Source organism: Lolium perenne, chromosome 3 (genome assembly GCF_019359855.2).
Source record: "Lolium perenne isolate Kyuss_39 chromosome 3, Kyuss_2.0, whole genome shotgun sequence".
In the NCBI taxonomy this organism is placed as follows: Eukaryota; Viridiplantae; Streptophyta; class Magnoliopsida; order Poales; family Poaceae; genus Lolium; species Lolium perenne.
In genome coordinates, this window is record NC_067246.2 from 326,766,247 (window position 1) to 326,824,852 (window position 58,606).

Consider the following 58,606-nt stretch of genomic DNA (forward strand, 5'->3'; position numbering starts at 1 on the left):
TGGAACAAAGAAATCCATTCAACATAGCAAAAGAGGCAATGCGAAATAAAAGGCAGAATCTGGCAAAACAGAACAGTTCGTAAAGACGAATTTTTTAGAGGCACTTAACAGGCTCAGATGAAAAATCTCAAAACTAATGAAAGTTGCGTACATATCTGAGGATCACGCATGTAAATTGGCAGTTTTTTTGATTCTTCTACAGAGAGATCTACGCAAATTCGTGACAGGTAGAAATCTGTTTCTGCGCAGCAATCCAAATCTAGTATCAACTTTACTATTAGAGACTTTACTTGGCACAACAATGCAATAAAGTAAAGATAAGGAGAGGTTGCTACAGTAGTAACAACTTCCAAGACTCAACAAAACATTAATAAAAACATACATGGGTTATCTCCCAAGAAGTGCTTTTCTTTAACGCCTTTCAGCTAGGCGCATAAAGTGTGAATCAAGTATTATCGAGAGATGAAGCATCAACATCATAATTTGTTCTAATAATAGAATCAAAAGGTAACTTCATTCTCTTTCTAGGGAAGTGTTCCATACCTTTCTTGAGAGGAAATTGATACTTAATATTCCCTTCCTTCATATCAATAATAGCACCAACAGTTCGAAGAAAAGGTCTTCCCAAAATAATGGGACAAGATGCATTGCATTCAATATCCAAGACAACAAAATCAACGGGGACAAGGTTATTGTTAACCGTAATGCGAACATTATCAATCCTCCCCAAAGGTTTCTTTGTAGAATTATCAGCAAGATTAACATCCAAATAACAATTTTTCAATGGTGGCAAGTCAAGCATATTATAGATTTTCTTAGGCATAACAGAAATACTTGCACCAAGATCACATAAAGCATTACAATCAAAATCATTGACCTTTATCTTAATGATGGGCTCCCAACCATCTTCCAACTTCCTAGGAATAGAAGTTTCAAGTTTTAATTTATCTTCTCTAGCTTTTATAAGAGCATTTGTAATATGTTTTGTAAAGGCCAAATTTATAGCACTAGCATTACGACTTCTAGCAAGTTTTTGCAAGAACTTAATAACTTCAGAGATATGACAATCATCAAAATCTAAACCATTATGATCTACAGTAATGGGATCATTGTCCCCAATATTTTGAAAAATTTCAGCAGTTTTATCACAAACAGTTTCAGCAGTTTTAGCAGTTTCAGGCAGTTTTGCACGCTTTAACATTGCCAACACCAATTATTTTACCATTGATAGTAGGAGGTTTAGAAACATGTGAAGCATCAACATTACTAGTGGTGGTAATAGTCCAAACTTTAGCTACATTATTCTCTTTAGCAAATTTTCTTCTTTTTATTCTCTTTCCCACCTAGCATGCAATTCAGCCATCAATCTAATATTTTCATTAATTCAAACTTGGATAGCGTTTGATGTAGCAAATGACTTAATATCTTTATCTTCATTACGCATAACTTTCAATTTTAAAAGATCAACATCAGCAGCAAGACTATCAACCTTAGAAGCAAGAATATCAATTTTACCAAGCTTTTCTTCAATAGATTTGTTAAAAGCAGTTTGTGTACTAATAAATTCTTTAAGCATGGCTTCAAGACCAGAGTGTACGCTCCTATTATTGGTGTAAGAATTACCATAAGAATTACCATAACCATTACCATTATCAGAAGGATATGGCCTATAGTTGTTACCAGAATTATTCCTATAAGCATTATTGTTGAAATTATTACTTTTAATGAAGTTCACATCAACATTCTCTTCTTGAGCAACCAATGAAGCTAAAGGAACATTATTAGGATAAATTCAGTCCTGCATAAAAGGTTTGGATGATCATCCAAGTAGTTAGTCCATGGGTATGGCAATTCTTTACCAAAGATTTCATTCTTTCCCATGCTTGAGCAACATGTTCATTGTCCAATTGCTTAAAATTCATTATGCTACTTCTCAAAGATATAATTTTAGCAGGAGGATAATATCTACCAATGAAAGCATCTTTACATTTAGTCCATGAATCAATACTATTCTTAGGCAAAGATAGCAACCAATCTTTAGCTCTTCCCCTTAAGGAGAAAGGAAACAATTTCAGTTTTATAATGTCTCCATCTACATCCTTATACTTTTGCATTTCACAAAGTTCAACAAAATTATTAAGATGGGCAGCAGCATCATCAGAACTAACACCAGAAAATTGCTCTCTCATAACAAGATTTAGTAAAGCAGGTTTAATTTCATAGAATTCTGTTGTAGTAGCAGGTGGAGCAATAGGAGTGCATATAAAATCATTATTATTGGTGCTAGTGAAATCACACAACTTAATGTTTTCAGGAGTATTCATTTTAACAGTAATAAAAATAAGTAAAGCAAACTAAATAAAGTAAAGTAAAACAAGTAACTAGTTTTTTTGTGTTTTTGATATAGAGAAACAAACAAGACAGAAAATAAAGTAAAGCAAGTAACTAATTTTTTTGTGTTTTTGATATAAGAAAGCAAACAAAACAGAAAGTAAAGCAAGACAATAAACAAAGTAAAGAGATTGGATGTGAGAGACTCCCCTTGCAGCGTGTCTTGATCTCCCCGGCAACGGCGCCAGAAAAAGAGCTTGATAACGCGTGAAGCACACGTCCGTTGGGAACCCCAAGAGGAAGGTGTGATGCGTACAGCAGCAAGTTTTCCCTCAGTATGAAACCAAGGTTATCGAACCAGTAGGAGATGAAGGCCACGTGAAGGTTGTTGGTGAAGGAGTGTAGTGCGGCGCAACACCAGGGATTCCGGCGCCAACGTGGAACCTGCACAACACAATCACAATACTTTGCCCCAACTTAACAGTGAGGTTGTCAATCTCACCGGCTTGCTGAACACAAAGGATTAAACGTATGGTGTGGAGAATGATGTTTGCTTGTAGAAAACAACAGAGAACAAAGTTTGCAGTAGATTGTATTCAGATGTAAAAGAATGGACCGGGGTCCACAGTTCACTAGTGGTGTCTCTCCAATAAGAATTAGCATGTTGGGTGAACAAATTGCAGTTGGGCAATTGAAAAATAGAGAGGGCATAACAATGCACATACATATCATGATGACTAATATGAGATTTAATCAGGGCATTACGACAAAGTACATAGACCTCTATCCAACATGCATCTATGCCTAAAAAGTCCACCTTCGGGGTTAGCATCCGCACCCCTTCCAGTATTAAGTTGCAAACAACAGACAATTGCATTAAGTATGGTGCGTAATGTAATCAACACAAATATCCTTAGACAAAGCATTGATGTTTTATCCCTAGTGGCAACAGCACATCCACAACCTTAGAACTTTCTGTCACTGTCCCAGATTCAATGGAGGCATGAACCCACTATCGAGCATAAATACTCCCTCTTGGAGTTACAAGTATCAACTTGGCCAGAGCCTCTACTAGCAACGGAGAGCATGCAAGAACATAAATAACACATATATGATAGATTGATAATCAACTTGACATAGTATTCAATATTCATCGGATCCCAACAAACGCAACATGTAGCATTACAAATAGACGATCTTTATCATGATAGGCAGCTCACAAGATCTAAACATGATAGCACAAGAGGAGAAGACAACCATCTAGCTACTGCTATGGACCCATAGTCCAAGGATGAACTACTCACACATCAATCCAGAGGCGGGCATGGTGATGTAGAGTCCTCCAGTGATGATTCCCCTCTCCAGCAGGGTGCCGGAGGCGATCTCCTGAATCCCCCGAGATGAGATTGGCGGCGGCGGCGTCTCTGGAACTTTTTCCGTATTGTGGCTCTCGGTAATAGGGTTTTCGCGACGGAGAGTTTAAGTAGGCGGAAGGGCAGAGTCGGAGGAGGCACGGGGGCCCCACACCATAGGCCGGCACGGGCCCCATGCTGGCCGCGCCGCCCTATGGTTAGTGTGCCTCGTGGCCCCACTTCGTATTTCCTTCGGTCTTCTGGAAGCTCCGTGGAAAAATAAGACCCTGGGCGTTCGTTTCGTCCAATTCCGAGAATATTTCCTGTGTAGGATTTCTGAAACCAAAAACAGCACAAAACAGGAACTGGCGCTTCAGCATCTTGGTAATAGGTTAGTGCCAGAAAATGCATATAAATGATGTAAAGTGTGTATAAAACATGTGAGTATTGTCATAAAAGTAGCATGGAACATAAGAAATTATGGACACGTTTGAGACGTATCATTCCCCTGCTTGTGCTAGTGGGTATTAACAAAGTGTATACCCATGGAAATTTTTGTGGTAGTGTTTGGGGAGGCATGGCCCTGCTGTTCCCCTGCTTGTGCCAGTGGGTATCAACAAAGTGTATAGCTATCATGTTGGCTGAGCTTTAACCATGTCCGCACACATCACATGGAGCAATATAATCCGATCTCCCTCTTCGTATCAATCCACCAAAATATATCCTTTAGATGCATATACATATTAATGTTACCTGGATGAATAGATTATGATGAAACATTAGCCTATTGGAAAATCAATTTCTTAAGCTCATGATCCTTTGACAAGCATACTCGTTTTCCAAACCATAGCGTCCCTTGTTAACCTCGTGGAATCCTTCCGCTTTGCCTTCCTTCATATTCGCCCTTATTGGTTCCAATTCTCATCTCCTTTCTAAGAATTTGTTGAGGACCTGTCCATCAAGGTTGACTCTAGTTCCAACGGTGCTAATTATTCCTCTTGAACTATCTCCAGTCTAATATCTTAAAACTGTTCACATGAATTTCAGGGTACTCTCATGTAGTAAGTACATTCACGTAGTATTTACGGCTCAATGCGCTGAGCTACAACATTAGCCTTTTCTGGTTGGTATTGCAAATTTAGATCTAGTATTTTATTAACTCTAACCATCTTATTTGCCTCATGTTTAACTCCTTGTGAGTAAATATATACTTCAAACTCTTATGATTCACGAATACATTATAATGGTTGCTCATTAAGTAGTCTCTCCACACGTTTTGTGCATGCACGAATAACAATGCTAGGACAATTCCTTTTATGATGCTTAAGCTGGCGTGAAGCATAGGACACCACACGTCCGTATAACATCAACACACTACTAAGCCCTTGACGATAAATGTCACAATGCACATGCAAATTCTACCGAATATCCCACAAATATAGAACTAGTGCGGTCACTAGATTTTGCTTCAACTCGTGAAAACTAGCTTCACACTCATCTGTCAAGGAAAACTTCTTGAAATCATTGGTTTTGCAATCTTGGGGAAATTTTTAACGAACCTCTGATAGTATCTTGCAAGCCCGAAGAAACTCCGAATATCCCCTGCATTCTTAGGTGTCTCCCAATCAGCATGTCTGCTACCTTACTTGGGTCAAGCCTGACTCCATCACCTGATATTATATGTCCAAAACATCCCATGGTGTGTTTGGCCAGAACTCCTATATGCTAAAATTTGCGTATAGCTTATGCTCGCTCAAATATTCCATGATCAAGCGCAAATACTTTTCATGCTCTTCATCATCTTTAGAGTATATCAATATATCATTGATGAACACTAATATTGATTTACCCATGTACTCCCTGAATACCTTGTTCATCATGGTCATAAAATATGTCGGGACATTTTTTAGTCCAAAACACATAAATTTATATTCACACAAACCATACCTAGTGGTGAAGGCAACCATTGTATATCATGCCATCTAATTTTCAACTAGAAATACGATCAATTTTGGAAAACACATTTGCTCTCTTCAACTGGTCAAATAGATTATTGATGTTGGGCAGTATCATTAGTTCATTAAATAAGCGATAATCCACAATTAATATCTTGCTACTATTTTTTTTCTCCATAAACAAAACATGTGATCCCCATAACGACATACTTGGTTAAATTAATCCTTTATCCAACCAGCCCCTAAGTTGCTTCTTAAACTCCTTCAATTCTTCAACATCCATCTTGTATAGTCTCTTGGCCAGTTCTACGCATCCAATCAATGAGATACTCTAGATCTCGGTCCGATGGCATGCCTTGTAACTCTTCTATAAACACATCGGGATACTATCTCACTATGGGCACATCTTCCAAGCTAATTCCCAAAATTAGCCAATGATCTATATCTGAGCTTCTTTCCTTCTAGAGTTGTGAGTTTAATAGCTCGTCGTAGACAATTTATCTGGCCGCCATGCTTAGACATCCAATCCATGCACATAATAACGTCTAAGCCTTGTGAATCCAACACAATTAAGCTGATGGTAAACCTGTACACCCCAATATCCAAGACCAAACTGCGGCACCCTACGGTTGCCATCATTTCTGCTCTAGGAGAGCTTACTCTAAAAGACCCTCTAAGAAAATCAGTAGGTTATTCTCAACCACATGTACCCAAAGTGATGCATTAGTATAGAAAAGAACAATTTTGGCTGATCAATTGACCAAGAACTTACCAATCACTGATCTGGCTTGTAAAATACTTCTTCCACGTTCACATGGTTCGCGGTTGCATTTTGCATAGAATTTGGCTTGGTCCCATCATCAACATTCTTCTTCAGACAGTTATCGGGGTAGTGTCCCAGTTTCTTGTACTTGAAGCACTCAACTTGGCTGATATCCCTATTTTCCGTGTGAATACCATTGAGCTTGTGGTCTATGCTGAGTTGTGGACAAGTCCTCTTCATTGATTCTTGCCTCTATGGTCATTGTGGCGATGACTATTCCCTCCATTGTGTTGATGTCCATTACCTCTGTGGTAGTTGTATCCATTGCCTCCATGCCTGTGGTGTCTGATGTCTACGCACGCTTCTATTCCTGTAGACAGTGTTGGGCCTCCAAGAGCAGACGTTTGTAGAACAGCAGCAAGTTTCCCTTAAGTGGATCACCCAAGGTTTATCGAACTCAGAGAGGAAGAGGTCAAAGATATCCCTCTCAAGCAACCCTGCAATCACGATACAAGAAGTCTCTTGTGTCCCCAACACACCTAATACACTTGTCAGATGTATAGGTGCACTAGTTCGGCGAAGAGATAGTGAAATACAAGTGGTATGAATGAATATGAGCAGTAGTAACGGCGCCAGAAAAGTGCTTGCTGGCGTGCAGTTGATGGTAGTAATATTGCAGGAAGTAACATGCAGTAGAACAGTAAACAAGCGGTGTTTGCAGTATTGGAAACAAGGCCTAGGGATCATACTTTCACTAGTGGACACTCTCAACATTGATCACATAAATAAATAAGTTCTCTTCCTTTGTGCTACATATACTCTTGTTTGATAATGAACACCATTCGTTGTGTAGGGCTACAAGAGCACCTCAATGCCGGAGTTAACAAGCTCCACAACATTCGGCATTCATATTTAAGTAACCTTAGAGTATAATAGATCTTTGCAACTTAAACCGAGTACTAACATAGCATACACACTGTCACCTTTACACTATGAAGGGGGAATAAATCACATCAATACTATCATAGTAATAATTAACTCCATAACCTACAAGAGATTATGATCATAACCTACGCCAAGTACTACACGATGCACACACTGTCACCATTACACCGTGAAGGAAGAATAGACTACTTTAATAACATCACAAGAGTAGCACATAGACTAATAGTGATACAAAACTCATATGAATCTCAATCATGTAAGGCAGCTCATGAGATCATTGTATTGAAGTACATAGGAGAGAGATTAACCACATAGCTACCGGTACAGCCCTTAGCCTCGATGGAGAACTACTCCCTCCTCATGGGAGACAGCAGCGGTGATGAAGATGGCGGTGGTGTCGATGGAGATCCCTTCCGGGGGCACTTCCCCGTCCCGGCGGCGTGCCGGAACAGAGACTCCTGTCCCCCAGATCTTGGCTTCGCGATGGCGGCGGCTCTGGAATGTTTCTCGTACCGTGGCTTTTTCGTCTCGAAGTTTTAGGTCACGAGGCTTCTTATAGGTGAAGAGGCGGAGTCGGAGGGCTGACGAGGCGGTGACACAATAGGGGGGCGCGGCCCAGGCCCTGGCCGCGCCACCCTGGCGTGTGGTGGCCCTGTGGCCCCCCTCTGCTGGTTCTCGTGTGTTCTGGAAGCTTCATGGAAAAATAGGATGCTGGGCATTGATTTCGTCCGATTCCGAGAATATTTCCTTACTAGGATTTCTGAAACCAAAAACAGCAGAAAACAGCAACTGGCACTGTGGCATCTTGTTAATAGGTTAGTTCCGGAAAATGCATAAATATGACATAAAGTGTGAACAAAACATGTAGGTAATGTCATAAAACTAGCATGGAACATCAGAAATTATAGATACGTTTGAGACGTATCAAGCATCCCCAAGCTTAGTTCCTACTCGCCCTCGAGTAGGTAAACGATAACAATGATAATTTCTTAATTGCTACCAACATAATCTTGATCAATACTATTGTAAAGCATATGAGATGAATGCAGCGATTCGAAGCAATGATGAAGACAATGAGTAAACAACTGAATCATATAGCAAAGACTTTTCATGAATAGTACTTTCAAGACAAGCATCAATAAGACTTGCATAAGAGTTAACTCATAAAGCAATAGATTCAAAGTAAAAGGCATTGAAGCAACACAAAGGATGATTAAGTTTCAGCAATTGCTTTCAACTTGTAACATGTATATCTCATGGATAGTTGTCAACATAAAGCAATATAACAAGTGCAATAGGTAAACATGTAAGAATCAATGCACAGTTGACACAAGTGTTTGCTTCTAAGATAGAAAGAAGTAGGTAAACTGACTCAACATAAAGTAAAAGAATGGCCCTTCGCAGAGGGAAGCAGGGATTAAATCATGTGCTAGAGCTTTTTAAGTTTTGAAATCATATAGAGAGCATAAAAGTAAAGTTTTGAGAGGTGTTTGTTGTTGTCAACGAATGGTAATGGGTACTCTAACTACCTTATCAACTAGACTTTCAAGAGCGGCTTCCATGAAGGACGTTATCTCTACCAGCAAGGTAGATCATCCCTCTTCTCTTTGTTTACACATGTACTTTAGTTTATTTTTTTATTTTTTATTTTTTAGATGACACTCCTCCCAACCTTTGCTTTCTCAAGCCATGGCTAACCGAATCCTCGGGTGCCTTCCAACAATCACATACCATGAAGGAGTGTCTATTTGCAAATTAAGTTGCTTACTGATGAATCAGAGCAAAATATGTGAAGAGAATTATTAATGAAGGTTGATTAATTGGGGCTGGGAACCCCGTTGCCAGCTCTTTTTGCAAAATTATTGGATAAGCGGATGAGCCACTAGTCCATTGTGAAAGTCTGTCAAAAGTAAATGACAAGATTGAAAGATAAAACACCACATACTTCCTCATGAGCTATAAAACATTGACACAAATAAGAGATAATAGCTTTTGAATTGTTTAAAGGTAGCACATGAAGTATTTGCTTGGAATGGCAGAGAAATACCATGTGGTAGGTAGGTATGGTGGACACAAATGGCGTAGTTTTTGGCTCAAGGATTTGGATGCACGAGAAGAATTCCTCTCAATACAAGGCTAGGCTAGCAAGGTTGTTTGAAGCAAACTCAAGTATAAACCGGTGCAGCAAGACTCACATATGAACATATTGTAAGCATTATAAGACTTTACATCGTCTTCCTTGTTGTTCAAACACCTTAACCAGAAAATATCTAGACTCAAAGAGACCAATCATGCAAACCAAATTTTAACAAGCTCTATGTAGTTCTTCATTAATGGGTACAAAGTACATGATGCAAGAGCTTAAACATGATCCATATGAGAACAACAATTGCCAAGTATCAAATTATTCAAGACATTATACCAATTACCACATGAAGCATTTTCTGTTTCCAACCAAATAGCAATATACCGAAGCGGTTTTCAACTCCGCCATGAACATTAAAGATAGAACTAAGAACACCAGTGTTCATATGAACAAGCGGAGCGTGTCTCTCTCCCACACAAGCATGAATTTATTCAAACAAAACAAAAACAAACAGACGCTCCAAGTAAAGCACATAAGATGTGACCGAATAAAAATATAGTTTCAAGAGAAGAAACCTGATAAGTTGTCGATGAAGAAGGGGATGCCTTGGGCATCCCCAAGCTTAGATGCTTGAGTCTTCTTGAAATATGCAGGGATGAACCACCGGGGCATCCCCAAGCTTAGAATCTTCACTCTTCTTGATCATAGTATATCATCCTCCTCTCTTGACCCTTGAAAACTTCCTCCACACCAAACTCGAAACAACTCATTAGAGGGTTAGTGCATAATCAAAAATTTCACATGTTCAGAGGTGACACAATCATTCTTAACACTTCTGGACATTGGCCAAAGCTACTGGAAGTCAATGGAACAAAGAAATCAATCCAACACAGCAAAAGAGGCAATGCGAAATAAAAGGCAGAATCTGTCAAAACAGAACAGTCCGTAAAGATGAATTTTTTAGAGGCACTGGACTTGCTCAGATGAAAATGCTCAAATTGAATGAAAGTTGCGTACATATCTGAGGATCACGCACGTAAATTGGCAGATTTTTCTGAGTTACCTACAGACAACCCTGCCCAAATTCGTGACAGACAGAAATCTGTTTCTGCGCAGTAATCCAAATCTAGTATGAACCTTGCTATCAAAGACTTTACTTGGCACAACAATGCAATAAAGTAAAGATAAGGAGAGGTTGCTACAGTAGTAACAACTTCCAAGACACAAAAAAACAGTAGCAAAATAAACACATGGGTTATCTCCCAAGAAGTTCTTACTTTATAGCCATTAAGATGGGCTCAGCAATTTTAATTATGCTCGCGCAAGAAATAAAAGTTGAAGCAAAAGAGAGCATCAAAAAGCAAATTCAAAACACATTTAAGTCTAACATGCTTCCTATGCATAGGAATCTTGTAAATAAACAAGTTCATGAAGAGCAAAGTAACAAGCATAGGAAGATAAAACCAGTGCAACTTCAAAAATTTCAGCATATAGAGAGGTGTTTTAGTAACATGAAAATTTCTACAACCACATTTTCCTCTCTCATAATAACTTTCAGAGGCATCATGAACAAACTCAACAATATAAGTATCACATAAAGCATTCTTATTCACATGCATAAAAGTATCATTACTCTCCACATAAGCATAATCAATTTTATTAGTTGTAGTGGGAGCAAATTCAACAAAGTAGCTATCATTATTATTCTCATCATCAAATATAGGAGGTATAGTATCATCATAATAAACTTTATCATCCATAGTAGGCGGCACCAAAAGACCACTATCATTATAATCATCATATATGGGAGGCATATCATAATCAACATAAACTTTCTCCTCAATACCCGGAGGGCTAAAGAGATCATTTTCATCCAAACCGACCTCCCCAAGCTTAGAATTTTCTATATCATTAGCAACAATGGTGTTCAAAGCGTTCATACTTATATCATTGCTACTAGCATTCAAATAAGGTTCCATAGGTTTTTAAATTTCCGCATTAAACCATTCATGTCTTGACTCAGGAAATAGTTTAAAAAGCTCACAGATGTTTTCCATTATGCCTTACTAGTGTTTAACAAGAAAGAAAAATATGCAATTGCATGATCTAAAGGAAATAGCTTCAAGCACTTACAACGGCAACAGAAAAGTACTTAGTTACCTGGGACCGGAGTATGAGTGCCTTTTACCTTTCCTCCCCGGCAACGGCGCCAGAAAAGTGATTGATGTCTACGCACGCTTCTATTCCTGTAGACAGTGTTGGGCCTCCAAGAGCAGAGGTTTGTAGAACAGCAACAAGTTTCCCTTAAGTGGATCACCCAAGGTTTATCAAACTCAGGGAGGAAGAGGTCAAAGATATCCCTCTCAAGCAACCCTGCAATCACGATACAAGAAGTCTCTTGTGTCCCCAACACACCTAATACACTTGTCAGATGTATAGGTGCACTAGTTCGGCGAAGAGATAGTGAAATACAAGTGGTATGAATGAATATGAGCAGTAGTAACGGCGCCAGAAAAGTGCTTGCTGGCGTGCAGTTGATGGTAGTAATATTGCAGGAAGTAAACATGCAGTAGAGAACGATAAACAAGCGGTGTTTGCAGTATTGGAAACAAGGCCTAGGGATCATACTTTCACTAGTGGACACTCTCAACATTGATCACATAAATAAATAAGTTCTCTTCCTTTGTGCTACATATACTCTTGTTTGATAATGAACACCATTCGTTGTGTAGGGCTACAAGAGCACCTCAATGTCAGAGTTAACAAGCTCCACAACATTCGGCATTCATATTTAAGTAACCTTAGAGCATAATAGATCTTTGCAACTTAAATCGAGTACTAACATAGCATACACACTGTCACCTTTACACTATGAAGGGGGAATAAATCACATCAATACTATCATAGTAATAATTAACTCCATAACCTACAAGAGATTATGATCATAACCTACGCCAAGTACTACACGATGCACACACTGTCACCATTACACCGTGAAGGAGGAATAGACTACTTTAATAACATCACAAGAGTAGCACATAGACTAATAGTGATACAAAACTCATATGAATCTCAATCATGTAAGGCAGCTCATGAGATCATTGTATTGAAGTACATAGGAGAGAGATTAACCACATAGCTACCGGTACAGCCCTTAGCCTCGATGGAAAACTACTCCCTCCTCATGGGAGACAGCAGCGGTGATGAAGATGGCGGTGGTGTCGATGGAGATGCCTTCCGGGGGCACTTCCCCGTCCCGGCGGCGTGCCGGAATAGAGACTCCTGTCCCCCAGATCTTGGCTTCGCAATGGCGGCGGCTCTGGAAGGGTTCTCGTACCGTGGCTTTTTCGTCTCGAAGTTTTAGGTCACGAGGCTTCTTATAGGCGAAGAGGCGGAGTCGGAGGGCTGACGAGGCAGTGACACAATAGGGGGGCGCGGCCCAGGCCCTGGCCGCGCCACCCTGGCGTGTGGTGGCCCTGTGGCCCCCCTCTGCTGGTTCTCGTGTGTTCTGGAAGCTTCGTGGAAAAATAGGATGTTGGGCATTGATTTCGTCCGATTCCGAGAATATTTCCTTACTAGGATTTCTGAAACCCAAAACAGCAGAAAACAACAACTGGCACTGTGGCATCTTGTTAATAGGTTAGTTCCGGAAAATGCATAAATATGACATAAAGTGTGAACAAAACATGTGGGTAATGTCATAAAACTAGCATGGAACATAAGAAATTATAGATACGTTTGAGACGTATCAGTGTCCAGAGTTTACATTCCCATCATGGAAGGTGCGGGTTCTCTATTGCAGTCCCTGGTTGTAGCCATTGTGGTTGTGCTTCCTCTGGCGGTTCTCCATTCTCCTATTCTTGGCTTCCACAACAACAACCCTTGATAACTGAAAGAACACATATCAGATGTAGCTAGTTTCAAAATAAGAGTATCGAAGCACAAGGATGAAAGGACACGGATGTCGCCTAGAGGGGGGGAGTGAATAGGTGGTTTAAAACTTTTACGAGATGGGATTAACAAATGTGGAATAAAATGGCCTACCCGAATAGGCTTTTTATTTGGTTGGTAACATCGATGAAGCTAGCACGAAAGCTATACTAGTGTCTACTTTGTCAAGCCCAAAGCCTATATACTTCACCTTTGTGAACCAAGAACTTATGCTAAGCAAAACAAGCAACTATGTGATAGCAAGATATATAACTTCAACCACGATGGCTATCACAAAGTAAAGTGCATAAGTAAAAAAGCTCGGGTATAGAGATAACCGAGGCATGTGGGAGACGATGATTTATCCCCAAATTCACACTCTTGCCAGTGCTAATCTCCGTTGGAGAGGTGCGGTGGCTTAGTGCTCCCAAATGCCACAAATGGCCTCACCTTGAGGTGTGGTTGCTCGATGCACACCAATGCCACAAAGGCCTCACCCCAAGATGCAGAAGTCACACCACACACCGAGCGCCACGAAGGCGCCTCAACTTATTCTACGGTGACCCTCGCCACAAAGTCCTAGGTCACGGTTCTACTAAGGGATTTCCTTCCAGGTAGAAACCGGGCCTTACACAAAGGTTGGGGCACACATCCACAACTTAATTGGAGGCTCCCAACAAATCACCACAAAGGCCTAGAATCCGTCTAGGGTTCCAAGAACCCAAGAGTAACAACCTTCTTGCTTTCACCACCACGAATCACCGTGGAGAACTCAAACCGATGCACCACATGCAATGGCAAATCTTTCACTCCCAAATTCCATTAAAGCTACAAAAGCTTATGGGGGAAGAAGAGAGGAAGAACAAAGGAAATTCACAAAGAACTCCAAGATCAAGATCTAGAGGATTCCACTCACAAAGAGAGGGATTCGATTGGTAGAAATGTAGATCTAGATCTCATCTTCCTTTTCCCTCAAAATGATTCAAGAAGCATAGGAGGAGTAGAGGGATATGGCAAGATCTCAAGATCAACAATGGTGGAGAGCAAATGGGGAAGAGATAGGTGCCCAAGGAGGAAGAAGGGGGTATTTATACCCCCAGAAAATCGAGCCGTTGGGGAATACCAGGCCGGAAATTACGGCCTAAATGAGGGCTGGAAATTCCGCCCCCACCGGAAATTCCGGCCTAGAAAATAAAATTTCTGGCCAAATTTCCGCGGGGGGGGGGGGATACTGTAAGCCCGGCCGCTTAGTCCTTAGCCGTTTTTCAGGTGCAAATTTCCGGCCCGGAATATCCGGCCTGGAGAAATACTGTCAGCAATAGCAAAACTAGAATGACCGTAACTTGAGCATCCGGACTCCGATTTTGATGATCTTGGGCTCGTTGCGAAGCTAGTAACAAGCTCTACAAGATCATGCAGGAAAACATCATAGTACAGTAAGTTAGGATATAAATAAATGATGAAAGATTTGACCTATCTAAAAAAGACATATCGGTAAAATCTCCAACCTCAAAATGCAACAAAAGTTGCCCGTGCAAAAACCATTCTTGATGAACTAGAGCTTGTCATGAGAATAATCACAAGCTCTAAAACATCACATGGATAAGATCCAAAGAACAACCAAGAAAGATGATGCAAGGATGCAAAGGTTTGAGCTCTCTCCGAATGATATGATCGAGTTACTCATTTGAGAACCCTCTTGATAGTACGACAGCTAAACTATAAACCGGTCTCCAACTACACCATGAGACTGGTGAGAAAGAAACCCTATCAAGATAAAACCTTAAATTTGCACATTCCACTTGAGCTCGATGATGACGGTCTTGACCGCAACAAGATGGAACGCCTTTCTTGATTGTGCTTGCTTGACGAAGTCTTGTGGATTGCTCTCCCCCATAATCCATCATGGGAGAACTTCTTCTTCGGTGCATCTTCTCATATCCATGATCACCATATGGATGGCAAGATTCAAGCAAATGATCTCTTCAAGATGGCTCGTCTTGAACTTGCACTTCATTTTTTCATTCTTCATCGTTGATGTCTTGAAGTTAAACTTGAGGGCTCACTTCATCTTCATCTTCAAGACATACTTGACACTTGATCTTCTTCATTTGATTCTTATTGCAATCTTGAAGCCAACATATGGTTCAAGCATTGCATATGAACAACTCCTACAAATATAACTCAATGCAAACATTAGTCCATAGGGATTGCCATTAATTACCAAAACCACACATGGGGGCTCCATGCACTTTCAGTCTCCCCCATTTTGGTAATTGATGACAATCTCTTTGAGAGGGTTTATATAAGGAATTTAAGTAACAAACAAGTTGAATACATAGAGCAAACTCCCCCATAATATATGCATGTGGGAATGAACTTGACTTTCATTGCATACATTGGCATTCAAAGCCTAGTGAAGTTTTCTCTAAATATTGAACTATGCAAAACAACAAGATGCAATGCAAGAAAGGCATATGCTTAAGCACAAAGCAAAGACATAGCAAAATTCCCTTAAACCCTCCAAACTTCTCCCCCATTGGCAACAATTGTTGAAATGGGTGAAAATTTAGAAGGCCAATATATTGGGAGTTCCTCCATATCGTGTGCATTTCTCATAATTTGAGTGGAATCAAATGCACGTATCCAATGCCGAATATTCAGAAGGAATCGCACTATAGAGAGGATCAAAGATTGCAAAAAGATAACAAAGTCAAGAAGCTTCAACAAATGAAGCAAGCAACCAAATGAACCACAAGGAAGATACAAAGAAAGATAGATATTATGATAAGATCAAGAAGATTGCTTTAAATAATATGAGGGAGCTCCCCAAGGTTTGTGCACAATACTAGACAATATGCATTGTCTTATAAAGTGCACAAACATGGAATCATCACTCCCATAATATCATTCAAAAGAAAAGATACCAAGTGAATTAAACTCTAATGATCACCACAAAATAGTGCTTTAAATAAAATGAGGAAGCTCCCCAAGGTACATGCATAAATTAAAATGTTGCATTTGAATACAATATGCATAACATGGAATCCTCACTCCCTCATTACCATTTAAAACACAAACATTTGAATAGATCATAGATAGAAAATTAAGCTTAACACTTGCAACGATAAAATAGTTGAGCAACAAGTAAGAGGCACCATAATAAAGGGCTCAACCAAAAGGATATGTGAAAGGCATGACAAATCATATTATATGACTATTACAAGGATGATAAAAAAGTATATTCATAGTCTTCAATGAATTATATTGCTTAGCAACAAAAAAATAAGATATAAAATGGAGATGTATCATCTCTTATGTGTATAAGTTTCTCTAAGTGGGCAATATCACGAAGATGTTTATCCACGAAGAAACATGCACACACAAAATAGATACACAATAAATATAGCATGATATCCAAGACGAAGTCATGCAATATACCAATAAGATTTTTTTTTGCTTAATAGCATGGCCACATGCTCAATTTATATTATTGTACATTCATGAACTTCATTCATAAACACATAAAATACATCACACATATCAACAAGGGATAGAAGATAGTTGGGATGCTTTGAGAAAGGAAACAAGTATCACAAACAAGGATACCAAAAGAAATAACACAATTTGCACTTTCATCGATATTGCACATGTGAGAGGCTTGATAAATTGATATGCAATAAAATTGCTAGATAGGCATAGTTGGGATGGATGAATCATGAGCATGATTTTATATACTTCCCAACATATGTGCTCATCTCAATTTACTCGCATTTGCAATAAATAGGTTTCATTAAAATCTTTACAAGAAGCATAATATTTGCAAATCGAGAGATTCATGCCAAGATACAACCACATGGTTTGATGCTAGAAAGATATCCATGAGAAGATATTTGTTACCAAGATAGCATTGGTGTGGATGTAGTATGAGTTCGTTGACCATCCTAGCTTGCCTCAAATTACCATTGAGTCACCACATCTTTCTAAGTGTGAGACAAGCATCCAATGTATCTCCTTGTACCTAAAACAAAATTAAGTACAAAATGGTTCCCAAACTAATTGGGTACAAAGTAGTTAGATACACTACAACATATAGGACAAACTCCACAAAACTATGTGCATATAGATATGAAATTGACTTTCATGCACATCTTAGCCAAACTGGGATTTGATAGCGTTTACCCTATATATTGGATCAAAAAAAGTAACACATGCCATAAGATATACATATATTAAATATACATGAACAATACTTTAAAGAACCAAAGGAATATACAATTAGACAAAACACCAAATAAATCAAGAAACAATGGTTGTCCAAATTATATCAAAGAATCAAATCAACAGAAAATTGACTCCAAAGACTTATCTCATTGTAAGAAGCTAATTAAACCCAAAAACAAAGGAATGAGATAACCAACTCCCAAGAGAGCAAGGTTCCCACAAATAAACCTAACACTCAACACTTTTTATGATGGCACAAAGTACCAACAAGAAAAGGTTTGTCTCCCAAAACCAAATTCTTGATAATGATCAAGAGATGTTAAGCATTCTAACAAATATAAGAGAGCTCCCCCAAGATTAATGCATCATATAGGATTTTGCATATGAATATAAAATGCACAAAACTAGGATCATCACCCTACCTATATCTACTAAAAATGCTAAGAAAGTTCAAATAGACAAATTAGATCCATAAGATGCAAGGAAGACACATGGGAGTCAAAGCACAACAAATTCATGGCAATAAATAAGGCAATTAAACACAAGAGCCAATGTAAATATGATCAATAAATATCTACCTCATAATAGACTGCCAATTGTCCTAGAACAAGAGGTATTAGGAAATATTTCCCGGTGGTAGTTTGTAAGTATACGTAAGATCATATTTACAACAAATAAAGCATAAGATAAAAGATAAGAGTTAACCATCATGCAATGAGAGTTTATTGATAGCTTCAATTAGTCATACCAATATGCAAATCAATTAATAGCATTCATACCAACATGCAAAGAAATTAATAGAATGACTTGAAGCACATGGCTTCCCAAAAGGGTATTGAGGGACACGTTGTGAAAAACCATGCCAAGTAAAACTTTCAAATAATATCCACAAAGATATTAGCAATGAAACCATTTAAACAAATTGGAACTTGTTTGAGCAAACAAGCCACATAGGAGAGAGATAATTTACAATATCAATTCTATGTGACACAACCTTAAATGTTCATATTTTCTAGGCTTGTAATATGCACAAAACTTATTACTCCCCCATAATGTGATAATGAATTTGTTTTCAAAAGAGGCAAATAATATCCAAATATAGATATTAATGGACATTAGAATTTGAATTTCTCATGAAGATGACATACCACATAAAGACTAGATAATCTTGCAATATCAATTCTAAGTGATAATCCTCATGTACACACATTGTTAGGATTGTGAAATTCCCAAAGTAATATCACTCCCCCAAAATGGGATAGTCCATTAATCGATCATAAGATCCATATAACATACAACAAGATGCAAAGAGGCTCCAACATAAACACAAATACATGGTGTGCAACCCAACATACGTAGACTTAATTTCTCAAGAAAAGCAAGTAGGAAGCACAACATATACAAACACATGTTAGGAACAAAACTAACACATGCAAATGGGCGAGTAACTTTCAATATAAATGAGTTGAGCACATGTTACCGCAAGGTGGAACATTGGATATATGATAGAAGTAAGATAACCATAAGACTTGGCTTGCTATAAGATAAATGATGAAGATCCCTAAATTCCTCATGATGTAGTCAAGTCTCCAATTCCCTCTATAACGCACCTATTGATCAAGTTTTCGATTGTTGGTCCCCAACTAAGTTGGGTCCTAAGAGGTTAGTCACAATAGGCTTGGTAACCCAAATGGTTCTTTTCTTGATACCACTTTGAGCACCAACATATTTGGCAAACACATTGCCACCCTCATCCTTACGAAGAGAATAAACACCATCAATGGTGATAGAGTTGGATGAGGTACCAATAGTGCACAAGGAGGAGAAGTGTCCCTTCTCACGGCATATGTAGCATATTCTTCTCTTCTCTTTCTTCTTACTAGATTTCTCCACAATGGGAGCATTGGCTTGATTCTTCTTGGGAAGTGGCGTTTCTTCAACTTGAGGTTGGCTATGAGTTTGAGCTTGAGGCCGCTTCTCTTTTTACTTCTTCTTCAAAGGGTAAGATCTAACATGGTGCCCTTCAATATTGCACTTGAAGCAAACAATGTTAGCCAGGTCTTTGACTTGTAGTTGGCCCTTGTTCTTCTTATTGTTCTTGGACTTGTTCTTGTTGTTGGATTTGAATCCAAGTCCACTCTTGTCATTGGGGGATTGATGCGCACTCAACATCGTGTCAAGTTTGCATTTCCCTTCATGACTCTTTACCAAGTCGTTCTTCAAAGAGGTGACTTGGGCCTTGAGCTCTTTGATTTCCTCTACATGGTTAGTAACAACACAAGTACTAGAGGAAGTAGAACCTTCATTATTAGAGCAACAAGGTCAGGAAAATAATTCATCACAAGATTTAGCAATAGTATGAGTGGATGAATTACTAGGACTAGCACATGGAAATATAGCATTTTGAGTAGTAGTGCTAGTATCCACATGAGGCTCGCAAGGTGTTGTCTTTGATATGATAGCCTCATGAGCTAACTTTAGCCTATCATGGAGGCTAGAAGATCCTTATGGGATCTAGAAAGCTTTCCATGATTTTCTTCCAATTTCCCATAACTGCTAGTTAGCAATTCAAGTTGAGCCCTTAGCTTAACATTCTCCTTCAAGATAGATGCTTCACAAGAAGTAGAGTTAGTAGCACAAGCATCATCACAAAAAATATCAACAATAGAGGGTAACATAGCATGCTCTTTTAAATATGAAGATTGTAGTTGCTCATGTGACTTGGTGAGGATAGAGTGTTCACTCTCCAAGGCCTTGTGGGCCTTGTCTAGATCATCTAGATCCTTAACAAGTTTATCATGACCAACACCAACTTTGGACTTTTAATTTTTAAGCATTTTTAATTGAGCTTTAGCATGGTCACTTTATTTAGTGAGTTTAGAAAATATTTCATTTTGAGACACCTCAAAGGTTTCAAGTTGCTCCTCAAGAAAGGCTACAGTCTCTTGTTGTTCTTCAAGATCATTCTTTAGGGATGCTACATCATTGGCATATTCTCGTTCAAGAGAACCCATTTTATCAATGGTGTTCTCACGCATCCAAATAAGTTTTTGGCTCTCAATAGTGGTAGTCAAGATTTCAAAGAAGTGAGAGCTAGCAGTTTTATCTTTGCAAAGAACATTGAATACACTCTTACCCTTATCGCGTAGAGAGGCAACCCAATCCTCTTCTCCATACTCATCCTCATCCTTATCACCACGAGAAATATTAGGTTCCATGGTGGGAGATACTATGGAACCCTTGGCCATAAGGCATATACGAGATCCGTGAGATAAAGATGAGGAGTTACTTGAGGCTCCTTTCAAGATCTTGTCTTGACCAATAGAATATTTGGTTTCCTCTACATTGTTAGTCACACAACAACTAGAGGAAATAGAAGCATTTTTATCATGGTCACAAGACAAAGCAAGCATATCATCATGAGATTTGTTCAAGCAATTTACACATAATATGCAAGGACTATCAACACAAGAATGCATACCATTTATAGTGATAGAAGTGTTCAAGTCCGAAGATGAATCATTGCAATGAGATAGAGATGAAGGATCATCAATGGTAAGCTCAATATCAACATTGCAATTTTCATCGCTACTCACCATATCTTTACCTTGTGTCTTGCCACATATTGGTGAAGTGGATGAAGATGAGAACTCATCACGGCCGAAAGTGGAAGCAATGCAATCTTCCTTAATAATATTGGACACAACATATTTCTCTTGAATCTTTGTCCATAACTCATGAGCGCTCCAAAAAGGCAAGAATGAAAAAATACCTACACATAAAATTTTATCATCCTCTAAAGATAGATTTTGGGAATCCATAGGAGGAGAAAAACATATATCTACAATTTGCGCCATATGAGGGTCAATGTCCCGAAAATGACTAAGCATGCGAATTTTCCAAACATCATAATTTGTGCCATCGAATATAAAAGTTTCATCAAGCAAGAATCCTCTAGCCGACATCTTTACTCTCAAGGCGGTGAAGCCTTAAGTGAGATACCAAGCTCGGTTACCAACTGAAAGGACACGGATGTTGCCTAGAGGGGGGTGAATAGGCGGTTTAAAACTTTTACGAGATGGGCTTAACAAATGCGGGATAAAACTAGCGTTTACTTTGTCAAGCCCAAAGCCTATATACTATGGTTCACCATTGTGCACCAACAACTTATGTTAAGTAAAACAAGCAACTATGTGATAGCAAGACATATAACTTCAAGCATGATGGCTATCACAAAGTAAAAGTGCATAAGTAAAGAGCTCTGGTATAGAGATAACCGAGGCACGTGGGAGACGATGATTTATCCCGAAGTTCACACTCTTGTGAGTGCTAATCTCCGTTGGAGAGGTGTGGTGGCTTAGTGCTCCCGAACGCCACAAATGGCCTCACCTTGAGGTGTGGTTGCTCGATGCACACCAATGCCACAAAGGCCTCACCCCAAGATGCGGAAGTCACACCACACATCGAGCGCCACGAAGGCGCCTCACCTTATTCTCTGGTGACCCTCGCCACAAAAGCCTAGGTCACGGTTCCACTAAGGGATTTCCTTCGAGGCGGAAATCGGGCCTTACACAAAGGTTGGGGCACACATCCACAACTTAATTGGAGGCTCCCAAAAAATCACCACAAAGTCCTAGAATCAGTCTAGGGTTCCAAGAACCCAAGAGTAACAACCTTCTTGCTTTCACCACCACTGTGGAGAACTCAAACCGATGCACCACATGCATTGACAAATACTTCACTCCCAAATTCCACCAAAGCTACAAAAGCATGTAGGTGAGGAAGAGAGGAAGAAGAAAGGAAATTCACAAAGAACTCCAAGATCAAGATCTAGAGGATTCCACTCACAAAGATAGAGATTCGATTGGTAGAAATCTAGATCTAGATCTCATCTTCCTTTTCCCTCAAAAAGATTCACGAATCATAGGAGTAGAGGGATATGGCAAGCTCTCAAGGTCAACAATGGTGGAGAGCAAATGGGGAAGAGATAGCTACCCAAGGAGGAAGAAGGGGGTATTTATACCCCCCCCCCCCCCCCCCACAGATAATTGAGCCGTTGGGGAATACTAGGACGGAAATTCCGGCCTAAGTGAGGGCTGGAAATTCCATCCCCACCGGAAATTCCGGCCTAGAAAATGAAATTTCCGGCCAAATTTCCGGGGGGAATACTGTAAGCCCGGCTGCTCAATCAGCAACAATGAAACTAAAATGACCATAACTTGAGGATCCGGACTCCGATTTTGATGATAGTGGGCTCGTTTCGAAGCTAATAACAAGCTCTACAAGGTCATGGAGGAAACCATCATAGTCCAGTAAGGTAGGATATAAATAAATGATGAAAGGTTTGACCTATCTAAAAAAGACATACCGGTAAAACCTCCAACCTCGAAAATGCAAAAAGTTGCCCGTGCAAAAACCATTCTTGATGAACTAGAGCTTGTCATGAGAATAAGAACAAGCTCTAATTATAAAACATCATATGGATAATATCATAATAACAACAAAGAAAGATGATGCAAGGAGGCAAAGGTTTGTGCTCTCTCTCCTAACGATACGATCGAGTTACTCACTCAAGAGCCCTCTTGATAGTACGACAGCTACACTATAAATCGGTCTCCAACTACACCATGAGGCCGGTGAGAAAGATCCCTATCAAGAGCAAACCTTAAACTATTCCACTTGAGCTCGATGATGACGGTCTTGACCGCAACAAGATGGAACGCCTTTCTTGGTTGTGCTTGCTTGACGAAGTTTTGTGGATTGCTCTCCCCTATAATCCATCATGGGAGAGCTTCTTCTTCGGCGCTTCTTCTCATATCCATGATCACCATATGGATGGCAAGATTCAAGCAAATGATCTCTTCGAGATGGCTCGTCTTGAACTTGCACTTCATTTCTTCATTCTTCATCGTTGATGTCTTGAGGTTAAACTTGAGGGCTCACTTCTTCTTCATCTTCAAGACATACTTGACACTTGATCTTCTTCATTTGCTTCTTATTGCAATCTTGAAGCCAACATATGGTTCAAGCATTGCCTATGGACAACTCCTACAAATATAACTCAATGCAAACATTAGTCCATAGGGATTGTCATTAGTTACCAAAACCACACATGTGGGCTCCATGCACTTTCAGAGGAGCTACTAGTAGTGATCTTATTGCCCCTTATTGCTATTTATCTATGATCACTTAAAGTTGTCTCAAATATCAAGCGAGGTTTTAACTTAAATGAGTTTTGTAGGGTGCTTTGTATAGTAAATAACTGAAATTAAAGAATGAAAGTACGACTAAAGATTACGTTTGGACTGCAATAATACTAAAAATGTTCTCGGGGGTTGTTGGTTCCACCTCTAGTATTAACTAAGAACATAAACTAGATAATTCATATCTTAGCTCTCATTGTATGTGGGAAAGGCTCGAAGTTGGAATATGTATCTCATAACATATCCCTAAATAACTGCCGCAACGACCTTCAGCAAGCCACCTATTGATCCATCACAATTAAGGGATTACATGTGGTTATTTATTAAGTGTTGCGAGTCCCTTCTTATCCCCTTCTTCCGTATAATAATGCACCCCACACGGTATGTCACTTCCTGCCATATACACTATCGTACCTCCGAAGGTAGTTCTCTCCTGTGACCCTTAGGCAAATGTTACATGTTCGACTTCATGAAACAACACAGGGGAAAACTAACATACAGTCATAGTGCAAAGCTATAAATCATCTTCATTCATATTATAATACTACTAGGGTTTCTCTATCTCCCCCAAGAACGGAGTGGACTACTCACACATGGAGACAATCAAAAACATCATCATAATCTTGCGAATGGAATAGGAATAATGGCGTGAATTCAAATACAAACTCGCAATGACAATGGAGATTATAATGTAGTGAGATGGATGGGATGGAGATGATGATTTCGTTGTGGATGATGATGAAGGTGATGATGCCTTATCCTCCAATGATCCAGGTAGCTACTTGGATGAGGTCCCTTCTTGATCTTCCTTCAGATCTCTTCTGGGACGGTGTTTTGGTATTTCTGGTCACATACGTGCTTGGAACTCAGATCCATCTGCGGGAGGTGAAAGTATTTGATGAGGTGGTTGCGGGCCGTATGTGCGGACGGTATGGGCGGGTCTCGCCCGTAAAGACGTCCGCTAAACCTTCTAGAACTTGTCTTCTCATCCTCCTTTCACCGAGGTGCATAATTAAGTGCTTAAATGATTTTTATCATGTCAAAATACCATAAAATGGCAGTTTTTATTGATAGTGCATCATTTCCTTATTATTTTAAGATCATGTGTATAAAAGCATAAAAGGGCGCGGTAGTGCGGTAAAACACAAAAATCTTATAACTACTTAATGATAACTTAACCAAATAACGGTGCAGAAACATGCTAAAAATGCACTCATCAACCCTATCAAGAAGTTCCTAATAATTGTTGAACTTCACAACCAGAAGATAAATGGATAGTTCATCATTAAGTCCTCTCATGAACTGCCTCTTAGCAACAGTGAAGACATCAATAGGAGCATAGCATGCCAGTTTATTAAAAAGGTCTCCACATATATTCAGTCATAGTGCATGCTCCTTGAAGCAGTTTATGAATCGCATGCCTCTTCAAAGCTATAGCTCCAACAACAACATGAGGGGTACAAAAGGCTCCTTGTAATTGATCCCAAGTAATGGAAACTATATTAGGATAGATGACATAATAATTGTCGCACCATTCAGCAGCACAACCTTCAAGTTGATGTGTGGAAAACCGCACTCTTTCTTCTCACTGAGCTTGAATGGTGTCCAAGTTCTTGTTGTTAGTGCAACACCAATTATCAGTTGCGATAGGCTCAGACGTTCTTGAAAAGGTTGGAGGATTCATTCTCAGAAATGGAGTCAAGCGGACTTGTTGAAATGGGCGTTTGTTGTTGGCCATGAACTGCATCATCATCTAGAAAAATTGAGTCTCGACTACCATCATTTGTTGCATCTTGGGGTTATTGTTTTCTATGATTTTGTTGGTTGCACGTCGTGGAGGCATTTGTTTAGGCTTTAGGCTAGCACAGATGAGTATGATAGTAGTAGACTAATGGAAATTACTAACCATACATAGCATATAGAAAGCAACACTTAGCAATCATCACATATGAAATCCAATCACTTTAAACCACTTTTAGAAAATAAGGTATGAATCTATACAAAAAATCCTAATACTTTTGGGTTCAATAAAATAAGAAAAATTTCAAGCAACTATCATCGCCCTATTACATAGATCGATACGGTCTATAGCTATCACAAATTCGATCTTCCTAACAAAGAACTAACGGTTGACATAATCTAACTACTCATGAAATGCTTGTGGTAGGTGGCTACTCCTGAAATGCTTGGGGTAGGTGGTGGACTTCATGCACTTGGGCTTCTTCCTGCGAGTGTCATCATCATCCTCTACGACTTCTTCATCATTTGAAGTATCTTCCTCTTCCTCATCAACATTGGATGCCCCTCCATCATCATCATCACTATTTTCAGGTGGCGGGGGAGGTTGAAGTTGCGCTTTTAGTGCTGCAATTCGAGCATCCTGTGCTGCAATTTGAGCATCCTTTGCATCGCACTCTTGCACCAAGTTCACAAGGCGCTGCTCCAGGTTTGCCTTGAGGGTACGGAGTGTTTGTATCTTCTGGATTTTCACGCGTATGAGAGCCATCGTTTCATCATTCTCCGCCATCTCCTAGAAATAAAATCATGAAGAGTAATAGATAAAATGAAATAACTTCATAATTCCTATATGCTTTCTGAATACCTACTTCTTTTTCTAAGGTTGTGATCTCATAGTCAACACACTGCTCTTGTACCATCACCTAGTAAGGTTAAGTGTCTTCGTTTATAGTGTTAATCACTAGATTGGTTCACCAGCACACACATATTTCTATTATATTACCAAAATATAAATTACAACTTACCAAATTTCATGTTGAGATACACTCCATCTAATAAGCAAAATAAGAAATTCTAAAACACGATGACAACAAAGGATAGGAATAAACAAAGGCACGATTCATATGATTAATATCATGGGACATAATATAAATAATCCCACAAAGAATTCTATAAAACAAAAATATTGTGTGCATAGAAAAAAAATAGTCAATTTATGAGCACCAGTTACCTCGATCGTTGGAGTCCTTCACATAGTCCCCGCAACAACACTAATTGCACACGTTGCAATCTGCATGTTTCAAACACGGTACTATAAACAATAACTAGCAAAAACAAAACAAACATATGCATGAATGACAATTAATAATTACACACACCGAACAATTAGTTTTCTGGTTGTTCACTAACAAGTTATGCATGTGAAAAAGATTTAATGCATAAAATATTTTTAGTTTGGCAAACTATTGTGTGTTAAAGCCTTAATTCTAATCAAATTATGTAAATCTATTCGTCACTATGAGAAACCAGTTTGGTTTCTTGTTATCAGCACGGGTGATTGGTAAGAGCTGGGTCAAAATATTCGAATAGAGAGTTCAAAATTCATAAAACTTGAGTTATACTTGAAATTTAATTACGGGTTTAGATTCTACAATTTCTTATGAAATCTACACATATTTTATTTACAAAATTTAATTCATCTACTATGAATTTTTAAAGTTTAATGTATTAAGAGATTAGTCTTAACTTGAATTAAAATAGACTAAACGCATGGCGACCTCTGCTTTGTTGCTAGGATCCGACTAAGCATTGACCAAGCTAATTGTACGCTGACGTCGTGCTGACTGAATCTTAGATGACAGATCGAACGGACCAGATGGACGCAGGTCTTACCAATTCGGTGGACGAACTGCGATTTGGCGAGGTGGTCTCGACGGTGGCGCCGGTTCCGCTGATCCTCGAGACGATGAAGTGGACGACGGCGTGCAGCTGGTGGTTTCGGTGCGCTACAGAGAGAGGGAAATAGGGTTAGGACGAAGCGATACTTCGAGGGGGAATAGGATGAGAATCTCTGGGGCTCCAGAACATTGGCGACATCAACCTCCAGAAGCTCGTATGGCGGCGGCGAGATCGAAATCACGCAGAGATCATAGGCATGTCACCGATGAACAGTGCTATGACATGCGACAATGTTCTGATCGCAGGGCCGGTCCTAGGATTTGGAGGGCCCGGGGCGAGGCGAGAAATCAGGGCCCTTAAAATATTAATTACATAATAATAAATTATTTTCACCGCCTGATGCATAAATTATTTGATATCGGTATAAATTATCGATAAACATCTATGTGTAGCTTGACTAATTATTTTTCACCGCTCAATGCATAAATTCTAGATGACAAGACTATTTGATGCAATTTTTCTTATAAATCCAAGGATTGGGCGAAACTAATTTTTTTGTCTGAACTCTTCACTAAACTATTTCGGAATCATACACCTTAGTTTGGCGTTACTGAGAATGGAGCCGAAGTTATGCATATCGGCGCATGGAAAAGCGACACCGAAACACTCGGTTGTGCCAATATGCGCAATTTTGACTTCATTCTCGACATTTTTGAAAGACATACGGAAGCTGATAAGTTGTCGTTTTTTCTTATTCCGAACGGGGAAAATCAAATCATCAACTTTACCCCTCTTTGATCCGGGGCCTATGAACTTAACAATAATAATCTATATATGTACCTATAAAATTATAGCAATAATTTTTTTACTAGTATTTATACCAAATTAATTTTACATAACACGTATTATAAATTTCAGCTTTGCCAACTATCAGTGAATTGAGCGATTAACGAAAACGAAAAAGGCCCAAGATCTTCACTACAACCTTCGTGCATAACTCTTCGTCTAGGTTGTACACTTGTACGAGTACAGAGAATTCCTCCTTCGACCAGCTCTAATGGCGCCGCCGCTGCAGCATAAAACATGTGTAGCTGCCTAGCTTGGAGCCTGGGACTTGGGGCCCCCTTGGGTCTGGGGCCCAGGGCGGCCGCCCCTCCCGCCCCCCCCCTAGGGCCGGCCCTGTCTGATCGTTGGATTGAAAACGGATGGCCAGATGAACATGAACAGTAGCCACTACAGGGGCAACCTACAGTGCATCGCTACAGGGACAAATCTACAGTGCATCGCTACAGTACATCTGCTACAGGATCGTCTACAGTGCATCGCTACAGTACTTGATCTTGCCTATCCATTTTCGATCCAACGGGCTAGAACGCATGTTACGGCACTGTTCATCGGTGACATGCCTATGGCATGTTACCTGATCTCTGTCCAAATCCGTGTGGAAAAAAAAAGAGTATTGGAGTGTGAGATATTTATGAGTGATTTTTCGTGCAAAGGGGGCAAGAGACGGGGCCGAATCTGCCAAGAAATCGCGGACAAATCGAGCCCGAAGGAACCCATGTTCGTCCAGGATTCTGTTTGGAGGTCGGTGGCCTGAAAGAAACAAGGGATGGCGCGCGTGGGCTGGCTCGGCTGACTGGCGCCCCAACTTGGGCTGGTATGGGAATCTGGGCCTTGGAGCGCGCGGGCCTTGCTTGGCTGGTCGGCTGGCTCAGTCGGCCGAGTTGGTCATCCTTTTTCTTTTTCTTTTTTGATTTCTAATCACAGCCTTTTTTTTTTCTGCGAATCATTTCTGATCACAGCCTAGATGCTACATAGTGTGCACAAAACTAATCGACTGAGACATAACCAAACCTCAGTGGCCCTTCAACACAGTCGCTCCCTATATGTTTATAATTTTGTACGGGCACAACACGCTATTGATTTTGTTGGGTGCACAACATGCGAAGCCAAGCCCAATCCATCTATATTCTGTAGAAGAGATCACCCTTTTTTATTAGACGGAACCAGATTCGCAAAGGAAAAAAAATGATTAGACGGAACCATCGTCGCCGGGCCACAGACACTCACATGGGCGACCTTGCACTAACTCAATAGTTACACTCACGCACACTGCACGTTCCCTGATCGACCCACCTCTCCCATGGCGCCCACTGACTTCTCCGACCTACCGAGGGAAGCCCTAGACGAGATTGCGTGGCGCGTTGGCCCCCTCGACAACAACGCCTTCTCCGCCGTGTGCTGGCCATGGCGGTGCGCGCTCAGGACCTGCCGCAGCGCATGCGCGTGGAGCCTCGCTACGAGGACGCGCCGTGGTAGTCGGACTACTACTACCTAGTAGAAGGTGCAAAGAGACAACCGTGGACAAAAAAGATTTCCTCTGCCCTATTATCAGCCACCTCCCGGCAAATGGGTATCAACTGTTCCTTAATTTCCACCAACTTGCTGAACAAACATTTGGTTGCAAAATTATTACCATGCTAATCGATGGGGGTGGTGAATTAAAAAAAAAATCCTCGTTTCAAAAGGTTGGGTATCTCACATCATGTTTTTTTTTTCTTCCCACATTCAGCAACAAAGTGGTTCAGCTGAGCGTGGTCACATTGTTGACTTTGGTCTTGGTTTGCTTGCCAATTCCTCCGTGCCTCTCAACTTTTGGGTTCAGTGTGCTACATCAAAACGGTAAGGAACGGAAACAAAAGAAACATCACGAGCAACATGACCAGGCCAGCGATTAGATGCTACAGTGTACACAAAACTAATCGAGTGAGACATGACCAAATCTCAGTGGCCTTAGAAGCAGTCGCTCCTGTATATTTATCATTATGCAGGGGCACGACACGCTATCGATTTCGTTGGGGGCACGACAAGCCAAGGGTAAGCTCATGCTCATTCTATCTATACTCTGCACACGGACGGACACTCACAAATAACAAGGGCGACGCCGCGCTAGCTCGATCGTCACACACATCACACATTGCCTGCACGCTCGCTGATCAACCGATCTCTCCCATGGCGCCCACCGGCTTCTGCGACCTTCCGACCGAAGCATTGGACGAAATTGCACGGCGCGTTGGTCCCCTCGACAATGTCGCCTGCTCCGCCGTGTGCCGTCCATGGCGCCGCGCGCTCAAGACGACACGCCTCCGGCTGCTGAGGCGGCCGAACCTGCCGCACCACGTGTGCGTGGAGCCTCGCTACAAGGACTCTCCATGGGAGTCGGACTACTACTACAAAGGAGGTCCAAAGAGACAAACATGGACAAACAAGATTTTCCTCTGCCCCATTCGCCGCTATGATCCGGATAATTTCATCGGCGTCGCCCTGGACACCACTAGCAAGGTTCACCCCGTGCACCCGACGCGCATCATCGGCTGCAATTACGGCTGGGTGGTCACCGTCGACAAGGCGTACAACTTGTCGCTGCTGGAACCGCTCACCGGACGGCAGTTCCAGCTACCTCGCATAACCTCCTCCATCGGCCGCACTAGGAAGGTGGTCAAGAACGTCAACCTGATGGGGCAGAACATGTTCCACAAGGCAGCGTTAGCTCCTGGCCGCCGACTCGGCACCTACGCCGTCATGCTGATTCACAGCGGCGGCTACGGCCTGTCATTCCTCGGGCCAGGAGCCAAATGCTGGACGGCGTTGCGCGAGCCGGCATGGACACCCAAGAGTTACGTGGACGTCATATTCCACAAGGGCGCCTTCTACACGGCCAGCGTCGATTCCCAGCTGAACGCCTGGGAGCCCGACGGGAGCTGCACCGGCTTGAGGCCAAGGCTCGTCGCAAATCCACGGGCGGAGCCAGTGTTGTGGGCCGTGCTCGTCGAGTCGGCGACCCGTGACGATCTTTTGCTGGCTACCAGACCCAGCTGGTCATCCCCTTTTGATGTGTTGTTCCGATACGACGAGCGCCAGCGTGCGTGGATCCCGACAGTGAACCGGGGGGATATGATGATCTTGTTGAAGAACAACATCAGCCTATGCATCCCCTGGCGGGACGCGTCCGTCCACCCGCCAATGGCGCCACATAGGTGGCCGTTGGCTTCTGTATCTCATAGACCCGATTCCACGTCTTCCTACTTTGGTTTGTATCTGCGCCATGGTTGCTGGTTTCTGCCCTATGTTGCACCTGAATTTCATCACCGTTAGGTTCAGACAGGAAGGCAAACACAATTTGAGAACCTTGGCTCCGCTCTCTCCCCCGCTACAGTAGGAGAGGCGATTTTTTTCCCCTTCTCGTTCGCTCCAGCTCGCTGGCGGCGATTCGCCGGTTCCCTCCCCCTCCGTCGGCCGCTTCGGCTGCGGGAGGGCGGGGGAACCACGGATCTCGTCTGTACATAGCTAGGTGTGAGTGGGTGGCCTGTCGGCGGCGCTGGGGAGAGGATGGCGCGGTCGATCTGGTGGTTTGTGGTGGCGGAGATCTTCTCCGGTGGTGCTGTTCTGCGGATCCCCACCACGTCTCTGCCTCCTTTCCGGTGCTCGCATCTTGGTGGAGGTGCCGTGCGCCTAGCTCCCGTGCCGGAGATCGTCTGCGGCGGCTCTGGAGTTTGAAGGTATGGAAGCTACAGGTGATGCGATCCAGATTGAAGACGATGGTGGCGATGCAAGGTGGAGGCCCTTCAGGTTCGAGGTTCGTTGACTTCCCGCACGCCATGGGACTCCGTCCGATTCAAGGTTGCAGAGGAGGAGCGGCGGCGGCACGCCAGCGGCACGGCTTCTTCGTCGGCGTCGTCTTCGTTATCCTTCAGGACTTGTTTGTAATTTTGCTTTATCTGGTGGACTATTCTGTAAGGGTTCTGGATTAATATCACTTGTTCTTCCTCGCAAAAAAAAAGGAAGGCAAACACAATTCAATTGGGTCTTTATCTTGTTCCCATTGTTTCTCGCAAAGTGTTTGTCTCTATGATAACTACTATTCTATGTACTAGTATTCCCCAACTCCCTCACAAGTATTTTAAACTACACAAGCCCCCACAGATGAAAGTACGAGGATACAGGTAACCCGGATGGTGTGACGAACGAACGCAAAAATAAAACCTCAGACGCAAGAGTGCCGCGAAAACTCCTAGAGTTCAGTAAAATCTGAAGAAGGCGCATGCGGATCCTGCAACAAGTACCTCATCCTGCATTGAATTGTCCAGTAGCATCCCAAGGCCTGGTTTCGAAAGATTTCCCGATCATACTCCTCTTCTTGTTCACCGTCCCATCATCACGTGCGTACTCAGGGAAATAGTCCAGGAAAGATTTACTTCCAAGAGAATTCACTCCTTCGAAGAGGAACCCAGACACCAAATCCTGAATATTGAAGCAGTAAGCAACTCTGCAAATAACATAAAGTATACATTGATCGGCAGAAGAGAAACCAGAAGGAGCAGATCGTGGCGGTGGCGGCTACGACGGTGTAGGAGGAGGGCGGTGGCGGCTACGGCAGTGGTGGTGGTGGCGGCGGTGGCGGCTACGGTGGTGGCGGTGGCGGCGCGATAGCGGCTACAGTGGCGGTGGCGGCTACGGTGGTGGTGGCGGTGGCGATGGTGGCGGTGGCGGCTACGGTGGTGGTGGTGGCGGTGGCGGCGCGGTGGCGGTGGCGGCTACGATGGCGATGGCGGTGGTGGCGGTGGAACCTACAGTGGTGGTGGTGGCGGCTACGGTGGCGGCTACGGTAGCGGTGGCGGCGTGGTGGCAACTACGGTGGTGGTGGCGGTGGCGGCCGACCATCTCGTCCCTATATGACGCGCGTTGCTGCTCCCGACCCCATCGGTTTTCAAATATAATGTTATTTCCTATAATAGTTATATACAATATTTCCTATAATATTTACATACTACAAATATAATATTTACATACTAAAAAATAGAGAGAAATATAAGTTAAAAAGTATATATATATATATATATATAAGTAACAAAACAAAGATATAATAGTTCTAACTAATATTTCTAACTAAATATTTCTAACTAATATTTCTAACTAATAGTTCTAACTAATAGTTCTAAATATTTCTAACTAATAGTTCTAACTAAATTTTCTAACAAAATATTTGGAACTAAATTTTGTAATTAAAATTTCTAACAAAATATTTCTAACACTAACAAAATATTTAGAACTAAAATTTGTAACTAAAATTCCTAACAAAATATTTCTAACTAAAATTTCTAACCTAAAAACTATTTTCTAACCCTAATTATTATAACTATATAATTATTGCTACAACATAAAAACAGAGAAAACACAGAGCACACAAGGAGGCCAGGGCGCATGGGGCTTCACCGGCCGTTCGAGGCGGCAGCTCGACGCGGTGGTTCACGCGTTCGGCGGTGGCGACTCGATGTGGTGGTGGCGGCGTCCGAGGAGTTTGAGGCAGCGGCATCCGAGGAGATGGCGGCGCGCGACGGCTCGAAACGGTGGCGCGTCCGACGACGACCATGGCGCCCGAGGAGGACGCGGCGGTGGCACGCGGGACGCGGCGGATCGAGGTGGGCGCGGTGGCACGCGCAGCAGCGGAGGCGGTGGGCGCCAGCGACGAGTGCGCAATGGTGGCGGACGATTTTTGCAGCTTGCCGACGTCCCAATGCTTCTTCTCTATGTGATATGCGCGGAGAGGAGGAGGAGGAGGAGGAGGCGCCGGTTATACTAAGGGGATCTTTAGTCCCGGCTGGTGGCACCAACCGGGACTAAAGTCTTTTTCTCGTGCGGCCTTTTGGTGCGCGCCCAAATACAACCTTTAGTCCCGGTTGGTATTACAAACCGGGACTAAAGGGTTACTTGGATTTGTATTTCAAATTATTTTATTTTTCTTCTTTCATATCGGAAAATAACATATAGCATATCAAAATGTTCAGAATAGAAATTTCTATCTAACAAAAATATAATTTATTCTTTATAAACATTTAATTATTTATATTTCCTAATGTAAATTGTTTGAATATGAATTAAAATAACTTATGTACAATTTTGAATGTGACAAAACTTTCATCATGAAAAGTTGTTTTAATTTAGATAATTAATATAAAACTATTTTATGTTTTCTATAATAATTATTGTAACTATTCAAACTATTAACTATTTTATCAATTTCAATTTAAAATGCATTAATTTATATCTTTTGCATAATTTCTATTGACAAAGCTTTCAACATGAAAAGTGTTTGAATTTAGATAATTAATCTAAACCCATTTTATGTTTTTTAAAATAATTATTCTTACTATTCAAATTATTAACCATTTTTTCATTTTCAACATGAAAAGTGTTTGAATTTGAGTACGAGAAGGATGGCTTTATCGTGGATGATGCCGATAAAGATGAGGAGGAGGAAGAAGACGAAGCCATAGCTGGTTGTGAGAAGTGAAGGGACAAAACGAGTACGAGAAAGACGGCTTCATCGTGGATGACCTTGATGATGATGAGGAGGAGGAAGAAGATGAAGCCAGTTCCAACTGTTGGGTGTAACCGGGACTAAAGGTGATTTTTGTGTCATCTAACAAAACTTTCGGTGGGATAAGGACGTGTGGACAACCTTTAGTCCCGGCTGTTAGGTGCAACCGGGACTAAAGGTGTTTTTTTGTGCCATCTAACAAATCTATGGGCGGGATAAGGACGTGTGGGCAACCTTTAGTCCTAGCTGGTGGGTGCAACCGGGACTAAAGGTGGTTTTTTTTGTGCCATCTAACAAAGTTGTTGGCAAGATAAGGACGCGGGGGTGGACGCACTGCTCGGCGAGATAAGGCATGTGACGCACGACGCCTTGTCAGAGGAACAAGACGAAGGAGGAAGCGGCGTCGGGCCTATAAAAGAAGCGTCGATAATCGCAAGCAGCTCAATAAGCCAACCTAGAAGGTAGGGAGCTTCGCCCCATGGTCGGAGGAAAGGGTTGGGAAATCTCCCGTGGCGGAGCTTCTCGAAGATGTTGTTGGTGCGCACGCCCTACGACATCTTCAAGGAGCTCGCCCCAAGAAAATTTCTCCTCAAACCCGTGAACGCCTCCCTCTCCTGCAAACTCCCTCTCATACAAGAAATGTCACTTTGTTCAAATCAATGTCACTTTTGTTCAAATCAATGTCCCAAGCATTCTCATGTAGTGTTAATACCTTACATAGAGTTACATTAATTACAGCGGAAGAAATAGGAAATTGAGATACTCCTTCGTGTATGTCCCTTGCTTATGATCGCGTCGGCCGTAACCATAAAGCATCTTTATCATTTAACTTGATGCTTGGGTCAGTGTTCACCGTGAAGGGTGGAATTTCATCAAACTTATTATAATCTTCTAACATGTCTGTCTTGTCCTCCACTCCCATGATGTTTATTTTTCTTGAAAGAACTATGTGGCGCTTTGGCTCATCGTATGATGTATTCGTTTGCTTATTTTTTCTTTTTCTTGGTTTGGTAGACATGTCCTTCACATAGAAAACCATAGCCACATCATTGGCTAGGACGAATGGTTCGTCTCTATACTCAAGATTGTTGAGATACACTGTTGTCATTCCATACAGCTTGTCTACATGAACCCCGCCTCCTGTTATCTTGACCCATTTACACCTAAACAAATGGAACTTAAAAGAAAGCCCATAATCAAGTTCCCATATCTTCTCTATGTAACCATAACATGTGTCCTTTTGGTTATTGTTTTTTTGTTGCATCAAAGCAAACACCACTGTTTTGGTTGGTGCTCATTTTATCTTTGGCGACCGTGTAAAATTTAATGATCTCGTACCCTTGGAAAGTCAATACAGTCGAAGATGGTGTCTTGGCCAACAAGTACAACTGATCTCCAATAGTGGTGTCATTCATGAGATGTTTTTACAACCAACCGCCGAAAGTCTCCATGTGTTCACGTGTAATCCAGTCGTCCGACTGCCCTGGGTGTGGGAGCGTACAAAATTCTTGTGTACATTGATATACGGAGCCACCAAGGTGGAAGTTTGTAGAACTGTGTAGTGTGCTAGAGTGAAAGATTGCCCGTTCATACTTATCATTGCTTTCTTTCCTAGCGTGTCTTTTCCACTCAGTCTCCCCTCCTGCCGCGATTCGAGAACACCAATCGGCTTAAGGTTAGGAGTAAAGTCAATAAAGAACTCAGTGACCTCCTCTGTTCCATAGCCCTTGAAGATGATTCTTTCTGGCCTTGCACGGTTATGAACATATTTTTTTTAAGACTCCATGAACCTCTTAAACGGGAACATATTGTGTAGAAACACAAGACCGAGAATGGAAATCTCATCGACTAAGTGAACAAGGAGATGCGGCATAATATTGAGGAAGAATGGTGTGAACACCAGCTCAAAACTAACAAGACATTGGACCACATCACTTCTGCAACCTCTGTAGACTTTCTAGATTGATTATCTTCTGCGAAATTGTATTGAGAAATGCACATAGATCCACAATGGGTACTCGAACATTTTTCGGTAGAAGCCCCCTCAATGCAAACGGAAGCAATTGCGTCATTATCACGTGGCAGTCATGAGACTTCAGGTTCTAGAATCTTTCACTGCCATATTTATTATTCTTTTTATATTAGACGAGAAGCCAAACGGTATCTTGATACTACTCAAGCATTTAAAAAAGATTTCTTTTTAGTATACAACGAAGTTGAGTGGCTTTGACAGTACCGTGGGGTTGCAGTCAGGAAATTAGTCCAGTGGATGGGTACTTCTATCCTGTCACAGTCTGGCCACCGATTTCCACACTTGACTGAATGGGCCTCCTTGAAGCCCTGAAGGAGGGGGGCTGACTGGAAGCTCAAGTGGAATGGTTGGACATATCCACTCCCAAAACTCAAGTAGTTGCTACGTAACACTAATTCTTGGCATGTATGGCGCGTATGGTTCCACAGCTAGCTAGCTCTTGTTCTTGCAACATGCAACTCAAAGCCATTCTCTTGCTCATCCTCATCATCTCAAGCATCCCAACATTCTTAACCGTTGGTGCACTACAATACCAGCATCACCATGGTGGCGGCTGCATCCCGGTCGAGAGGGCTGCCTTGCTCTCCTTCAAGCAGGGTATCACAAGTGACAGCACTAAAGTCCTCGCCTCGTGGCGTGGACAGGACTGCTGCCGGTGGAGAGGTGTCAGTTGCAGCAACCGAACAGGTCATGTCACCAAGCTTAATCTTGGTAATACAATTCTGGACCCTGACACCTCTAATCCATGCCGTAATGCTAATTCTTTGTTCGGCGAGATAAGTCCCTCGCTGCTTTCCCTGGAGCATCTGGAGCACATGGACCTTAGCATGAACTGTTTGCTAGGGGCAAATAGTCATGTTCCTCATTTCTTGTTCTCAATGGAGAACTTGATATATCTTAACCTCTCTGGCTTACCATTTACCGGTAGAGTGCCTTCTCAGCTTGGGAACCTGTCTAAGTTGCAGCATCTTGACCTTGGCCAGGGTTATTCTGGATTGTACTCTGGATTGTACTCAACAGACATTACCTGGTTAACAAATATACCTTTGCTGCAGTACCTTGGCATGAGCGGAATAAATCTCTCAAGGATAGCTGATTGGCCTCATACCTTGAACATGATTCCATCTCTAAGGGTTGTCGATTTTGCTGAATGTAGGCTTGATACTGCAAGCCAGTCTCTTCCATACTTTAATCTCACAAGACTTGAGAAGCTTGATCTTTCCGACAATAATTTAGGCCACTCAATTGCATCAAGTTGGTTTTGGAATGCAACAAGCCTCAAATATCTCATTCTTGGTGGGAATTATCAAGCAAATTGGAAGTTCGGCAAACTTCCAGACGCAATAGGAAACATGAAGTCACTCAAGGTACTTGATTTGTCTGACACCAATCTGAATAAGACTGGAAACCTGAAAAACCTTTGCAGTTTGGAAATCCTTGACCTCTCTACAAATTATATGAATGGTGACATAACGGTGTTGATGGAGGACTTGCCACGATGCGCATGGAAAACATTGCAGGAGCTACATTTCCATAAAAACGAATTCACCGGGACCCTGCCAAATTTGATAGGGGAATTCAGCGCCTTGAGTATACTCGAGCTGTACATCAACAACCTTATTGGACTTATACCAGCAGGGCTTGGGAATTTGGCGAGTTTAACCACCCTTGATCTCGGGGAAAATCAGCTCAACGGGAGTGTACCAACTGAAATTGGTGCCCTTACTGCTCTGACTTATTTGGACATGGGCAGCAACAACTTAACCGGAAGTATACCAGCCGACCTTGGAAAATTGATAAACTTGACCACCCTTATTCTCGCGCAAAACAAACTTACTGGAAGTTTACCCGCTGAAATAGGCTCTCTTAAAAATCTGATTTCTCTTGACCTAAGCAACAACAACTTTAGTGGTGTGATCACGGAAGAACACTTTGCAAATCTAAAAAGTCTAAAGTACATAGATCTGTCTTCTAATCAATTGAAGATTGTGGTGGATTCAGATTGGCGTCCTCCCTTCAGGCTGGAGTCAGCAGTGTTTGCATCTTGCCAAATGGGTCCTCTGTTTCCAGCTTGGCTTCAGCAGCTTCGGGAAATCACAGCACTTGACATTTCGAACACCACTATAGAGGACAAATTTCCTGATTGGTTTTGGGATACATTTTCACAGGCAACATATCTCGACATTTCTAACAACCAAATAAGTGGTAGCTTGCCAGAACATCTGGATGGCATGGCTTTGGAAGAACTGCACCTAGGCTCAAACCAGCTCACTGGGTTGATACCTTCGTTGCTGACGAACATCACAATGTTAGACCTCTCCAACAATAACTTTTCAGGAGCAATACCATCAAATTTCCAAGCCTCGCGACTTCAAATATTGGTTATCTATTCAAATCGTCTTGGTGGGTACATCCCAGAATCTATTTGCAAATTGCAACAATTGCTATATCTGGATTTGTCAAACAATTTTCTAGAGGGTGAAATTCCTGAATGTTTTGACATCCAGATGGTACAATTTCTTCTGCTTGGAAACAATAGTCTATCAGGAAAATTCCCAGTATTTTTGCGGAACAACACAGATCTGGAGTTCTTGGATCTTGCATGGAATAAGTTCTCTGGAAAATTGCCTACATGGATCGGAGAGCTGAGCAAATTGCGTTTTGTACTACTGAGCCAAAATGCATTTTCTGATAAAATTCCAGTCAGCATAACAAACCTTACATATCTTCAGTACTTGGATGTGTCAAGCAATGATTTCTCTGGTGCAATACCTTGGAATCTATCAAACCTAACATTTATGACAAGATTCCAGGAGGAATTCATGGATATGTATGATGGTACATTTGGAGGAACTGATGGCATAAACAATATGGGAGCTGGTCACCTAGGAAAAATATTAGTAGTTACAAAAGGACAATGGCTTACATATGGTAGAACACTTGCATATTTTATGAGCATTGATTTATCACATAACTCCTTGACTGGTGAAATTCCCACAGATATCAATTCCCTTGTTGCACTGATGAATCTGAATCTATCGTGGAACCAATTGACTGGACAAATTCCAAGCACGATTGGCGCCATGCAGTCATTGGTATCTCTTGACCTCTCTGAGAACAAGCTCTCTGGTGAAATCCCGTCAAGCATATCAAATCTGACATCTTTGGCTGCCTTGAACTTGTCCTACAACGTTTTGTCTGGAAGGATACCCTCTGGCCGCCAACTTGATACCCTCAATGTGGGCAACCCATCACTTATGTACATCGGCAACAGTGGACTATGTGGGCCTCCTCTCCTCAATAATTGTTCAGGAAATGATCTGTTCATCCATGGTTATCTCGAAAGCAGCAACAAGAGATTTCAGCCACTGACCTTTTATTTTGGTCTTATACTGGGACTTGTGGTGGGGCTCTGGATGGTGTTCTGTGCACTGTTGTTCAAGAAGACTTGGAGGATTGCTTATTTCCAGCTCTTTGACAAGGTGTATGCCAGAGTCTATGTATTTGTGGTTGTGAAGTGGAAAAGCTTCACAAAGAACACAGCCGTAGAATAAGCAATTTTTCTGAAGGATACACTCTGGTCGCATGTGTTATGTTGTCTGCCTTGTTTGTACTATATAAACATGAAGATGTTTAGTTCTTCGGATACATGTATGGATTATTGTGATAAATGTAAGACTATAGTACTGCTTTATTATTCTGACCCCTGCAAGATTTTATAATTCTTTTTGACCATAATCAAGAGTCTCATGCTAGTTCTATCTATACTCTCTACACGGACGGACGCTCACAAATTACAAGGGCGACGCCGCGCTAGCTCGATCGTCACATGCATCACACATCTCCTGCACGCTCGCTGATCAACCCATCTCTCCCATGGCGCCCACTGGCTTAATCAACCTGCCGACGGAAGCACTGGACGAGAATGCGCGGGGCGTCGGCCCCCTCGACAACGTCGCCTGATCAAGACGACACGCCTCCGGCTGCTGAGGCGGCCGGACCTTCCGCACCACGTGAGCCTCGCAGCGAGGACTCACCGCAGAAGTCGGACTACTACTACAAAAGAGGTCCAAAGAGACAATCGTCACTCTCACTACGGGAGAGTTGATTTTTCTGCGCACTTTAAAGTGCCCTTATAAATAGAAAAAATACCTCTAATTATTTTTAGAGGCACTAAAAAAGTGCCCAATTAAAACGCTATTTTTAGAGGCACTTCTATGAACGCTCCAAAATATTTTTAGGGGCACTTCTATGAATGCCTCCATATATTTTTAGAGGCACTTCTATGAATGCCTCCATATATTTTTAGAGGCACTTCGATGAATGCCTCTAAATATATTTAGAGACACTATGGCAGTGTCTCTAAATATATTTAGACGCACGTTGCCATAGTGCCTCTAAATATACTTAGACGCACTTTGCCTTGGTGCCTCTAAATATAGCATGTGTTTTTTAGCCGCACTTTAAAAATACCTATAACCAATTATGGTGGCAGTTATGCATTTTAGTAGCAATTCACACAGTAAGTGTAACAGCAATTGACATAAGATGTTCACACTAATAATTGTAACTACATTTTCACATAAGGTTTTCATACAAGTATTCAGCACCATCAATAAGTTCATAGCAATTGTCAGTTGATTACATCACCATCAAGAAATTCATAGCAATTCAAATAAGATGTTCATATAAGTACACAGCAACATCAAGGAGTTCACAGGAATTGTCAGTTGATTACAGCACCATCAGGAAGCACCATCAGGAAGTTCACAGTAACATGTGTATCTGCAAGTGCAAGATGAACTGGATCTTTACAAGAATGATCTCCACTGAAAATTACACAGGAAACAAAGCTATAGCGTGTGAAGCTAATATGACTGGCAAATAAGGGCATAAAAGTATGTTACTGTGATCTAATGAATTTTGCCATTTTTCAACTAATAAGGGCATAAAATTAAGCTAACTAAAAGTATGTTAATGCCCCGGCAAATCAGATGGTTCTATTTTTCAACCTTTCTAACAGGAACCAAGGTCGAAAGGATTGAAAAACTCCGTTGTTCACAACCACTGCTGAAGGATTCCTTGACAATTTAAATATTAGTAGTTCTTTTGTCCAAAAAAAGATTGGATTTGGTCTTATAAATACGTAAGACCCTTCAAGCATCGTGCCTACAAATGTCTGTCTAGTTATTCGACCCTCACAAGCACAAAAAAGCATGAAGTATCTTGAGGAGGATATCAACATGGTTTCCAAGATCATTTTGACCATTTCATCATATAAAAAAGAGTATGCATATGTTTAGATAGATCTAGTATTGTGTAGGTAGGTTAGTATTGTTCCTGTAATGATGGTAGAAAACGACCTGGATTGTGATTAAGAGGGAGTAGAGTGCATCATTTTGGTCAAAGTTTAGAATGCAATTTATAAAGTTATAGAGTTAAATACAACTGATTCCAACTGATACCTACTGGTCAACTGTTCCCTAATTTGATCATGAAAAACTATAGAAGTACATTGTATTCTCTGTCTTTATTGCGTAGCTTTATGCGCATGTGTGCGTAGAGAAAACTACATCAGAACAGATTCTAGGGATTAGCAGGAAACAGGAGGAACTACAAGGACCAAGGGATCTGACACATAGTGGGGAAGAACTTGGGGACAAAAATCTGTATCATCCCATTCACGAACTTGTTGGAAATTGGAGAGAAGGGGAGAGGATCTGTGTGAAGGTCCAACCTTGATCCTATTTCCAATTTCAGTGTTTGAATTTTTTGGCGTTTGGGAACTTGGAGCTCTCAGCTGCATAGAACAGCAGGCAGGACAAGAAAAATGACATGGCCACGTGAGATTACAATCAACTATAGCACTGCAAATAGCAATAAAATCATTTAAGTGTTAAACTTTGAAGAGAAAGAATTAGAATAACGACAGGTCTAATGTAAGAAATTAAGAAGGAACTGATGCAATGAACGGAGCGATTAATAATGAGATCCATTAAATCACCGTTATGATTTGATTCTGAACAGGACCTGCTGACATAACAAACTTGGCCCCTCCGGTTTCTCCAAAGGCTGACAAACCGAATAACAACATTAATTAACATAATCACATAGATTAGTGAGCACACACACAATGTATCTAGCCATGTAATGACATGTAAAACCATGTGATCGAATGGCTGTCTCCAAAGAAGCAAGCAAAGCGACATTGATCGTTTTATCCCTAATAGTTTACGGAATCTGATACAGATCTGCCGCTAAAGTTATAACAAAACAGATCATCTTAAGGCTATGTGCTCCACTCCTCCAACACCAAGAGGTGCTTCCCATATGCCTAATGCATGGTAAAGAAGCACTAATCTCCAAACGGCATCATCTATCTAACAAAAGGAGCAGAGTAATGGACAGTCGCTTTACCCCCACGCAAGCTGCCCACAGTGCCGTGCCCTGACCAGACCAGGGCAGGTTGTCCTACGCCAAAGGTTTGAATGGAAATAATATCTTACAGCCACAACTCAATTCAATTCATTGTGCGCGAGTCCAACCAAAACCAGCTCGGTTACTTTGCTTGAAGGCCTTGCCAATGCCACCTCTTAAGAGGTGGTCAGCCATGCCAATGAATGAGACAGGCCTGACAAAACCCTTGATTGTGTTGAATATCAAGAAAATGGCTGGTGCTAGCGTACTCTATAGTGCACACGGCCCATACACCTCAGATGTCACATCTCAAAAGACCACTACTACCCTGAACAAGTTATTGCCTACCAGCTACCCCAAGTGGACAACAGGTTTAAGAAGTAGCGCTAGTACCAATCTATCGGTCCCTAGGGAACCTCCATGTCTACACAAGTTACAAATGCGATGGACTCTTATTGGAAATTGAATTTCTAAACAAACCAGGACTTTCTTGCACCATCCCAAGACCAGATAGAAATTAGATCTCCAGCACTGCACTGCAGCACCAGAGACCTGGACTGGACCTCTACAGGTTAAAATGAAGAGTTAAGGACAGTGGTCATACACCCATACTACATCACATTGCATAGGCCCCAACAAACCCAGGCACATGGAGCCATAATGGGGCCTACCCTACTGCACCCCCTGGATGGCTGTGATTAGGCCACAATGGCCAGGCACCAACTTTTAAGTACCACCACCTGATCATTCCTCATCAGCTACGCTGAAACTATATATTCTAACCTCAGCACCTTTGAAGCCCTTTCACTTTGATTCTTCCTGTCTAGCTAGGTTAAATACTAGCAGTAGCACTACCCTGTTCATTTGTTCAGGATCAAATGCACCAAGTCCTCCTTGCGTAAATACCAATATATTATATAGCAGTAGCACGATCAAGAACACAGGGAGAACCAAGAGCACGTACAGTAGGGTTGCTTGTAGACGAACAAGAGCCGCCGTGGTTGTGGCGAGCCCACCACCGACACATGGCAGCGGCCACTTGATACGCTGGGGTTGCGGTAGTGCCGTCCCACCGCTGTTGTCGTCGACACCACTGACTATGCGAAGGTGCAGGATACCACCTCTCAACCAACTCCAGCCGCCAGGATGCCTGACTCGCCCTGCTTCTCCAGGTCACACCCAAACAACTCCAATCTCAAACCAGCGGCGCCGCTCGACGCTTCGGACGAAGCCTTGTCCTCAATAAAAAAAAGAGCAAAGATTACATATTCAAGCATTCAGAGACACCAAAAATGAGTTATTAAGTACTAGGAACAAACACTAAATTAGAAAATTTACATTTATGTCCATATAATTTACAGTAGAACATGCAGTTAATTATTTAGCTAGTACTACATGTTTGCATCCACTTAATTTGAACAACCCAACAACACATCAGCCTAAACATAGTTTTCTTATATGGAATTCTTGAGCATCAACAAAGAAGTAGAACATACTGCATGTTAAATCTGCACCGTAAAATCTAGAAGGATTTCATGGTTTTTGGACCTGATCTGGGATGATGAGATATCAACCAGACAAGTAGATAAGGCTGCAATATGGAGTACTGTACTCTAGGGTCAGTCATCAATTCTAAATTATAGTAACAAGTAGTAGGAAACTATACATTTCCTGCAATTTTCGAATCAATGATTAAAGGAAGATAAGCACACTAACAGAACATAATGCATAACGCAGGCATTATCACAAACAGATAGCATGCAACAAAATTTTCATCAAATTTCCTAGGGATCAAACAAAGTAATTTACTACCTAGGTTCGCAAGCATACATTTAAGGATCTAATTGGGTGAGACAATATGTTCCGAAGAGAGAAACGTGAAATCAAAACAGAAGGAGGATGGGTAAAACTCACCAGATCAACAAGCTTCTCGGATCCAGAGGGTCCGTCACGGGATCGAGGAGTAGGTTATGTCACGTCTCAGAGTGGCACCGAGTCACGGGTTGGAGGAGTACGGATCCGATGTTCATCGTCGTAGTTCGTCGGAGAGAGATCGGCTCGTCCTCGTTCGCCGAGATGTGGTGGGAGGCCGTTGGCCGGAGGCGCGGAGGGAGGTCGCGGGTGGGAGGAGTTGTGGCAGAGGAAATGGACGGCGCCCACCGGTTCCTGGTCACCGGCGCCGAGGAAGACGAACCGCGGCTGCGCTAGGGTTTCAAGACGGGGGGCGAAGCGGCTAGGGTTAGATGACGATGCCGTGGAGGCGGGGGAATCTGCGGCGGATACCTACACGGTGCTACACCGGAGAGTACCAGCGTGGGAGGAGGCCGGAGCTGGCCGAAATCACGGCGGCGGGAAGCGGGTGGCCGGCGGCGGCGGCGTTCCCTTCGTGGAGCAGAGCGAAACCAGAAAGGGGGTCGAGATATGTGTGTTGAATTTTTTTTCGAGGGAGCATGCGTGGAAGTAGTACGTGGGTGCAGTTGAACTTAATGGGCCACATGGGCCAGTTTATGCTGGCTAATAACAAAGAATTTAGCCTAATGGGCCATATAAGGAGAAACAAAAACTAGTTGGCCAGATCGGAGGACGCACACTTCCACGAACGCAAGCCGCTATCGATGGGAGGCATGTACAGAACGTGCGAGTCTCTTCTCCTCACTGCTAAGGCGGCCCCACCCGCAAAAACCCTCGTGTCGCGAGGCGTCGGCGCGCCCTTCGCGAAGGGGCCGGCACGGGGTTGCCGGCGCTTCTATTGGGCTCGAAAAAGCGCTGGAGCTTTTTGGGGCGCGCCGGTGCGAGCCAATTTTCGATGCCGACCGCCAAAATGTTATGGGACCGCTATCGGGGCCGTCGGTAGAGATGCTCTTACAGAGCTAATTATTAAGTGAGGTCGACCTCTCTGGAGTCTGACCTCTCTAGAGTCTGGAGCAAAATTGTTGGGGGTTTAGAGAGGAGAGGCCGACCTCTCTGGAGTCTGGAGCATGGGGGCGCCGGTCTTTGGGGGATGCGTGGGGAAGGGGGGTCAGGCGAGGTGGAGGAGGTAGGCGGTGGACGGCCGGGCCGACCAAACCGACCTCGTTTGCAGGTTTTCTTTCGTTGGAGGAAATGACAAAAAACCACGACAATTGAGGCGGCGGTGTCACATGACCACAGACTGGAGGCTAAGCGACACATGACCACCAACTCAGGGGCCGGTGCTCCACACAAAAGCACTGATTCCACGTTTTGCTAGGTTTAATCACATTTCTGGCAGATGGGGCCTGCTGTCAGGTGCCAGGTGGCGATGTCTTGGCAAAAATATTTATTTTTCTGTCTGTACTTCTCTATTCTCGTATGTGTTGACCAAGCCAGAGCTGCCGGAGCCTTTGTGCCGCCGCCACTAGCCACCTCTGCTCCGGCCATGGAGCGGCACTAGTGAAATCCGCCAGGGGGAGGCACGGGTAAGCTCCGTGGAGAACGGCACGGACGACCATGGCCAGTGGCCGGCGAGGACGAGCTCCTCGAGGGTGACGCCGGCGCGCTCGGCTAGGGCCGGCACGGGATCCGCGAGGTGGTTGCGCGAGCGAGATCCGCCATGGCGCGGCTGGGCGAGCTCCGTCCAGGGGCGGCCGCAGGCGATTTCCTTGAGGGCGCGGCAGTTGCTGCTTCGCAGCTTATGCACGCGCTAGTCGGGAGGTGCTGGCGCGTGGTCGAGGCGGAGAGGTGCGGAAGTCGACAACGCCGCGGGACACAGAACAACCGGAATCGTGGGGCACGCGGCCGGACTGGAGCGGCGAAGCCGGCCGGCATACAGGCGGAGCTGCATCTGGGAAGAACGTGCGCTAGCGGCGGGATGCGGCACCGCTGCCTACACAACCTGTCAGAAATGATGGGGAAAACATCGCCACCTGGCACCTGACAGCGGCCCCATCTGTCAGAAACGTGATTAAACCCAGCAAAGCATGTAATCAGTGCTTTGTGTCGAGCACCAGCCCTGAGTTGGTGGTAATGTGTCACTTAGCCTCCATCTTGTGGTTATGTGACACCGCTACCTCAATTGTCGTGGTTTTTTGTCATTTCCTCCTTTCGTTGCCAATCGTTACTTGCCCTGCACGTAGGGCCAGTGAAAACGACCGCCGATCGCCCACAGGAGCCTAAAACACTGGGAGGTAAGATTACAATGGGTTTAAGATTTCTTTAACCGTAGCTGACTACTTAGTATGTATGGACTGCTATGTCTACTTTGTTTTTCGATGTGTTGTACACTGCGTATCTTTAGAGGCACATTTATTAAAGGGTCTGACTACACCAAGGTCGACCTCATTTTAAGCTAACACGAGGTCATCCCATCATACTGTTTCTGGTCAAATGAATCTTTCCAAAAACGGAAATTTCCGGGAAGAGGAAAAACTCGCGCGCAGGCACATCCCAGACTGGGCGCGTCTCGCCCATTTCTCCTCCGCCCTCTCAACTCCATCCACTGACGTGAGTATATTGGATACATAACAAAATCTAAATTCTTTTTTGCAGATTCTTGTGACAAATCTGAATGTACTATATCAGGATCCATGTTCTGGTGTTACATCGTAGGTGATTTATGCAAAAAAGTTACACCAGACCAAAATCATTTACCATGTATGGGTGTGAAGTTTAGACAAGTCAATCTTAGATGATTAAATTACATGTAGCGGGAAAAAAACACAAGAATGTTACACCGCTGACGCGGGATGCAGTTGTCAATGCTGGAATGTAGCCACCGACACTTGGATGTAGCCGCCAACGCGGGATGCAGTTGCCGATGCTGGAATGTAGCCACCGACACTTGATGTAGCCGCCGCCACGGGATTCAGCCAACGCCTCAAGGATGGAGCAGCAACTGGTTATCAGCTCCACCGTAGCATGGCGAGGATGCAACCGCCGCCCCTAGATGCAGCCGCCGCCATGAGGATGCAACATGAGCCTTGGTAGTCAGTAGTATCAGCAGCTACCGGAAGCCGATTTTAACCATGGCAGGGGCTAGCGGCAGCTAACAAGCCGACGCCACGGGATTCAGCCAGCGCCACAAGGATGGAGCCGCTGCCAACGCGAGGATGAAACATGCGCCTCGATAGTCAGTAGTAGGAGCAGCTAGCAGAGAAGACGATTTTAACCATGGTAGGGGCTAGCAGCAGCTAACAAGCCAACGCCGCGGGATTCGACCGGCACCACAAGGATGGAGCCGACGCCACTGCGAGGATGAAACCGCCACCCTGAGATGCCGCCACCCCCGCGAGGATGTAACATGTGCCTCGATAGTCAGTCGTAGCAGCAGCTAGCAGAAGCCGATTTTAACCATGGCAGGGGCTAGCAGCAGCTACCAAGCCGACGCCACGGGATTCAGCCGGCCCCACAAGGATGGAGCCACCGCCACTGCGAGGATGAAAGCACCACCCCGAGATGCAGCCGCCCCCGCCAGGATGCAACATGTGCCTCGATAGTCAGTAGTAGCAGCAGCTAGCAGAAGCCGATTTTAACCATGACATGGGCTAGCAGCAGCTAACAAAGCCGTCGCCACGGGATTCAGCCGGTGCCTCAAGGATGGAGCCGCCGCAAGGATGTAGTGGCCTTACCCGCCGTCGCGACGAGGATGCAACTGGCACCACCGCAGGATGCAACATACGCCTCGATAGTCAGTAGTAGCACTAGCAAGCAGAATCTGATTTTGACCATGGTAAACTGCAGGACTCAATTCCTCCAGAACATCAGTAATGTAAGAATTGTCGCACCAACCACCGTTTGCAGCTGTTCCTTCGCTCGCCTGAAATATTAAATCAAACAATGAGAGCTAAGTGAAGGAAAGAAAACCAGCAAGGAATGGATTTTATTTATCTCTAACACCTTCCCCAGACCCCGCACAGTGCGGGAGCTCTCAGCACTGGGTACGTCCTTTATAAGAATGAAAATGTAGGGGGGGGGGGGGGGGGGAATCATCATGGAGAATAATAAATGGGAAAAATCTAGGAGGAAATAACGACACTTGCATGTTCCCCAACTTGACAGTTACGAGTCGACAGAATAATGGTGCATCCATCTACATCATTGTCTTTAAATTAAGGCCAATGGATAATGATAATCCTCCAAGTATATTTTCTTATCAATCCTCTGTATGGTTTTTATATCTTATTAAAAATCCGGTCTCCAATCATCTTATTACTAGCACATGATCAGTCACAGGATAACAAGGGAGTACCACACAAACAAGCACGTATTAATCTTATATTTCATTGCCAAAAAGATCTCTACAGGTACACCTGGGGACAGTATATCAATCTGTGATGTTGCAATGCCATGACAGGAACCACTCCCGAAATTATAAGAAATGATCCCAAATGGAAAGACAACTCGAGTATGATCAATGACACATTGATCATACAAGCAAAACCAATGCAAAACAGCGGGCATTCATATAGTTGGTGAATTGGCATATGGCTTTCTTAATATGGACACACCGGGGATTCTCCGTCTCATGTGCATGAGCTGGTACCGGTCTTGTTCGCGAATGGAAAAAAAGAGAGCGATAAGGGCAGACAACAACAATCAGCTGAAATCATTTCCCAGAATGAAAGCCTGTACCACTGACCAGCTAGAAAATGTATGAAGAACTCCAGACCACGCCTAGAAAACGGACGCCTCTTGCTTCTTCAACCGCCTTTGCTTCTCTACCAAACCAGGGAGCAATGGAACAAAAGAAACACCAAAATGTTTGCCCATTCTTCACAAGGTTGTGCTTGATCCAACAACAATATCAATATCTGCTTCGAACAAGCAAAGCAAATCTCCAACCAAGTACCCAATATAAACATACAATAATGGTGTTGTAATGTCCAGGTCAATTTTAATGCTCTTGAACTTCTCAACTTTGTCTACAGGAGACTCTATTTTCCTGTTGATTTGGCCAGTTGAAACAGATCCCTCAAAGGCAAACTCGTTGGAATCTATGTTTAATCCCCCACCTATCAGCGTCGCTGGGCATGTAGAACCTAATGATGAGTTGCATCTCGACAGACTGGTTGACAGCAGACTTGAAACCCAATAGTGACTAGAGAGATAAACACGTGTTGTGCCACATAAATACGTGTGTTTCAAAACATGGTTCTGACCATGAACATGTCATCCACTTAGCCTAGTGTTCCAGCACAAAACGAGACAAGGTTGGCCTCCTATACTCATCCACGTGGGCCATTTCTGATTCTACGGGACAAAAAACACATTAAAAATAGCTAAGTGTTAATACAAATTACATATATTAGTGGATATGAATCACATCTGCCTAGATGTTAATTATCACATGGAATTGACACATATATAACACTTGTTCAGTGGGTAATGAAAATTCACATCTAGACATGACACAAAAACTAGCAGATATGAAAATCACAATTACCTAAATATGACAAGTTCAGTGAGGATGAAAATAACACCTAGCTACATGCGATAAAAAAAAGTCAGCGGATAGTTTTGAAACATCTCGCTAGATGTGACAGAGAAGAATAGTTTATATTAAAGTCACATTCGGTTAGGTGTTACAGAATTCCTCCTTAGAAAGTTTCAAAAAAATCTCGGTAGATGTTACAGAAAAAAATCAGGTGATATTAAAAGACACATTTAGCTAGGTGTTACATAATTGAGCGGATCGTTTTGTAACATCCCGCTAGATGTGGTAGGAAGAAACAGTTGATATATATATGTGGCATTTAGCTAGGTGTTACATAATTCAGCGGATAATTCTGTAAACATCCCGCTAGATGTGGTAGGAAGAAACAGTTGATATGCAAGTCACATTTAGCTAGGTGTTACATAATTCAGTGAATAATATTGTAACATGTCGGTAGATTGACTGAAAGAAACAGTTGATATATAAGTCACATTTAGCTATAATTTACGGAATTCGGCGAATATTTTGTAACATGTCGCTAGATGTGACACAAAATTCAGCAGAAAAAAGATTAAAAGTCACATCTCAGCTAGATGTGACACAAATAAATGTTCTGGTTGATGTGATTGATATATCACCCCACATCCTAATTTACATATAATTTTACATCCTATTATCCATGCAAAAGATTCTAGTCTATATGTACAGAACAAAATAATGGAGCAGTTCGAGCAGGAACAGAGAACAATGCATCCAACCAAACCTTAGCATCACAATAAAACTACTCGTAGCAATACGAAAAAGTTTGAAGGCGAAGAAGGTCGATTACCTTGCAATTGGATGTGACCGGAGATGCTGGGATGCGGCCGGAGAAGCGGGATGTAGCAGCTTAGGCGGGGGATGTGGCTGCCGACGCGATTGTCTGGAGCGGGGCCGCGGACGAGGCCGCGCCGGATGTAACCGATGCGCGGGGATGTCGCCCGTGCCGCAAGAATGTGGACGACGTCGTAGGGATGTAGCCGGCACTGAAGAGGACGCACCCGGCGGCCACGGACAAGGATGAAGCCGGATCCGGAGAGGATGTATCCTGCACCGGTGAGGAGTAGCCGCACCTCCGAGCAGCACCCCGTCGAATCCCTCCATACGCAGGGGCGAATCGAATCAGAAAATCCGGCGAGGTGGATGGAATTAGCAGGGGGAGAAACGACGCGAAAATGGTGAACGGAGAGCAGAGAAGTGTCGTGGCGGGAGGGATTCGAGGGAGGAGAACCGGAAGGAGCCGGGCCGGCGGCAGCCGGAGCACCAGGCGGCGGCGGCGGCTCGTCACGAGAGTGAGCGGGGAATTTTGGGAGGAACGAGAGAGAGGCCAGAGAAGAAAGGTGTGAGTGCGTGTGTTGTGTCGCTGTCCTACTTGCCTACTTGGTGTGGAGCACCACTTCGTCCGCATCGTCCGATCGGGATCCAGCGGCAATGACCGTGACCTCGCTGGGAGTTATGACCAGGTCAGCTTCGGAATAGATATTGCCTTTATGAAATGCCTCTAAATATACCAATATTTACAGGCATTTAGTACAATTGCCACAGAAAATGACATCTTTAGAGGCATTTCAAAAAAATGTCCCTAGTATTTTCAGAGGCACATGTACAGGCACATGTACATGTGCCTCTAAACACACCTATATTTAGAGGCAGTTTTACTAAATGCCCCAGAATATGGTATCTTTAGAAGCACTTCAATGAAAACGCCCCAACAATTTTCAGAGGCATATCCACAAGTGGCTCTAAAGATACCTCTTTTTAGAGGCACAAAGTGAAATGCCTCTAAATATACATATTTTTAGAGGCACTTCTGTAAATACCCCAAAATATGCTATTTATAGAGGCACTTCACTAAAGATGCCTCTAAAGATAGTATTAATAGAGGCATATTCATCTAAATGCCTCTAAAAAAAGTGCCTCAACGGGAAATGCCTCAGAAAATCAACTCTCCCGTAGTGCGTGGACAAACAAGGTTTTCCTCTGCCCCATTATTCGCCGCTATAATCCGGAAAATTTCATCGACGTCGCCCTGGACACCACCGGAAAGGTTCGGCCAGTGCACCCGACGCGCATCATCGGCTGCAAATACGGCTGGGTGGTCACCAAGGCGTACACCCTGTCGCTGCTGGAACCGCTCATCGGACGGCAGTTCCAGCTACCTCGCATTTTTTCGATATGGGAGCAGTGCTCCGGCCTCTGCATCAATAGATGCACACAGCCATGTCCTTTATTTAAAAAGATGTCCAAAAAGTATACTTATTACAATCATGCGGTATCTAAGGCCGTAACAAGAACCAGCCAAACAAAGATGAAAAGTATACAAAAACTATCCATCTTCAATTCTTCTAATGTGCCGCTATCCAGTAGCCTGGAAATAGCAATCCAGTGTGACCGTCAATAGATGGTTGCATCCAGTAGCCATAGTATCCCGCTGATCCTCCGGAAGAAGGTATACCCAAAGCTGTATCTAATGCGCCACACGAAAAATAACCTGCAAAAAATTGGTTCCCTTCTGTTTATTAAACACAATATCAATTCTGCTTGTCCATATCGACCAACAAATTGCAGAAATACCAATACGAATATGCTCTTTATCTTTCTTATTCACCCCATTCAACCAATTACCGAACATATTAGTAATATTGGATGGAGGAGGAATGTTATAGGAAAAGAATACCATCCTCAAAATTAGTTTTGCAAACGGACAAGAAAGAAACAAGTGGTCAATAGTCTCATTATCATCACAAAAACAACATTTTTGACAACCTATCCACTTTCTCTTTATCAAATTATCCCTCGGCCCCCGCGCATCACCTCGTCCCTCCGCCGCACTAGGAAGGTGGTCAAGAACGTCAACCTGATGGGGCAGAACATGTTCCACAAGGCAGCGTTAGCTCCTGGCCGCCGACTCGGCACCTACGCCGTCATGCTGATTCACAGCGGCGGCTACGGCCTGTCATTCCTCGGGCCAGGAGCCAAATGCTGGACGGCGTTGCGCGAGCCGGCATGGACACCCAAGAGTTACGTGGACGTCATATTCCATAAGGGCGCCTTCTACACGGTCAGCGTCGATTCCCAGCTGAACGCCTGGGAGCCCGACGGGAGCTGCACCGGCTTGAGGCCAAGGCTCGTCGCAAATCCACGGGCGGAGCCAGTGTTGTGGGCCGTGCTCGTCGAGTCGGCGACCCGTGACGATCTTTTGCAGGCTACCAGACCCAGCTGGTCATCCCCTTTTGATGTGTTGTTCCGCTACGACGAGCGCCAGCGTGCGTGGATCCCGACAGTGAACCGGGGGGATATGATGATCTTGTTGAAGAACAACATCAGCCTATGCATCCCCTGGCGAGACGCTTACGACCCAATGGCGCCACACAGGTGGCCGTTGGCTTCTGTATCTCATAGACCCGATTCCACGTCTTCCTACTTTGGTTTGTATCTGCACTATGGTTGTTGGTTTCTGCCATATGTTGCACCTGAATTTCATCACCGTTAGGTTCAGCCAGCAAGGCAATGCACAATTAAATCGGGTCTTTATCTTGTTCCCATTGTTTCTCGCGAAGTATCTGTCTCTATGATAACTACTAGTCTATATACTAGCATTCCCCAACTCCCTCATAAGTATTTTAAAATACACAAGCCCCGTCAGATGAAAGTACGAGGATACAGGTAACCCTGATGGTGTGACGAACGAACGCTAAAATAAAACCTCAGACGACGCAAGAGTGCCGCGAAAACGTTCATGGCCTATAGTTCAGTAAAATCTGAAGAACGCGCACGCGGACCCTGCAACAAGTACCTCATCCTGCATTGAATTGTCCAGTACCATCCCAAGGCCTGGTTTCAAAAGATTTCCCGATCATACTCCTCTTCTTGTTCACCGTCCCATCATCACGTGCGTACTCAGGAAAATAGTCCAGGAAAGACTTACTTCCAAGAGAATTCACTCCTTCGAAGAGGAACTCAGACACCAAATCCTAAATATCGAAGCAGTAAGTAACTCTGCAAACAAACATAAAGTTTGTGCGTGTAAATACAGCGATTGGCAGAAGAAAAACCTTGGCCTGGCTTTCACCAATTAACCTCTTCAGGAGTGGATAGCCAGGATCCTGCCCAGAGACAAGGTAAGTACAAGATTAGCAGAAGATACTCCATTTTCACAAATGATAATACCTACCAAGCAGTGATAATTTCACAGAAGTAACGGTGTATTACTCAATCACTAGCCCATGAATATAACTTTCAGTCCATGGTTCTGGCAAAAATACAAACCTTTTCAGTCCTCCATGTGAGATATCTATGCTGCGCTTCTCCATTACGAACAATTTTCACCGCGTCGTTTTCTTCAGCAGCTTGATCCGTTAACTGAAGCCAAACCTGCATAGTAAGACACATGCATGATAAAACAAAGCAGCAGGATACCTGAAATTCTATCTTTCCTTCAGAAAAAAACAATCGTTGCATACCTTATAGTAATCCATCAAAGCCGAAAATAGAACATCATGGTTACATTCAGTTGGCTCAAATATAGTCCAGATCACGATCGGAGAGAAGAATCTCAGGGACTCACTCGTAATCTTGCCGCCCCATGGCAGAAGCTGCATTTTCTCTAAATAAAGATGCCAAGCTATGTATAAAGCTAATAGAGGAAGACGTATGTGGCAATACATTTCATCGAAGATAAGATCCAATTACCTCACTATACTTCTGTACAAGAGGCATCAAATCCCTGTAGTATTTATCTTTGTAATCAATGTCTACAGTGATATCATATAAAGGATTGAGGTCCCTGCAATAATTCATTCAGGCCATATTCATTTCTTAGTAGTACAATGCACGTGGAAAACACATCAATTACATACAATTCTGGCACTTACAAGACAACAATACTTTGTGCAGGAGTTGTGAAAGCGTTGGCGCAAAATATAGGAAGGTCATATTCAGCTTCAGAGAAAGCAGCAAAGTCAAGAACCTGCAATGGTGCATGCATCATAAGTATAGTGGCTCATGGCAAGAATACCGGGAATGCTTGCACAGTAAATATTGTAAACAGAATTTGCTGGAAGATTAGGCAGCCCATGGAAAATACTGGAAGATTAATAGTATCACAAGCATACTAGATTGAATAAACTTAACATGCACACAGAATTTTCTGGTATTGGTTTCTTGGTCAGTTCTTTGGAGTGCTTTTGTCAAGGAAACCTGAACTTGGAACACGCGAAGACAGAAGAAGTACCTGAACTGAGTTTTTCTTCTCCACTGTCAAGCTGCGGAGCATTCTGATTTTGGGAGCGCTGTACGAGAGGGCATTCAGAACTGTAGTGTCGTCATTGGGTTGTATGAACCTGAACTTCTCCTGGAAGCACAAGACAGAACAAAATCATCTTGTGAAGCGAGGAGTACGATTGGTGCTAGCTGACCTAACATTTTCAGGTATCCTAGATGAACAGGTGCATAATAAAATGCCTATTATTCGCAGCGTGCTTCTTCACCAAACTTTCATGTACATAACTTCAACTCTCAACTAGTCCCAGAACATCAGTCCTAAGTTGGGGGCCTTCACGTGACAGAGCAGCTACATGTATAACTGTATAAGAACTTTATAGATTGACCAACCGAACAACTAACACAGAATAAAATTATAATTTTGCACCTTCTAGAACCATAGATTAAAAAGTCTGACCAGAACAAGTCGTGGCAGTTACTTGGTTGTACTAACTGAAGAAATAACATTTCTGCTTCAGTCATTGTTTAGTCTTGGTCAAGCGGAGGGCCAGCAGCTTCGGTTCAAGACCAAGCACCAAATTTTAATCAGATGCTTGCAATCGCGGCAGGATAGTTCTGCACCTCCCTTATTAAGGACTGAACTTTTCCTAAGTGGGCGCATCTGGTGCGCACACCAGCCAATACCCACGGGTCCTAACACCTAGCGCTGATGACACCAATTACAACTGAACTGAAACGCAGCTAAGCTTTTCACTTGGAGCAATATATGAAGTGGAGCAATTGGTGTTATGAGTAGCTCCTTAGCAGCATGGACTGAACTACGGCATGAGCAGAACCCTTGAGCTGAAAAGAGGAACCTGCGAGGGGTGTGGCGTGAGGGCGGTGCGGAGGCGGGTCAGCTCCAGCGCCGAGTGGACGAACCTCTGGTACGACGAGCCTGCGCCCAGGACTCCACCGCCGGCGCCGGCGCCGCTCATCCTCTCTCCAAGAAGGTTGGTACAGTAGTGGTGGGAGCAAGGATGAGAGGGGCGAAGCAAAGACACGTGGGAGGGGACCCACCCCGTTCAGTCCAGCTAACCAAGCAAATCCGCACGAATCTCGACGCAGGACATCCCCTCTCTCTTTCTTTTTGGGGAAAGCAGAGCAACTTGCTTCGTCCATGGCAGGGGAACCCATGCTCGTGCAGCATCCACTTGCTACTCCAGATTAGAAATAATCAGGCGGGTAGATCATCAGATGAAGGAAGCAATAGACCAAATCCCGCTGATTATTCTGACACCGAGATAAACAAAGGAGGTTACGCAGTTCCCTTCGCCAGCATCAATCATTGGGGCATACCAGTAGTTTACACATTAAAACAATTTTATCTGCCTGCCTGTCTATTTCCTCAAGAATATTCCCGGCCTTGCTCCTCACTCACCGGCTATGAGGCCATGTTCCAAGCTTACTAGTAGTACTAAACTCCCAAAGATATATTCCAAGATCAGTAAGAATGTTGTATGGCACCGTGTAATATAATCCTGTGTTGGTTTAGTTTATCCTGAATTGACCTGTGGAAGAGCCAGGTTTCAGATTCTTACTTTAAAATTGCAAGTGCTACTTATTCTGGTATTACATTTTCTCTGAAAGCAACTTATGTTTTCCTATTACTCCACTATGCTTGGTTGCCGTAGACAATGTGTTTGGAGCACAAGCACAAAAAAGATTCAGTCCTCCCGTGCAATTTATTCTTTATTATGCAAGTCTCCGGATATGCTTTCGGTGGTAGAAAAAGCTTTTTCGCAAGTAAGCGGTAGAGAAGTTTTTTCAATAGAAACCAGTAGGCCTGCCTTAAATTAATAAGGTTGTTGCTGGTAAATTGATGTAGATCGCTGAAAACTAGCTAACAAGAAACAAAAAGCAGCAAACACATAAAAAGAAATGAAGAACAACTAGAGCTTCGAGTCCATTGTCCTGCCCTGCAGTCCGGCTGAAGAAGAACAGAAGTTGGTGAAGAATAACGTCATTGAGGTACTCGCAAATTCGTCAACCTCCAAGCCAAGCCACACCGTCATCAGAATCCACCTCTGAAGAAAGCAAAATGCTTTCTCTCCCCGGATCGGAGGGGGCTGGGGGCGCACCTGTCATGAGGTAGAGAGCTATCCCTGAGCACGCATGGCCATTGGAAACCTGTTGTCGGAGAACAAGGCTCCGAGCACTCTCCTCGCCATGCCGCCACCCACAAACTTCAGTGCCGCCCGCAACACCAACCACATCACACAGGAGCAATGTGAGGAGAAGACAAAGAAGATGTGGTGAAACCGTGACCAGCTACCTACCAACCACTGCCGAGTTCGCCCACCAACCCATCTATCTCAAGGTGATGCCTCCAACGAGGGAACGGCGCCGGAGCGCTGCCGCCCAAACCGAAGCTCTGGGGTATCACCCGCGAGATAGGTAGGTCAGGGAGGAACAAGGGAATAAACCTCGATGTCGCCTTCAGGAAGCAGAACGGCACCGACAAGGTTGATGATGTGGCGACCGCCATCATCGGCCACACCCACGAACCATCGGAATGAGATCCAGTGCTAGGGAGGTGAGATGGGCATCGTAGGGAGGAGCAACCATCTTCATATCTGATGTCAGAGGCCTAATAGGGCGGCCTCCACAACACGCCAACGCTCGCCGCCGCCTCACCACCCACACAGCCGAGGACGTCT

The 58,606-nt window shown here is 43.1% G+C and overlaps 3 protein-coding genes and 2 long non-coding RNA genes across 9 annotated transcripts; 2 read left to right on the plus strand and 3 right to left on the minus strand.

Annotated features, from left to right (window-relative positions):
- Window positions 1–25,798: 25,798 nt before the first annotated feature.
- On the minus strand, window positions 25,799–27,631 carry LOC139837727 (uncharacterized). Its single transcript, XR_011754380.1, has 3 exons — window positions 27,420–27,631; window positions 26,758–26,817; window positions 25,799–26,319 (listed from the first exon to the last, which is right to left on the minus strand). It is a non-coding gene; the product is annotated as an uncharacterized lncRNA (long non-coding RNA).
- Window positions 27,632–30,415: 2,784 nt separating this feature from the next.
- Window positions 30,416–31,583, plus strand: LOC127340386 (uncharacterized). The gene is made up of 2 exons (XM_071827670.1): window positions 30,416–30,614; window positions 30,678–31,583. Exons 1-2 carry the CDS (start codon window positions 30,441–30,443, stop codon window positions 31,581–31,583), a joined length of 1,080 nt encoding a protein of 359 aa, XP_071683771.1. The 5' UTR covers window positions 30,416–30,440.
- A 917-nt stretch (window positions 31,584–32,500) lies between these two features.
- On the minus strand, window positions 32,501–56,945 carry LOC127345746 (phytochromobilin:ferredoxin oxidoreductase, chloroplastic). 3 transcript variants are annotated; one of them, XM_051372278.2, is made up of 9 exons: window positions 56,765–56,945; window positions 55,918–56,037; window positions 55,559–55,653; window positions 55,377–55,470; window positions 55,148–55,279; window positions 54,954–55,058; window positions 54,740–54,790; window positions 54,613–54,658; window positions 54,196–54,518 (listed from the first exon to the last, which is right to left on the minus strand). In XM_051372278.2, the coding sequence occupies exons 1-9, from the start codon at window positions 56,882–56,884 to the stop codon at window positions 54,436–54,438; spliced, it is 846 nt and encodes a 281-aa protein (XP_051228238.1). In that variant the 5' UTR covers window positions 56,885–56,945; the 3' UTR covers window positions 54,196–54,435. The 3 variants fall into 3 exon arrangements, with proteins under 3 accessions (XP_071684783.1, XP_051228238.1, XP_051228236.1); XM_071828682.1 differs by lacking the exons at window positions 54,196–54,518; window positions 54,613–54,658 and adding an exon at window positions 32,501–32,729; XM_051372276.2 differs by having other exon boundaries at window positions 54,196–54,658; window positions 56,765–56,944.
- LOC127345745 (receptor-like protein EIX1) lies at window positions 37,173–40,478 on the plus strand. The gene has a single exon (XM_051372275.1). The coding sequence runs from the start codon at window positions 37,246–37,248 to the stop codon at window positions 40,390–40,392; it is 3,147 nt and encodes a 1,048-aa protein (XP_051228235.1). The 5' UTR covers window positions 37,173–37,245; the 3' UTR covers window positions 40,393–40,478.
- Window positions 41,398–45,675, minus strand: LOC127345747 (uncharacterized). Of its 3 annotated transcripts, none has more exons than XR_007878937.2 (5): window positions 45,170–45,675; window positions 44,220–44,487; window positions 42,843–42,910; window positions 42,576–42,705; window positions 41,401–41,623 (listed from the first exon to the last, which is right to left on the minus strand). It is a non-coding gene; the product is annotated as an uncharacterized lncRNA (long non-coding RNA). The 3 variants fall into 3 exon arrangements; XR_007878936.2 differs by having other exon boundaries at window positions 44,220–44,493; XR_011756309.1 differs by lacking the exon at window positions 45,170–45,675 and having other exon boundaries at window positions 41,398–41,623; window positions 44,220–45,163.
- Window positions 56,946–58,606: the final 1,661 nt, after the last annotated feature.

Coding starts and splice junctions, on each gene's coding strand:
- LOC127345746 (XM_071828682.1), bottom strand. CDS start 56,884: ATGAGCGGCGCCGGCGCCGGCGGTGGAGTCCTGGGCGCAGGCTCGTCG. Junction 55,059..55,147: donor CTTTGATGGATTACTATAAG/GTATGCAACGAT, acceptor CTTACTATGCAG/GTTTGGCTTCAGTTAACGGA. Junction 32,730..54,739: donor TTGGTGAAAGCCAGGCCAAG/GTTTTTCTTCTG, acceptor TTCAATATTCAG/GATTTGGTGTCTGGGTTCCT.
- LOC127345745 (XM_051372275.1), top strand. CDS start 37,246: ATGGCGCGTATGGTTCCACAGCTAGCTAGCTCTTGTTCTTGCAACATG.
- LOC127340386 (XM_071827670.1), top strand. CDS start 30,441: ATGGCGCCCACCGGCTTCTGCGACCTTCCGACCGAAGCATTGGACGAA. Junction 30,615..30,677: donor ACCTGCCGCACCACGTGTGC/GTGGAGCCTCGC, acceptor GGAGGTCCAAAG/AGACAAACATGGACAAACAA.